Source organism: Mesocricetus auratus, unplaced genomic scaffold, assembly GCF_017639785.1.
Source record: "Mesocricetus auratus isolate SY011 unplaced genomic scaffold, BCM_Maur_2.0 Super-Scaffold_100011, whole genome shotgun sequence".
In the NCBI taxonomy this organism is placed as follows: Eukaryota; Metazoa; Chordata; class Mammalia; order Rodentia; family Cricetidae; genus Mesocricetus; species Mesocricetus auratus.
The window spans coordinates 41,533,941-41,606,029 of record NW_024429195.1 but is presented as its reverse complement, the minus strand read 5'-3'; the positions used below and the strand labels follow the sequence as shown (position 1 = coordinate 41,606,029).

The 72,089-nt window shown below is 38.9% G+C and overlaps 1 protein-coding gene across 4 annotated transcripts; it reads right to left on the bottom strand.

Annotated features, from left to right (window-relative positions):
• Nucleotides 1-17,108: 17,108 nt before the first annotated feature.
• On the bottom strand, nucleotides 17,109-62,124 carry Agtr1 (angiotensin II receptor type 1). 4 transcript variants are annotated; one of them, XM_040754628.1, is made up of 4 exons: nucleotides 61,960-62,124; nucleotides 25,779-25,852; nucleotides 23,283-23,355; nucleotides 17,109-18,995 (listed from the first exon to the last, which is right to left on the bottom strand). In XM_040754628.1, exon 4 carries the CDS (start codon nucleotides 18,946-18,948, stop codon nucleotides 17,869-17,871), a length of 1,080 nt encoding a protein of 359 aa, XP_040610562.1. In that variant the 5' UTR covers nucleotides 18,949-18,995; nucleotides 23,283-23,355; nucleotides 25,779-25,852; nucleotides 61,960-62,124; the 3' UTR covers nucleotides 17,109-17,868. The 4 variants fall into 4 exon arrangements, with proteins under 4 accessions (XP_040610562.1, XP_040610563.1, XP_021088513.1 ...); XM_040754629.1 differs by lacking the exon at nucleotides 23,283-23,355; XM_021232854.2 differs by lacking the exon at nucleotides 25,779-25,852.
• Nucleotides 62,125-72,089: the final 9,965 nt, after the last annotated feature.

Below are 72,089 nucleotides of genomic sequence, written 5' to 3'. Positions count from 1 at the left end.
TCTCACTTAGCCTCCTCTACACTCTCCCTTCCCACCTGAACCTCCTATTCCAGCTACCCCAAATCCATCCATAATTACCTGTTTTGTTTTCCTTTCTTAAGAAAATTGATGTTTTCTCTAGTCCCTCTTAATCTCTAATCTCTGTGGTCCTATGGATTGTGACTTGGTTATCATTGACTTAACTGCTAATATATAAGTTAATACATACATGTTAATAAATACCATATTTGTCTTTCTGGGTCTATAATACCTTACTCAGGATGATTTTTTTCTGGTTCCATCATGTTACTGCAAAATTCAAGATACAAGATTTTCTAATGGTTGAATAATACTTCATACTACAAATGTACCACATTTTCTTCATCATTTCTGTTGAGGGACATTGAGGTAGTCTCCATTTTCTGCCTTTTTTTAATAGAACATCAATTGACATACTTAAGCAAGTGTCCTTGTGGTACAGTGAAGTTTCCCTTGGGTACATATGCCAAAGAGTGTGATAGCTGGAACTTGAGGTAGATTAGTTATCATTTTCCTGAGGAACCACTACACAAGTTCCATTGTGACTGTACAAGTTTGTATTGCCACCAGAAGCTGATTTATGTTCCCTTTATTCCAAATCCTTACCAGCAGGAGTTGTCACTTGTTAGTAAAAGCTTAGTGAAAAAAATGCAGTTTGTTAAGCAAAATAAAAATAAAATGATAATAATGTATTAGTGCTAATTTCCTAATGTTAGAGAGCATGACCAGGACAACTCTTATAAAGAAAACATTTAATTGGGTGACTTGCTTACCATTCAAAGGTTCAATCCATTATCATCATGGTAGGATATTGTAGGATATTTGTACACTGTGAAGAGGTATTTCTGTGATTAAATATTAAATAAAAATACTGAATGGCCAGTAGCTAAGCAGAGGAGATAAGAAGGACTTCCAAGCAGAGTGAAGAAGAGGATACTTGAGGTGTGCAGGAAATGCCATGGAAAGGCAGGGAGTCAGACTTGCAGAATGAAGGAAAGGTAAAGAACCATATGGTAAAATGTAGACTAATATGTGGTGATATACTATTTATGATTTATTAAAGCTTGTCTGAAGATTCAGAAAGCAAAGTCAGCCACAAACTATAAAGCTCAGGCAGTGGTGATACACACCTTTAATCCCAGCAGCCACAGAGCTAGGCAGAGGTGGTACACAACTTTAATTCTACTACTCAGAATTAAGAGTTAGATGTATCTCTGATAGTTCAAGTACACACTGCCAACATGACATTAATCCAGTCCTAAAAGAAACATCTTGCACAAAGGTTATCCAGCACCTAGGATCACATGTCTTTAATCCCAGTGCTAGGAAGGCAGAAAGAGGAGGATATGGCTGGCCAGAGAAAGGAATAAAGGAGAAGATGGACACTTATTTTTGAAAATGCATGAATTTATTTCCGCATTAAAATTTAAGCAGAAAATAGTCACTAAATTGCCATTCTGTGTCCTTGTACAATGCAGGCAGTACACCATCACTTTTCACTTAAGTTTTGCATGTTTCAGTTTCCATGCTTCCATGTTTTGCACTCATAAACAAACAAACTCATTAACAGTCAGTACAAACCATTAAAGGACAGGGGGTGGGGGGAGAGAGGGAGAGAGTGATTTTTCTGAGTGCCACTGTGCACTGAATGCTGGCCTAGGCTGCTATATATACTTCAGTTTGTGACATGAATTTGTATGTTTGGAAAGCATACTGCAGTTCAACCACTTCAGTCATCATGGCTTAGGCTTGATGTTAAGGCCACAGCTCTGATTATTGTCCTCCTTATGCTGCCTCTGCTGAAACCAAGGAGTAGGAAGCCCTGGAGACATTTCCTGAAGGTCAGTGAAAGGCTGTAGGAAATTGCAATTCAAAGAGGTTAAGCAACCTTCTCAATATGGGCTCACCATACTTCTGGCCTCAGTGTTGCTGGGGTGATGTGGGGACCATCTTTCCCAGGCCTCAGATCCTGTTAATGATGGATTTTCCTGCTGGATTTAATATTTTCAATCTACCTCTAGTTTTAGTACTTCCTGCTCCATTTCCCATGGGGCTTCTTGAGTTTTTCAAGAATGTCACTATAATCTTGTTAGGATGGGAAGGTTCGGAGAAATCAAAATGGAAACTGGTCATCATCATACTCATATGAAAACAAATAAGGATTTATAGAAATGTACACAGGAAGTTCAATCATAAAATTGATGGGAGAGGTAAATCTGGACAGCAAAGCCTTCCCATGCGTTTTACATTGTATACTTTTATGCTTATATTGCCTTCTGTATTTTTATGAGCATCTTAAATTAAAACTAGAACTGGAAGAATTTCAAAAAGTTTATGAAATGATCAACACAGTTGCTTGGCAATCTTTGGTGCAACTATGGTGTGATTTTCCTCATATTGGTAAGTTCATTCATAAGAAAGCATGCTTGTCTGCTGAAATCACAAACCTCACTTTTCCTGTCAATTGTTCTATGCATTTTTACTTGTGCAAACAGGTGTGGTAGTTTAATAAGGAATGGCCCATAGATGCATACACTTGAATGCTTAGTCTCCAGGGAGGAGCAATATTAGGATTAGAGTAGATGTGACTTTGTTGGAGCAGGTGTGTCACTAGGGGGTGAACTTTGAGGTCTCAAACTATGCCCAGTGTGGCATTTGCTTCCTGATGCCTGCTGAGCCAGATGTAGAACTTCCTCAGCTCTTTCTCCAGCAGCATGTCAGCCTGAATGCTGCCCTGCTTTCTACCTGGATGACAGTGCACTAAACCTCTGAAGCTATAAGCCAGCCTCATTCAGTGCTTTATTTGATAAGAGTTGCCATTGTCATCACATCTCACATCTCTTTACAGCAATAGAAACCCTAACTAAGACGGAAGTTGCTACAAGAGACTGAGGTATTGCCTATGCTTTGTTGGAATGTGGATTTAGGAATTTTGGATTACAAAAGCAACTGAATACTGTAAGTGGGGCTTAATGGGCCATCCTAGCAGGATCAAGGAACACAGTGGTGCTTGAGGATGGTTTGAACTCTGGGAGCCTGGCTCAAGAAGTTTCAGAAGAGATTATTATGTGGCCTAGAGACCATTCTTGTGATATTTTGGTGAAGAATACGGCTGCTTTTTGCCTTTGTCTGAAAATCTGCCTGAGGCTAAATTGAAGAGATTTGGATTGATTGCTTTGGCAGGGGAAATTTCAAAGTCGCCTAGTATTGACTCTGTTGTATGATTACTAGTGTTCACTCTTATGAAGAGCTGCAATGAAAAGGAGCAAGCTGAGCAAAGAAAATGCAAAGTGTACAGTTCAAGAAGAAAATGGTCGTAAAGAGAAGGAATGGAGTAAAATCTTGCATTCAAGGATGTAAACAGATTAAAGAAAATCTTGATGTTAAATGGAATAAAGGGAGTGGTGACCTCAGGGCAAGATCCCAACCAACTAAGCTTCCAACTTGTGAAAATGAAGTAAAGAAAATCTTAGAGCCAGGTGTGGTGGTGCATGCCTTTAATCTCAGCAATCCAGAGTCAGAGGCAGGCAGATCTCTGAGTTGGAGGCTAGTCTGAGCTTGAGGCCATCCTCGTCTACAGATGGAGTTCCAGGAAAGCCAAGTTTAGGCAGTGAAGGAAAAATTGGAAAACAGAAAGCTAGTCAAAATGTATTTGAACAAGGGGAGTGTTCTAGCCCCAGCAAGTAACAGAATTTGGCAGTTTGGGCCTTATGGTTTAGAATCAAGGATAGAAGAAAGGGATTATGGAATCTCCCTCCATGACCAAAGAAAACTGCTGAGATTGGGCCTGTGTCAGGGGTGTCCCTAAATGGAGGCCTAGAGAAGTCATAGTGTGAAGCTGTGAAGGGGAAGACTGAATTGCCTTGGTGACACCAAAATATCAGAGATGCCAGAGCCATGGATATCTGCCAAGGAGAGTAGCTAACAGGAACCAGCCCAAGAGAAAGAAGTGTGTTGCAGTCAAAAAAGTGTAAAGTAATTGGAAATATGAAGAGAGCTTTGATATCAAACATGGAGATGCTGAGTTTGGAATTTGCCCAGTTGGTTTTCAGTCTTGCTTTGGTCTAGTATGTCTTCACCTTGTTCCTGTTTGGAATGGTAATGTGTATTCTGTGACATCATATGTTGGACATATGTGATCTGCTTTTTTATTGTTAATTTTACCAGGGATTATAGATAAGAGATTGCATAAGTCTCAGAAGAGACTGTGGACTTTTAAACAAGTTTGAGACTGTTATAGATGATGGGGACTTTTGAAGTTGAATGGAATATATTTTGTATTATGTTATGGCTATATGCCTATGGGGACCAGGGAGTTGAATGTTGTGGTTTGAATAGGAATGGTTCCCATGGAGTCATGTGTTTGAATGCTTTATCACAAGGGAATGCCCATATTAGGAGGTATGGCCTTGTTGGAGTAGGCATGGGTTTATTGTAGGAGGCACATCACTAGGGGGTGGGCTTTGAGGTCTCAGATGGTCAAGCTATGCCCAGTGTGGTATTAACTTCCTGCTGTCTGCTGCCATGCTTTCCAATATGGCGATATATGATCTAGACTTCTGAAACTATAAGCCAGCCCCCATTAAATGTTTTCCTTTATAATAGTTGCTGTAGTCATTGTGTCTCTTCACAGTAACAGAAATAGTAAGACATCAGGTGTGATAAATCAGTATTTCTACAAAAGCATTTTTTGGGAGCTCAGCCTATAGGTTACAGCTTTCCAAGCTATCTTGAATTCAACATGTCTGTAACATCTGCTGGACTTGTAAGTTTTACGTCAATAATTGCAGACTTTGAAGTTATTTTAAGACAAGTCCTTTAGTTTTCAATAAGCTCTGCTATGCTGCTACATGGCAGGGTGATTATGTAGAGTATCAATGAGCAATAGTTAGTGAGGCTGGAATGAACAGCTGTGAAAAACTCTACCATAAAGAAGCATGCATATGAGTAGAGCTGGAAGTTTAGCCCGACTTAAACATTATATAATACATACATGCATGAGTCACATGTTATTCTATCAATATCTACCATTTTATATTTTGGTACTTACTAAAGTAAATTGAGTTAACAGAAGAGCTAGTTCCTTAAGATACAGGGCTGGGGAGGAGGCTCACTGGTGAAGTGCTTGCTGAGCAAGCATAAGGACCTGAGAGTGGATTCTGAGAACTGGAGTAGAAGTAGTAATACTGGAGAAAGATAGCATGATGTCACCTGTAGCCTCCACATGTACCCAGTCATGAGACAGTGGCCCTCTACACGCACATACACTGTACATATACCCACAGAGAAGACATCACCCTCAACAATAAACCACACACATACCCAAACATTCCCCCATATACACTACACTATACAGGAAAATGCATCCCTACTACATACATGACCCACACATACCATCCCACCACATACCTCCCACACACAACTTTGAAATAGCAAGGTATTCCTGTAACAAACATAAACTGTCTTCTTGGCTTCTAGCTTTTATGCATGATGTTTTTGCTTAATGTCTGCTGGCATAACTTTGTGTCATTTCTGAGTTACGTGTTTCCTACTTTATGCTGCACAGCAGGGGAATTGTTCTTCTCCATGTGCATCTGCTCATTTAAGGTTTGTTTTGACTGGCACACACTGATTAGAACTATAAATTGCTACATGACTCCTTCATTCTTCATTGGGAGTTACAGTGTTGTTATTGGCTAATAAATAGGCTTGATGCTGCCCTTTGCTGAAAAGGATTTTGTTTGTTTGGTTTGTTTATTTGGTTTTTCTTTCTTTCCTAAAACAAACACAATGTTGGAGCTATCAGAAAAGAAGCACGGCTCTTGAGAGCAAATTATTGCCACTGTTCATCATGTAGTTGTGATTGTGGATTGAATTCTGCTTCTATAAGGGGCAAGTGTACTTAATGAAGAGTATGCAATGTTGCTGTGAAATGGCTTTGTAAATATCAGCTTAGCATTCTCTGATGAAATTGCTCCTTAATTCTTAGATTGCTATAAATTATAGATTTGAAAAGCAATGATAAACTCTTCAGGTTAAATTCTGCTGACTATGTGAAAAGGAAATTATGAGTGGTTGAAGTGCTTGCTTTATAAGCATGAGGATTGAGGTTCAGATAACAACAGCACCTAGGTAATAAAATCTGAATAAGGTTAACATCTATCTGTAACCTACACCTGGGTAGGGAGAAGGTTTGGAGAGAGACAGATGGAACCCATGGACTTGATGGCCCACCAGGGTCACTGAAACTGTGAAACCTATGTAAGAGACTGTCTTAGTTAGGGTTTCTATTGCTATGAAGAGACACCAAGACCACAGCAACACCTGTAAAGGAAAATATTTCATTGGGGCTGGCTTAGAGTTTTAGATGTTTAGTCAACTCTCATCATGGTGGGAAATATGGCAGTATGCAGGCAGACATGGGGCTGGAGAAGGAGCTGAGAGTTCTTACATCTTAATCTGAAGGCAGCAGACAGGAAGTGCCATACTGGGCATTGCTTGAGCATATGTGAGGTCCCAAAGCCCACCTCCACAGTGACACACTTCCTCCAACAAGGCCACACCCACTCCAAAAGACTACACATATTCTGAAAGGCTACACCTACCCCAAAAGTCCAAACCTTCCAGTAGTGCTACTCCTTAGGGGCCAAGCATTCAAGCAAGTTTACATAGGTATGGAATCCATAGTTATTCAAACCACCATAGAGTCCCTGCCTTAAAATAAGGTGGAAAGCATTAAAAAAAGACACCTGAAACAAATCACTGGTGCACACACACACACACACACACACACACACACACACAGGTACCAGATGGATTTACTGATAATGTAATTTTGTGCTTGCCCAAATTTAGATCATTTAAGCAATTGTATGATGGGGCTTTAATGAAACACACCATGGATATTCAATGGACAGGGAAGTGTGCTTAAGCAGTTTACTGTGTATCTGCATGCTTTTAGAGAAGACAAGTCATGAAGCATACTTAATGCATCTCTTTCTTAGTTTTGAGTGCAGCCAACTTGTGATTCCATACAGTTATCCAGTCCAGGAACGCCATGAAGTCTTAGCATTCTCATTTAACAGGAAAGAAATTTAAAGTGCGTTCCCAAAGAAAAACCAGCAGAAGAGACAAAGGCAGAGTCATGGGTGTTTTGGGATGTCTGATGACTCAAAATGTGTTACAAAATCCTATAGCAATGTTAGAATATGTCAAGCGGTCTTGGACTGTGGTTTGGAAGTGGTGCTGGTTTGAATGCTTTGAGAGTTTTGAATTTCTGTTATTTTTCTCAAGTAGTTTAAGTAATAATTAATATTTTTGAAATTGTTACTGGGTCAAAACTAAGGGTTGTATTTTATGAAAGCATCCCACTGTTTCAGTGTCACTCTCCATGTAGGAAATGCATCTTCAGTGAGTACATGTAATAATGGAAGATGCTCATCTGTCTAGACTTGAAGTAGGTGACTGCGATCCAAATCTGGCCATGCTAAACTGAACCTGTGGTGTGGCTCACTGGTCAGGAGTAGCAAGAAGATCTCTGAGAGTCTGTAAGAACACAGGTGCTTAGGCTGGACCCCAGACCTAAAACTTTAGGAACTGTAGCCTACTAAGACCCACAGGTGATGGGACTTGAAGCTTTGAAATTTGGGGTAGTTCTGCTCTAGTAATAGGGTTCTAAACAGAGTTAGATTCATTCTTGACAGAGGCCTTTGTTATGTAGGCTGTCTCTCCATTTGGGAGCTGGGATTTCTGAGGGTCCATGGGCACCAAAGACACTTAGCTACTTCGAAGCAAGGGCGGTTCATCAGTTACAGCAGTTTTTGAATGAAAGGCCATGCTTCTTTCTCACTCTCTGCCACTGACCTTCCCCTTCACCCTTTCCAAAACCCCTAGGGACTAAGTTCTCATGTCTGCTAATTGCTTTTTCCTGTTTGCAGGGTTGAGTTGTAGTGAACTGTTAATTCTGAGACAGCTGCTCTGAGGTTGTCCCCTCTGGAATTGAACTCCCACGTTCCCGTTCCATTCCTTGTGAATGTATGTTGTCTCAAGTGAAACAGAGTCAGTAGAGGACTTATGTCTTTATAAATAAGAACATGGGATTAGAGCAATGTTTTTTTTCTTCTCTCCTAACTTTTATAACACACAAAACCTTATTATATTCTTTTATGACTTAGTGAAGGATCAGGGCAGAAAGATTTATGAAAGAGTTGCATAAGTAAAAGATTACTTATTTACCATGGGCTGTCATTTTGACTGACGAGTTCAGAATGTGAGGACAGGAGCTGTGGGAAAGGAAGCCAGCCCAGTGTGTGGGGATAGGTCACGGACACATGCCACTAACGTCACAGTGTCTTCCATGAACTGCAGTGAGCTCTGTTCATGGCCTTTTGTTTCTTAGTAGTGAGTGCTCTTGGTTGGTGCCAGGGGTGTGTGTTTTGGGTGCTAAGTAGTTATTTTCTAGTTATTCAGCAACTGAAGATGGAATTGATATTACAAATTAGAAGACTTGTGGGGATGGATTCTTACTGGGGCTGTCTCTCACACACCCAGGCTCTAAATTCAGCTGTGCAGGTTGGGAGAAGGATTGCAGTAGTGAAGAAATTAGAAATCTAAGGCTGGCGTGTACCTCACAGAGGTCACATCATGAGTTCGCCTTTGGCAGCAATAGGGTCCTCTCCAAAGTGTTCAGTGTGAGAGAGGGGAGGATATAGTATATCCTTTTATACTAACTTTAAGGCTGGTTTCAGGTAAATGTAGTGAGATGACTGTCAAACTTCCAGATATCCAAGAGTAATTAGAAAATATGTTGAAATTTGAAAAGTTTAAATTTAGCAAGGAGCTTGAAACACTAGAACCCATGAAAACTGAGCCCAGAATGTGTTAAATGAATTCTTTGTGTTCGCTTGGAATGTATTTTGTGTCGTCTCTAAGTTGTTTGACATATTGATAACTGTTCTTTTTTAACTGTGTCAGAAATTCCATAAAGGTCATTTTCATTGAGGGCCTTTAGTGAGGGATTGGACTATCAGGGATAAGGTGAACATATCTCTTCTTTAAAAATTACTTTTATTGTGTGGCACAAAAATTCTGGCGACCCCAGAAAGCCAAGAGATTGACAGATCCTCTAGATCTAGAGTTATAGGTTGATCCTACTATACACACAATAAATGAATAAATAAGCATATAAAATTTTAAAGGAAAAAGCTAATAAAGGGACTGATTTGTGAGATGGAACCTAGCTTTGGTATGGTATGCAGTACTGTGTAGAAATGCCCAGAAAGAAAACAGGAATTTTTGTAGTAGTGCATTGTATGAACCTTACTGGGGAGATGTGAACAAATGTGTACTCACCCCAGACAGGGCACCCGTGCCAAACCAAGCAACAATTCAATCCACATCTAACTTGATGAACCACTGAGCTTATTCTGCTCAGGTGTAAGGACTGCAAAGTCTCACCCAGAATGCGGGAGAGGTTTCCCATAGATGCATGGATAGAGTACCCTCCCCTTATGCAGCCATATTCCATCACCCTCAGAGAGAGAGTGCATGGAGCAGAAGCAGAGTTACATTCAACTGGCGGCAGGGAGGTGCTCCAGAGTCTGGCTTCTCTTTCTATGAGGGAACTGATCTTGATGAAGATAAATATTACCATTATGCTCAGAGGACAGCATCCCATGAGGGTGTTTCTCAAGTACAGTTTATGTTAGTGTGATGCGTTGTCTCCTGTAGGCTTCTCTCTGTTTTTCAATCTCCCCCTCTCCTCCCCCACCTCCTGATTAGAGCCTTTTCACACCCATTTCATGGAATAGAACATCTTAGATCCTGTTTGGAACTTCATTGCTTGTTGAACTGAACTATGGGAGGTATATGGATAAGAACTAGGAAAAAGCCAGGCAGTGGTGGTGCATGCCTTTATCCCAGTACTCAGGAGGCAGAGGCAGCCGGATCTATGTGAGTTCAAGACCAGCCTGCTCTACAAGAACTAGTTCCAGGATAGCCTCCAAAGCTACAAAGAGAAACTCTTGTCTTGGAAAACCAATAAGATAAATAAATAAATAAACTAGAAAAACCATGGAAATAAACATTCTCTAGGCTTCAGCAGAGATTTCTGGAGATGTCAGACTTCCTTAGGGAGTCTGAAGCCTCTTTCATTTAAGTCTCAAATAAACTCAGAGCCCTAATTAACATCCCTGTGTCATTATTACTCCTGTCACAGGCAAGAGTTACTGACTCAGACATCATCACACTGGATACCTTTCCATCACCAGCTTTCATTGAATTGGTGTCCTGTTCTTGACTTATCTAGAAGAAAACTGCAATGAAAGCCACATCTGAATGAGTTCCACATTCAATGTGCTCTTAAAAGCAATGTGTGGTGTGAAACTGTCTTTACCATTATCCTTAGGAATGTAAGGTCACAGAAATTGCTACAGTGTGGGGGCCTAGTCTGCTCCTGATTTGGTTAAAAAAGATAAGACTTAGAGAGCTGATGATGTTGTTTCTCCATTCTATAGGAAGCTCAGAATGTATTTATCTTACTTGTAACTTTTGTCTATTATCAGTAGTTGTACTTCTGCCCTTGTGTGGCTCTTCCATGTATTTTTTGCATTTATTTGTGTGTGTGTGTGTGTGTGTGTGTGTGTGTGTGAATATGCAAACATGTGTGCCTCTGCATGCATGTGGAGGTCAGAGCACAATCTGTAGTAGCTAGTGATGGGGAAGTCCTCCTGTATATATGTTTCTCTTATTGGTTGATGAATAAAACACTGATTGTCCAGCAGCCAGGCAGAAAGCATATGTGGGGCTATGAGTGAGGAGAAGTCTGGGGTGAGGAGGCAGAGAGGCTGCCAGAGAGATGCCATGCTGTGGAAGGAGTAACATGCTGGATTACAGGTAAGCCATAGCCTCATGGCAATACATAGATTAATAGAAATGGTTTAATAATTAAGAGAGAGCTAGCCGATAAGAAGTCTAAGCCATCAGTCAAGAAGTTTAATAATTAATATAGCTAAACGGCTATGAGACTAGGTGCTACAGAAACCTCCATCTTCAAGCTGGTTCTTTCTTTTTACGTATGTGGAGTCTAGGAGTTGAGTTCAGCTTGTCAGTCACCGGACCAGCTCATCACCTCCTATTCTTCAAAATTTGCCCATTTTAAATGGCCTTTTCATTGTAAATGATTCAAGTTCCCTATGGAAACATTTAGACATGTCTTTGACTTTGTTCACCAGAATTCTGTTGAATGCTACAATGATATAGAATGTTCCACAGAAGCTATCATCAGCATCACAAGTTTATATTTTATTTCTGTGCCTAGTGTCTTCTCTGAGGATTTGTTCTCAGTGGGAATCCCATGTTCTTTTTGTTGTTCAGGGAAGCAGGGGTTTGGTCATTTAGCTTGGAGTCATGCTGCCAGCTGCCTTTGCTCCCAACATCCATCATCTTTTTGTAGGAACTTAATAGATTTATTTGCTTAACTCAAGAAATAACAGTGTTCTTTTAACACTATTTTTCCATAGAGAAGGTCATTTGGATAATGTTTACATGCAATGTAAGGAAATGGTAAGTGAGAACACTGGAAAAAGAGAAAAGACACATTGCAGGTTAGGAAAACAGACTGATACATTGTCTCCCACAGTGCATTGTGTCAAATGCCCATAGCTTAGTGGCTACCTCTTTCTTTTCTTCCCCAGGACTGTTAACATTGACATTATTAGAATTTGAATTACATGTTTTATGTCTAGCGATATCCCTGGCTTCTGTGTCCTGCATACAATATTCACCTCCAAGTTGTGACAAATTTACTTCTAGGTATAGTCAAATATTACCTGAGACAGTTTCTTTGTTGAGCATCATGGTCTCATCAGCACACCTGACTTTTCTACCATAGACTGTGTATGTCACTCTTTACTGATGTACTGGGGTTGATTTGCTATGGTCATTCTCTCAGCTTGAGGTCCTAATTGCTCTGCTTTTGATTCCTGTACAGTTGTCCCCTTCTGCCTGGGCCAAGGAGTAGGCATACAACAGGTGTTGCTTGTTGTATTGTCTGTTCCCTCCTTACCTATCCAGGTTTTGAACAACATCCTTTTTGAGGTGGCTTTTAAAGATGCTGTCAGAACTGTCTTCAGAGTTAAACCTGTGATAGTCCCACTGTCATCCTTGGAATGTCAGTGTTCAGTTGAAATAAATCAAGACTTTGCTTTTACCATCCCTGGTCATTTCTTCACTAAATCTAAACTGTAATTTCTTTTTAAAAATCTTTTTCAGAAAATAATGTAGTCTCTTACAATAATTTCCTCCAAAGTATGTAATTTTGTTAAGTTGTGTCAAAGTAAAACTGTCATATAATTTCTTGGCTACAAAAGGTACCAGGGCATCTTACTAGTTTCTGACCATTAACAGTTGCAATTTGTTTGTTTGCTAGACCTTCTGTAACCTAATGCAAATTTTCAGCACTATGCTGTGCAACATTTTAGTGAGTTCAATTTTCAAGGGAAAAGACCATTAAAATTATAACTTGAAATCCTGTAAATGGGGAGCAAAGAGAAATATATTAACTCTGAATTATGAGATACAAACAACATTTTCTAGAATTACCCCCAGGTTCAGAATTTGAGATGCCACTCACTTTTCAGGGGAAAGATGAGTGTATGAAAAGGGAGCACACAGTCAGATTCTAGAGTCAGAATGTCCAGGTCCAGGTTTTAAACCCATCCTCAACAGCTGAATTGCACTGGACTAATAAATATGCAAATCTTCAAGCCTCTTTTCTACTGGATAAGAACAGAACTAAGTGACTGGTTTTGTGAAGACTAGTAAGACAGTTTCTGTAAGCAGAGAATTCTTGCTGGTGCTCTAGAAGAATCTGATGTATGAGAGCTGTGGCTGTTTCATACAGCGTAACAAATAACAAGAAAGGAAATCCATCCTCATCTGGCTTTGGGGGAAGCTTGCCTGAAGAAAAGCAAAACAAATGGAAGTCTGAATAGCACAGTCAATTCTTGAAGATTTTGTCCAATCTTCTCCACTATATTACTGCATTCTTATTCTTGCTGGAAAAGTTCTTGGAAATTTTCAGATCCCCATTTCAAGTGCCCAAATAATTATGTTTAGTCAGAGTAAGAAAGAGTAAATATTTCTGCTGGGGAGCTCCAGGCAAACTCAGAAAATTTCTATGCTTGGGTTTATGTCACAAACCTACACCATTGTAGCCAGCATATGATGGCCCAGTTTACATAGGTCTTCTCACATCTTCCATCAGATGCTGCACTGAGTGAGCAACCAAATGGAAATAGGGATGTTTCTGAAAGAGTACAGAGATGATCTAAGGCTCAAGCAAGAGCAGTAAAGGTAATGCTTTCAGTGGGAAAGTTTTTCCCTTGTTATTCATTCCTTTGTGAATGACTGAGAGCGGCAATTACTATCTAGACAACATCAGACATATCCTCTAGGCTGATATACTTTATTTTGTCTCCAAACAATACTATTTGGACACTTATCTGCATCAGCAATAGCCAGGAGGCCACTAGTGAGATCTGGTCTCCATGTGGGGATTCTTGTTCCCAAATTACTGGATGAGGAGCAGCAGGTGTGCTCAGTTGTTTACATATATGGCATACCCCCTATGTGGGGAATTCCAGCAGGGCTTCTTGTGGTTGGTTCAGACCAGTCTCTCTCTCTCTCTCTCTCTCTCTCTCTCTCTCTCTCTCTCTCTCTCTCTCTCTCTCTCTCTCTCTCTCTCTCTCTCTCTCTCTCTGTCTCTCTCTGTCTCTCTGTCTCTCTCTCTGTCTCCCTCCCTCCCTCTCTCCCCTCCCTCCCAACTCCCTCCTCTTCCTACCCGTCTCTGCCATTTTGGAGACATAAAGCTAATGTTTTCTGAAAAATTATCAATTTGAACACCTATGAATCAAAAAAATAATCATGTTTGATAAAATGCTCTGAAAGATTGACAGGTTCAACACAGTTTTTTTTCTTGAGATTGTATTTGAAAAGATACTTTATGTGACATAGGAGCATCAGGAACTAGGCTGAGGAATATATGTCTGTGTATGTTATCATTATTCAGAAGTTGTTGGATTCAGATAGCAATGGAATTGTTAGAGCAAAAAGGCTTTTACTAGGTCCAAAGGTCACATTTTCCCATCAGATGCCTCATGAAATGATTTGGTAAATTTTCCTTCTGTTTCTATTTTGTGAATTAATTTGAAAAGCATTGTCATTAACTCTTCTTTGAAAGTATGGTAGAATTCTGTGCTAAAATTGTCAAGCCCTGGGTCCTTTTGATTAGGAAACTTTTAATGAAGGCTTCTATTTCACAAGGAGTTATATGTGTCTTTAAAATACTTATCTGATCTTGATTTAACTTTAGCAAGTGGTATATATTGGTAAAATTATCCATTTCATTTAGATTTTCCAATTGAATGGAGTACATGTTTTTAAAGTATGTCCTTATGATTATCTTGATTTCTACAATATCTATTGTTATATACCCCTTTTCATTTCTAATTTTGCTAATTGGATATTTTACCTCTGCCTTTTAGATAATTTGTATAAGTGTCTGTCAATCTTATTGATTTTTTTCAAGTAATCAAGTCTTTGTTTCATTGGTTCTTTGCATTAATTCTTTCTATTTGTCTTTTATTTATATAAACTCTGAGTTTTATTATTTCTTGTTTTCCACTCCTTTTGGGTGTGATTTCTTCTTTTGGTTTTGTAGCCTTCAGATGTGCTGCTAAGTTGCTAGTATGAGATTCCCCCCTCTTATTTTTTTTTAATATGTAGGCCTTTAGTGCCATGAACTTTCCAATAAAGTTGTGCATTTATTCTCATTTGATTCTACAAAGACTTTAATTTCTTTCTTGACAGAGTTTTCATTTAAAGTTAGTTGTTCAGTTTCTAAGAGTTTGTAAGCTTTCTTTTGGTTCTATGGTTGGTAATATTCAGCTTTACTCTATGGTCCTCAGTTAGGTTAATTTGTGTTATTTCAAGTTTCTTATATCTGTTGAGGCTTGCTTTGTGTCTGAGTGTGTGGTCAGTTTTAGAAGAATTTTCATGAGCTATGGAGAAGAACTATACTCTTTTGTCTGTTTGGATGAAACGTTCTATAAGTATTTGTTAGGTACATTTGGTTTATAAGGTCAGCATCCGCATTTCTCTGTTTAGTTTTCATCTGGATAACTAGCCTATTTGTGAAAGTGGTATATTGAATTCTCCCACTGTCTGTGTGTGAGGGTCAATATGTGATTAAAGCTGTGGTAGCATTTTTTGTTTTGTGTCATTTGTTTGTGTTTGATGCATAGATGTTACAATTCTAATGTTCTCTCGGTGGATTTTTCTTTTGATGAGTATGTAGTGTTCTTTCCTAACTCTTCTGATTATTTTTTGTTGGAAGTCTATTTTGTCAGATATTAGAATGGCTATACCAGCTTGCTTCTTAGGTCCATTTTCTTGGAACATCTGTTTTCAGTCTTTCACCCCAAGGTGATGTCTTATCCTTCATGGTAAGGTTTGTTTTGCATCCACTCTGTTAGTTTATTGGCAGATATCAATGAGCAGTGTTTGTTGATTTCTGATATTTCTGATGTTGTTGTTATTGGTGGTGGTGTGTAGTAGTAAGTCTACCCTATAATTTGGGGTGAGCTAGAATTTAATGTCTGGAGGTGATTCTTTGTGGAAAATAAAGAACATTGGTAGATGGTAGGCATTATGTTAGCATAATTTAAAATAATCCAAGAGAAAATAACATGAAGTGTATATAACCACCTGTTCAGAAAAGAACTCATTATGCAATGAGAATGAATGCAAGAGGCTGTTGGTGGACATTCTGCCTTGTACACCAGATCCTCTCTAAAGGAATTCCTTCACCGTAGTTTTCGTCAGCTGGTTTATATATCACTAAATCTTTTGGGTACAGTTTTCTTTTCTTTCTTTATTTTTTTTGGGGAGGGACAAGAGTAGGCATCTTAGCCTTCTGTAGTTGACCTCATGAAGCCTCTAGGTTGAAGAACGATACAATTGCCAATAGGAACATTATGTTACAGCAGATTCTTTGGAATATGATCAAGTTTTCACCCTTGTATATAACATGAGACTCCTTACAATAGACTTTTGTAAATTTCTCATGATGCTGAGTCAAACAGTTGACAACACGATAACTTATTTTGTATATTTTAGAAAACACTGAGTAATGTTTACAACTGTATATTATTTATACTCATTTATACTAGTTAGAGGATGAGAAATTTGTCACATTCATGTTCTTGAATGTTCATCTTAGTGAAAGTTAGAATACTGAAAACAAAACAAAAGGTTCCAAATTGGTGATTAGCTAACTACATGGAATTACGTCTTTACTTGGTAATAATCAAATATACAATGATTGGGAAAAATTATTAGGGTAGGAAGCAACTGTGCTATGACCCTGAGAGAAAAATATAAAGTTCTATGCTTATTATGAGTCAATGTAATAATCTATGTGTGTGCCTGAGCATAGAATATCAGAAGCAAATGGATTGAAATGTTAACATGATCAACTTTTTTGTGTGCATTGGGGTACTCAATAAGACTTATTATTTTATCATTTTTATATATCTCCTAAATTTCCTACAGTGGTCATTTACATAATTAGTCAAAACCAACATTGAAAATTATAGGTAAAATAATGTATTATTTTATGTTATAAAGGGTGGGTGCTTTCTTCTGTTATACAGAATAACTTTGACAATTTCAAAAGGATGTTTATTCCACATTATTCATTATAATGAAGTGTTTTCTTCTATATCTTTTCAAAAGTGGGATTTAAAAATGTATAGTGTCCACTGAATTGGTGGTTACATCTTCTTGCTTTCCTCCAAGTCAGATAAGTTAAGTTGGTTCCTGGGAACCCACATGGCAGACAGAGAGAACTGACTCCCCCAAGTTATCCCCTGACCTTCACATGTGTGCTTTGGGGCGTGTGTAAATAAATGTAATAAAAATTTATAAGCACCCATATTATTATAATTAAATCAAACTTAAAATATCTTCATGTCTACTCATGGTTTAATTAAAAATTAAATCAATGTGTGTCTTAAGTAGTGAAGATTAAATACATTATGATAAACTTTTATTTCAAGATAAATATGTTTGCTAGATTTTAATCAAACAACAGTTTTGAGATATAGCTACATATACACATATAATATATACATTTTTAGAACAATAAGACATATTTTATGACAAATCTGCTTGACAAAGTCTATGAAGACTGGTCTGCCTAGGAAGACACTGCTTCACTGTTGGGTCAACTTTGGTATGCGACTGCTGTAGCATCATTATCCACAGGTAAGACTATTTTGGCAGTGTGGTTTCTTGAGCTACTGGTTGAACTTCACAGAAAGTTTTGCAACTTGATGGCTACTGCTTAGCAAATCTTAGGGACAATAGTGTCATAGTCACTAGTAGCTAAACAGATGGAAAAGCTTAGAAGCTGCTGACCTCGCATCTCCTTTTAGTTTGTCTACAGATTTAATATATTCTAAATACCTTTGTGAGGAAATCAAAAGTAACAGAATGAGGGGGACAAGGGACATTGCTTTTCGACCTGTACGTTTTTTCAAAATCCATAGTCACTCAGTGTTTGACATTGTTCTTGGAGCAGTTATTATCCAGTCAATGACAAAAGTGGTGAACAGTGGCTTTGCTCCTATTCCAAAGCTTTCATTCCGTGCTTTAGAAAACATGTACAGTTCACCGAGTCCATTCTCTGTGGCGGGGGTTGAACATCCCTTTGGCAGTGAACTGTCTAGCCAAAAGCTGCTCTGGCTTCTTTTTGTCAGTGTATCACTTCACTAGCAGACTCTGAACCCCTCACTCCACCTCAAAACAAGATGCAGGCTTCTTGACCGATGAGCTCATGTTATCTGAAGGGCGGTAGGAAAGAGTGCTCATTTTTGTTGACAGGCCTGAGTGGGACTTGGCCTTTGGGGGAATGTATTTCAGAAGCTGGAGGAAATATTTTTTAAATTTTTTCCCCAGAAAGCCGTAAAACAGAGGGTTCAGACAGTTGTTAAAATAAGCTATGCAGATGGTGATGGGCATGGCAGTGTCCACGATGTCAGCGATTTTACAGTCACGGATGACGCCCAGTTGAATGAGCACATCCAGAAAAGTGAAGATTTGGTGGGGAACCCAGGAAAAGAAAAAGAAAAGCACAATCGCCATAATTATCCTAAAGATATCATCATTTCTTGGCTTGTTCTTCTGAATGTCATAAGCCTTCTTTAGGGTTTTCCAAATTAGAGTATAGCTGGTAAGAATAATGAGAAAAGGGAACATGAAGCCCAAAACGTTCTTGGTCAGGCCCAGCCCTATGGGGAGGGTTGAGTTCTGAGACTCATAATGAAAAGCACAAACTGTGATGTTGGTGTTCTCGATGAAAAATACATTTCGGTGGATGACGACTGGCAAACTGGCCAAGCCAGCCAGCAGCCAGATGATAACGCAGGTGACTTTGGCCACGAGCATCGTGCGGCGGAGGCGAGACTTCATTGGGTGGACAATGGCCAGGTAGCGATCAATGCTGAGACTGGTGAGCAGGAACACACTGGCATAGAGGTTGAAACTGACGCTGGCCGAAGCGATCTTACATAGGTGATTGCCAAAGGGCCAGCGGTATTCCATAGCTGTATAGACAGCCCACAGTGGCAAAGTCAGCAAAAAGCATAAGTCAGCCAGGGCGAGATTCAGAAGAAAAACACTAGCCACAGTCTTCAGCTTCATGTAAAAGTAAATGACAATCACCACCAAGCTGTTTCCAAATATTCCCACCACAAAGATGATGCTGTAGAGAGTCGGGATCATGACAAAAATGTAATTGTGCCTGCCAGCTTTGGGGCAGTCATCTTGGATTCTTTTAATTCCATCTTCAGTCGAGGAGTTAAGGAACATATTGCTCTTTGGGGGTTCGTTGTTCTCATACGCTAATCAAAATGCACCTGGAGAAAACAAAGAATTATTTTAAAACGAGTAAGTTCCTATTGCAAATAAGCAATTTTAATTTTCAACCACAGCTCCAAGACTTTTAGTCTTAGGAAAAATATTAGGTCAAAAATCTCTGAAGGCTTCTAAATCCTAGCTTCCAAATTGATTGACAACAACCTAAGCCATTGGAAAACACTACCAAGCTAAATTAGCTATTCCAAATGACTTGAGAGCTGTTTCCAGGATGAGCAGGACTGATTAACAGACTTTTAAGAGTATGTTGCATACATATCTTCTTTTTTAACCAATTTATTTCATCTCTCAATCATTGCTTGGGCATAGCACTCTCCCTTAAGTCATCAGCTGCTGTTGGTCACTGTGGAATAGGTTTAAGCAGAGTAGTAAGGAAGGTTTAATACTTTGGGGAATAAAATTCCTTCCATGATTTTTCAGGCTGCTTCAGGGTGAAGCTGTTTACTTTTTAAATTCCCAACTCAGACTACCAAAAGGCCTTTCTGAACTTTATTCCTATTGGCCCTTTCCAGACTTAATGCTGAAGTTAACTATTTAATTTGCTATTTGGGTTGTGAGGGTATCAAATGAACAGGTTAGACCAGAATTATTTCCAAAACATATCTCCTTACTGGAGAGTGGGGGCAGTTGTTTATGGTATTCTGATGTTTAGAAGCTTGGTGAAGGAGTTCCATGGAGACTTTTGTGGGTATTTCTCCAACATTTCATATGACCAACACTTAAGCTATTCACATGTGATTTTAAAATTACACACAATGTGTCTTATGTAAATCCATCAGGAGGCGCTGTGAGGAATATTGAGACTCTGTAAGAAGACTAGCATGGCAGGGTGTAGAGCTGGAGTGCTGTGAGGTGAGGGTAGTCTGGCAAGCCATGGTGTTAATTATACAGATTCTGTTGTGATGTCATAATCGGATTCCTACAAGCATGTGGCAAGGGGTTTCATTATAACACTGTGCTCTGGGGGAAAAAAAGCAACAGGAATATGGTTTATTGTTCTTCTCAGCATGGCTTTGTTTGGCATCCACACTCTTGTCTATCGAAGTACAATGCAGGAAGACTTCAGTTGTAGAATTTGAGGGGATAGCACTCTCAAAAAGAAGGGATATGTTTAAGTTTCCTGGGCAGTTAAAGCTATTGTCCCTCTATGAGTATCTATTTCCACCCTCATTATCTTTTCCTTTGCAGACAGCTTTATATAATTGAAACCCCTCCCTCCTTTCACTGATAGGGACATTAGCTACTACACATAGGCATTACCTACTCCATGTGCCATATTTTCTGTGAAGTCTTATCAACTATTCCAAGTAGCCTTGGAAGTTGGACATATGTTTTGACACTTTAAGGATCTGGGCATATCCTGTCCACTTGACTGATGATGGTCTCGTGATTGAAAGTGTACAATGTATGAGTGAATGGCAAGTGGTCTGAATCTTCTGAGTGTACAGGCCTGAGACTACTTTCTATAGGATGCATCAACCATGAGTTATGCTCTGGTTTGCTCATGAAGTGTCACGGAAAACATCCAGCATCAACATGGCAATATTGACAAGAAAATGAAAACACAAGGCAGAAAACCCATAGACATGTGAGACATGTGTGGCTTATAAAACAGTACAAATTGCAAGGCCAAAATAATGATAGAACCCATGGCTTTGAGGGAAATAGCTTAATTTTTTTCTCAATCAGGAGGAATTCCCTTTGCTTTTCATTGCTTTCCTTATAGTTATGGAACTCACAGCAAATTAATAGTATAATTTCCTCAGACAGATATTTTTATGCAAGTTGATTACCTCATAAAAACTTTTATGGGATAGTAATCATTCATGCCTTAGTAGGGATTAATTTACCTGTTTGTTATTACTTTCATATGTAGTTGGAAGTAGCTGGATTTTGTTTGGGAAAATATTTAGAAATGTCAAGGTTAATGAATGTTTAAAAAATGAAAGAGGCCAAAGTGAACTCTATACCAAGAAAGAATAGAGATATTTGGCTTGGCTTGAGAATAAGGACAACAAAAAATAGAAAGAAATTCACTTAGAGTATGACAATCCCTTGGGAGCCATGATTGCTAGAGCAAGGAAGAAACTCCCCCCTCCTTCCTTTTCCCCTCTTAACCCTACTTTGACATCACACAAATCAGTTGGTTCCATTAATTTTGTTTGGAGTGAGTAAAATTGTACTGAGAAGTCTGAGATGACTACCAGATTAGAACAAAAATGGAAAATGAAAGGACAAATTTATAATCATGGATTTGGAGTCCAATTTACAAGCCGAGGTCTGCTTCTCCTGCACGTCAATTGATTTACTCTGGCTAATAGTTAATGTGTAAATAATTGTTCTGAACAGCTAGGGGAATGTCCTGAATGATTTATTGTTGTTGTTGTTAATTCAGCACAAGCTTGGGTTATTTGAGAAGAGGGAACCAAAACTTACAGAAAGCATTTAGATTGTGGGAGGTGTGGGGACAATAAAGGCAGCAAACCAACCAGCCAAGAGGTGGTAGACATGATGCTTGCACGTTTCCCTCTTCACAGATGCCTACAACACATCTGTGGGAATTGGGTGTTTACAGACACTGAATAACCTCTTCAAAATGTGGGTCTGAATGTGCACTGGGCCTTTCTGAATGGCAGGGCTTCATGACGTTCTCCATTCTGGCATTCACACTGCTTTAATAAGGCTTCCCAGAGAAACATGGAGCTTAGAGAAGAATGGGAAATGGAACTGTCAGGTCCAAAGGACACTCTCTTTCCCCAAATTCCAAAAGAGACCAGGGACAAACGGCTATCTGCGGTACCTATTAGTGTACCAAAGTACACGCTGGCCTCCAGGCTCCTTCAGTAACATAAGAACCTGTTACACATTCCAATCCATGCAAGCATCCTAGCCCTTCTGATCTCCTCACCACCCTAAACTCCTGCTAGCTCACGGGTCTCTCCCCTCAGCTACTCATAAGGCTTATAACCCTGCTATTGCAGATGTCCTCTGTCTCCCCCCTCCTCTCACTTTTTGACTACCGCCTCTATTTCTTCCTTTCTCTAGCTCTCCCCTCTGTCTCTCTCGTCTCCCCTATTCCCCCTCACTCTTTCTGCTCACTCCTGCTTCTCTCATGGCCGGATCCAGTCTGCTGGCCACGTTCAGTCTACTTCTCTCTGCTCTGGACTCTCCTAGATGCCTCTGGCTGTTGTCTCCTATAAACCTCCTTAACCATGCTATAGAACAATCATGTCAGTTTATGCAGGAACTATTGCTATTGGCACCTGCCTTCAATGAAGGTAAAGGAGCAATGGTAGTGGGGCTCTTTTTTCTTTGGAGCTAAAAGGAAGCTGTTTGGGCAAGCAGCTTGAGGAGCAAGAGTTGTGAAATCTTAGGAAAATGAGAACTGAAAGACACAGACAGCAGCGGCGTTTCTGTTCCCACCCTCTGAGCTGGGTTCTGAAAAGAAAAAAATGCTGACAATAGTAGCAATCAAGTGGGTATTAAGGGACAGTCAGGTAGAAGCAAGAAATTCTATTGTTCTATGACATTGGATGATGGTTGAGTACTGCACATCTCAAAATCTGAAAGAAAGGTTTCTGAATGCTTTTTCTCATACAGAAATGAGAATGAGAAACATTTGAGGATATAGACACATTTGACCCCATTTAGTCATCACACAACGGGCACACATATTGAAATACGATGGCACTGCAGCCAGGTGGATAGTTTATGGATTTATGTAGCAGTTAAATTTTTCAATAAGGGTTAAAGAGCCAAGGAAAGACCATCTAATTTTAGGTCTTGTCATTGCCTTTGCCCAGGCTCTATGATATACAGGAATTTTATATGCCATTTTTCTGTAGGTCAGGGAAGAATGGTTTGGAGCAGAAATATTTCTAATGGCTCACTCTGTGTCACTTCCAGAACAGTGTGACTCTGGTTATGTCTCTGGATGTTAGTCTCAGTCTCATCATCTGTAAGATGGGAAGTGATTCTCATAAACATTAAACTTACAACTAAATGAGTTATGAGAAAGTACTGGTCATTAACTTCAAATAGCATTCAATACATAGTCTATCTGAAGCTTTCCTGGGTTTTTGTATTTTTTTTTTTATGCAAGACAAGCATTGACTCAGAACACCCATCAGTAGGGAAAGCATGAAAGAATACAAAACAGGTTTAGCAGTGATAAATTTCTCATGTTGCCATTAAAGGGCTTAAAACTTCTAAGCTGTTTTTCATTGAGTGTGGGTAAAATGTAATTGGAAGCAGCTGAACAAATTTACCATGAGTTAGATGGGGCCTTCAGTCAGCTTGCGCTTGTAAGTATCTGGGTTTCTTCACGTTTTTGTTGGTTCCCTGAAGCAAGCAGAAGACAAAAGATTTTTCTTTTCTTCTTTAGTATACAAAAGTTCCCAATACTTCTGATTAGACTGTTAATACTGAAGTTTTTAGGTAATTCAAGACCTATCTAAATTTGTGCTGCTTTATTTTTAATGAGTTTGGATTCTAAACAGAAAACATACTCCATAATTCCCTATGCTAATAATGATGCTAATCATTGTAGAGTTTGATCTTTAAGATCAAGCAGTCGCATTTTCATTTTTTCTTGTTTAGAAGTAGCTCATATACAAAGGAATAGACCTCTTTACCTGTCCTCTGCAGTTTTGGACAGCTCAATAAACTATCCTACTCAAAACCCACTTTCTTTCTTGTGTCTGTTTCATAAATCTGACTTTAGAAAACAGCCTTTTCTTTTTCTATATGTCCATCTTCCCCAGCAACATTTCGGGGAACAACTGGCAGTAATTATTCACTCTGAATTCATTAACTCAAAGAAGTTGGCACTAAAATTTGAGTCTATTACTTTTCTTAAAACAAAATAAAACTATGTGTTCATATTTCTTAACAATTTGTGTATATTTTATGGCTGCTGTGTGTTCCTTTATTTCCTCAAGCATTTTTGATTATCTGGGTATTAAGAATTCCTGCCTGAGTGTTTCAAGCTGTCTGTGTGTGCGTACGCATGCATGTACATGCACATGCCACAGCACACAACTGCAGGTCAGAGGACAGCTTAAGAAAGTCCATTCTCGAAATTTTTCTAGTCTGTAGATTCTGGTGATCGTACTTTTGTCATGGGGCTTGGTGCCTACAGCCCTTACCCACTAAGCTGTCTCACTGGCCCAACTCCAGCCTTGCGAGGAGGAAATCGGAAGTTCCTTTCAACCTGGCCTATGAATGTTGATAACAGTAAAATATTAATCCCGTATCTTAGTTTCTCAGAAATAAGATAAATCCTTCCATCTAGAAAACCCTACTTCTAATTTTAGTGAAAAATAACACATGTCCCAGGCACCTCCTCCCAGTTATCCCAAACCCTTGGTTTCATTTTGCTTGCTTTTTATTTCAAAAACAAAAAAGAAATAAAATTGGTAGGGATCAAAGATATGTGATCAAGTCAAATTATTGTGCTTCAAAAAAAATCTCCATTTGCCACTCAGGCATTAGCAGAAAATATTCTCTGTATGTTAAGGGGTGAGGAGAGCTTTGAGAGCTCTGGATGTTAGGGAAGGAAGGAAATGAAGAACGGGATGAAAGCCTGCAAACAAAGGGCTCCTGTCTTTTCACACTCAGATTCTTCAGGCTGATGAGCTCACAGAATTTCTCCACTACAGTCAGCACATTTCATTAGGTCCGCAGCCTGGCCATAGGAGACAAAACAGAGTTCTGATGTAAAGCCTGCATATGGCAGTCCTAGTCCATGGATGACAAAGAATAACCACTGTGGATTTCTCAGAAACATCTGTGTCGTTCCACATATGAACGTAGTTTCGTTTCGTTCTTAACCATATGGGTACCTGGGTGGGTATGTGCATGTGAACACAGGTGTTCATGGTTCTGAAGTAGAGTTATCTGCTCTCTTGGAGCTACAGTCAAAGGCAGTTGTGAGTGGCCTGATGTGTGTGCTGGGAATGGAACTCTGCATGAACACTTGGTGCTCTCCAGCCTCAGCTCCCCAGATTTTTTTTGTGTGTGTGAATTCTGATTCAATTGCTGAAACTGGTTTATTTCGTTTTAAAACCTCACTTTTTAAGGAAGAGAAAGTGACTAGTCTGTCGAAACATTGCTTATTTAGACCCTTCTAAAACTATAGACTATGTATCATGAGTTTTCTGCTAGGAACTATTGTCTACATGATAATAGTTTTATATTAAGGTTTTAAATACATAAACCACATAGCTATAACACTTAAATCTAAAAGCTGAAAGCATATAATATTCTACATACATTTGTCCAAATTGTTCAATGTTTTTATTACAGTAGGAATATTCTTTAAACTACAATTTGCAAACCAGCCCTGGACAAAGGAAGTTCCGATTGTGGCTTTTCCATTTACTATCTGGGTGAACTTCATCCAGGCACTCAACTTCTTCAGGCTTCTGTATCCTCAAGGGAAATTATATACTTAAGACAATCCTCGAATTTCTTTTGAAAGAATATACATCTTTTGGAGATGAAGGCACCTTGGCTTGGCAAGCAGAATATGTTATTAAGTGAGTTCTTTATGTATAAATTAATATTCTAGCTCATACTATTAAAATCCTATATTGAAGTTTTTAATTAAAAACAACAAAATGAAGGATAAATAAAGAAATTCCACATATAGTCTATACAGTAACAGTTTAATTTTTTCTTTATAAAGTTACCACTGAAGGAAAGTATCTTTCCATGTTGAGGCCTTAGGACAATGAGGTTGAGGCCACAAGTTTAGATCCTACCTGGATTAGCTCCTTTCATTCCATTATAGCCAAAAGCTGTGAAGTCTCTCTGGAATCCTGTTCACTTAATGTTGCTGCAAGGTGAAATGGTATGAAAAGAGTAGGTTATGGTTGATAAAGAAAATTAAAAGCAGGCCCTGCAATAGGGGATATCAATATTAATCCCAAGAAAGCAAGGCACATGTGATCTCATTAAAATAACTCGTAGGAAAAGGAACATAGTCATGGATTCTTTATGGCAAAATATAACTTCTTAGTCTTACAATTAGTTAATGTGGTTCAGCTGCCCAGATAAAAAACAGAGGAGAGTAGCATTTGAAGGACTCACTCAGCATTTTGAGAACTTCAGGACCTGCTGCCCTAAAAGAATGAATGTCAAGAAGGCCATTTAGACTATCTGATTTTGTCCTAGATGCAGTTTTTGGGACCGTGTTCTTGTATACATTATTTACACAAGCTTTTAATGAGTTTTAGATTTATTTCATTGTATGAATGTTTTGTGTACACAACTATATTAGCATCACATGTGTGCAGTGCCCTCACAGTCAGATGAGGGGATTAGGCCTTCTGGGACTGAAGTTATAAATGTTGTAAACTGTCATGTGGGTGCTAGGGGACTGGACCAAGTCCTCTGCAAGAGCAACAAATATTCTTTAATGATGAGCCTTCTCTCTAGCCCCAAGGTTTTTTTTCTGTTTTTTTTAATTAAAATGCTACAGAAGTTGTAGGACCCAAGTGAAGTCTGACAAGACTAGAGTTCTAGGAGACTCATTAGTGACCTCCAAGAGGAAATTCAATCTCCTGCTCTGTCATTCCTTAAACATTGCAAGGTGCTGAGACTGAGAATGTCACCACCTGTTCCACTCCTGTTTCATAATAGTTACAGGTAAAAAGTGAGAGGGTTGGAAGACAAATACACATTGAAAATATAGCCTTTTACAAGGGTATTCAAGGGCAAGTCAGGTCAGTTGAAGGAAAGACAGCTCCGAGCTTTAAAGATTGGGGGATATTTTTAATAAATATTTGTTATTATAATCTTAAGTCTGTTTTTCAGAATTATTGTATCTTACTACTGATTGATTGAATTAGTATTTATGTTGTATATGTGGGTATTTGAAGGCCATGGCACATATGTGTAAAGGTTAGAGGATAGCTTTCAGGAGTAAGTTCTCTCCTTCTACCATGTGGGCTCCAGGGACTGAACTCATGTTACCAGGCTTGGATCAGCCATCACATCAGCTTGGTTTTAAGAATTATAATAAGGCTTTTAATTAAAGCTAAAAGACATGTAAGATAGTGGATATTATGGAATTTGTACATTAAACTTATGACAAGTGCTGAGGTGCAAATTGGAACCTTCAGGCAAAACCTAAACCAACAGGTAGCATTTCTTTGCTTGTCCAACTCCACAGCAATGTGTTTTTTTTTCAGGGGGTGGTGGTGGTGGTGGTGGTGGTGATGGTGGTGGTGGTGATGGTGGTGGTTGAATCTTCTTTTTCACTAATCTCTATTTTATTTTTAGCCTTTTAAGTTGGACAGTGTTCTCTAAAGCTGATGAAGTATGAACCACATACATAATCACAGCCTTTGAAGTAGTCACATTAAGAAATAAATGATAATCAAATCAAACTGATGAGTGAAATTAATTTTGGTAATATAATTAATTACATCTAAGCTATGAACTTTTCTAGTTCCATCCATTCGCTTGAAAATCTCCTGTTATCTTTGTTTTATCAGCTAACTACTACTCCATTGTATAAATGTGCCACATTTTCTTTATCTATTCTTCAGTTGAGTGACATCTAGGTTGTTTCCAGTTTCTGGCTATTATGAATAAAGCTTCTATGAACATAGCTGTGTAAGTGTCCTTGTGGTATAGTGGAATGTTCTTTGGTTATATGCTTAGGAATGGTGTATCTGGGTCTTGAGGTCATTCTGAGTGAGGTAAACTAGATCCAGAAAGACAAAAGTCATAAGTGAGTATTAGCTGTCAAGTAAAGTAGGACCATGCTACAACCTGCAGACCCAGAGTAACAAAGAGGGCTCAGGTGGAGGAATGCATGAATCTCACTGTGAAGGGAAAACAGAATGGACATTGCCAGTGGATGGGGGAAGGACCTGGAAGAGGGAATAGGGATGGAAACAGAAAGGATTAGCTTGGGGAGGGGAAGAAGAGAGTACTAGGAGAGACAACTGGAATCTGGGGCATATCTTAGATGAGTTAGAAACCTAGAGCTATGGAAACTCCCAGGATGCTATGAGGATGACCCTAGCTAAGACTGCTAGTAATGGAGTACATGGAGCCTGAACTTGCCTTTTCCTGTAGCCAGGCAAGACTTCCAGTGGAGGGACTGGGACACCAACTCAGCCACAAACCCTCAAACCTAAAATTTCTCCTGCCTACAGATATGCTGGGGTAAAGATGGCACAGAAATTGGGGGACTAACCAGCTAATGACTGGCACATCTAGAGACCCATACCCTGAAAGGGAGCTCCTGCTTCTGGGCCAGGACCCAGATTCAGGATACCCCAGAGATCAAACACAGATGACAACAAAATGTTAATGAAATGATTCCTAATGATATTATGCTATACTCATAGATTGGTGTGTAACCTATAACTGTCATCAGAGAGGCTTCACCCAACAATTGATGGAAACAGATGCAAAGCCCCACAACCAAACATTAGGTGAAGCTCCGGGAATCCTGTGGAAGAGGGGGAGGAATGGTGATAGGACCCAGTGGTATCAATGGCACCACAAGAAAACTCATAGAACCAACTAACCAGGGCTCATAGCCTCACAGAGACTGAACTGACAACCAGGAAATCTGCATGGGACTGACCTAAGCCCTCTGCATATATGCTACAGTGTATAACTTGATCTTCATGTGGGACTCCTAACAGTGAGACCAGGGGCTCTGTTGCCTGCTTTGGAACCTGCTCCTCCAATTGGATTGCCTCATTCATCCTTAAAAGAAGAGGAGGTACCTTGCCTCACTGCAACTTGATATGCCATGGCTGACTGATATCCATGGGATGCTCACCTGTATCTGAAGAGAAAGAGAGGAGGAGGAGGAGGAGATGGGGTAGAGGAGAGGTGGGTGACAGGAAATGGGATAGGAACTGGCAAGAAGGGAGGGAGAGGAAACTTTGGGATGTAAAAACAACAACAAAAAATAAACAAAAAATCTATTCTCACTATAAAGGAAAAAACAAAAAAATGTAAGCTATGAAAACTGTTACTTCAACATTTAATAATCAAAAAATACTGTGAAAATTTGCATCTCATTGTATCATTTTGTCAAAGAATGATATATAACTTATGTTCCCAGAACATCTCAGTTGAGATTAGCCATGATCAAAAGCTCGTCATACTAGAGATAATTGCTCCTGTGACCAACAGCAGAGCTTGACTCACAGACAACATCTCAATGACCTCTTGAGCAAAGTACCTGCTTCAACATCATTTAGGGCTTATTCACAATGCAAGACTCAGCACCACCTAGACTCCCTGACTCAGAAAGAGTGGATGGGACAAACATGTGATTTTGTTGCATACGAATAATTGAAAAATCACTGTAGTAAGACATCTAAATTTCCAAACATGGCATAGCTGCCAATAATAGTGATTAATAGGCAAGTTCATGTCCAAATATTTTTGAATAACAAAATTACCTCAGGGAGTGTTTTCATCTGGTCTTTGGATAGGGTAAAAAATGACAAAAGGAGAAACTGTAGAGCTTAAGAATTACTACATTTTATATTTCATACTTTGACTATGAAGTCAAACTGTGCCCAGCAGAATATCATCTGAGAAAATACTTTTTTCCACACACCCCCATCTCTCTACAATGTCTTTAGCTTGAGTGGGATTGTGTATCACTTCCACAACACACTTAGAACTACCCTGGAACACCTCAATCTACCTGAGGGTATAGTGACTCCAAGGAGCCTGAACGAGTTGTTAAGGCCATGGAGGTACACAGAAATGGCACCCCAACTTCTAGATCCAGTGTATGGTTACTTCTCCTGGCACGGATCTGGGATTTCAGTCACATGTGACTCATTGTCTTCGTTTGGAAAGCAATGGATAAAGATGAACCTGTAAGTGTCTGTCTCATCTGGCTTTGCAGACTGGTGGAAACATTTAATGTGATTGTATGTGGGGAGACGCTATGAGATCATAGAGCTTTTGGCCTTTGGTTGGTGTTGTTAGATCCACACTGATGTAAATGACTAATTGCCTCTACAACAAGCACATTTGGTAAAGGTGGATTGAGATACATCATGATCTAGAAATAAAAGAAACCAAAGAATAAACAAGGGGTAAAATAGTGGGTGGAGAACTGAAAGACATCCTAACTGCTGCCTAACTGGGCATGTTTTCCAGCTTGAATAAGTCCCTTTGACTTTTATGTAAATTAAAATGAAACAATGCCATTAACTGTAATAAAAATAGCCTTCCTCCCTACCATGCTATCTCTTTCCTTCTCTTTTCTATGTTGGGCTTCTTTCACTTTCTAACTAAACATCCTGGGACAAGAGCTAAGAATGCTGGGCTGATAAAAAGTAAAGAACTCATTGACAACAGAAAAGTAAGAGTTATTGATGAGGGCTGCTTCCTATGAAAATTTCATTAGTAATAAACAATTTACCACATGTTACTCATCAGATCTGAAATTAAAATATATTCCCAGATTTTTTTGCATGTAGTCTGAGAAGGAGTTCCTGCCAGGAGTTGGTGGCACACACCTTTAATCCCAGTACTTGGGAGGCAGAGGCAGGAGGATCTCTTTGAGTTCCTGGACAGCTTGGTCTACAAAGTGAATTCCAGTACAGCAAAGGCTACACAGAGAAACCCTGTATCAAAACTAAAACAAAACAAAAACAAAACAAAATAAAAAATAAATAAAGATTTGTTCATCCCAAGAGAATTGTAATAATGTACCATTTTTGTCTTCTGGATGCTTGTTCTTCTACAACAATGTAAAATGAGATAAAATGCATTACTTGGTTTATCAATTGAAAAGAGCATTTCTGTCTAAGAGAACTTCATAGTGTGGTGGCATATAGTTCATACATTTCTAAATACTTAAGGACCAAAAGAAGATGTTTTCACATCCTATGTACACCAAGACTATCATCTCCTTTTGTTCAAAACTTTGTCATAGCAAATGCTCATTTTGTCACTGCTAACTTACCAATGGATTTTTGCTTGTATTGCCAGCAACAAACCTGTTCAGATCAGCAACTATCAAAGTCTACTGCCCCTCCTGAACTTGGCTCTAAAATCAAGCTGATTCATGCTTTCCTTTATTCCTGAAGTATTAATATTAACACCTTGTTCTTCCAGCTGGCTCAAAGATACAGCTTCTAATACCTAAGCAATTGTGCTTAATTAGGGACCCTCCAATAAGAAATAGAACCCCATCTTCCTGGAGCCAACAGACATTTCAGACAATTAGCTGGTAGGCTGGAAATATCTAACACTCTAATTTTTATAAACAAATATTTATTCAGCTCAGTTTCTTTGCAATTTCACAACATCTGTAGTTGCTCACTTCCTGTTAAATATTATGGCAGTTTAAAATAAACTGTTTGTTTTTCTCCCAATTAATTTTGATTTTTATCACCAGTAAGAGGGTGAAATTACAAATCAAGTTAAGAGGGTGAGAGGAAATGATCATGTCAGACCTCCTCGTAGGGAAATATTTATGAAGAACTTATGTTATGGTGGAGCCAAGCTTGCCATTCCCCATCTCCCTCCAAACCCTGCTGCATCTCAGAAAACCCTTCAAATAATGACTCTTCCCCCAGAGATACTCAAGGCCACTCCTACAAGGTATTTAAATTGTTCCCCAGAGAACAGACTCAAGGATTTTCCTGTTTCCCTTTCCTGTCCCCTCTCTGGGGGGTTGGAAGGCCACCCGGGAGTGTTGTATTTATTAAATGTGGCTTTTTCTAATTCGGTTAAATTTGGTCTGTTTTGGATTGCTACATCGGCAGAGAGGCTTATAGGGGTGTAGAAACTTTTCATATGGAGGTTCCACCAAGGGGGCTGTTTTGTACCCCACTGACCCAGGGCTATGTAGTGGGAAAACAACCTTCTTCCTCACACCTGCCAGGTTTTCGATTTGTGAAATGGGCACCTGCCATTCAAAGTCAAGATCCCCAAACGCCCTTGGGCTGCCTTTTACAAAATCTTTTTAAATTGGGGCTATCTGACTCCATATGTCCTGAATGCCTGATGTCTCTACACTAAGGTCTGGCCTCAAAACGCCCTTGGGGGGGAACTTTCGATTTTACCATCCTCTGTTATCTTGAAAACTTTTGCCAGCCTGGGGACAAGTGAATAGAACCCCCTTATGCTCATGGTTTCTGGATACTGTGTACTTGCCCTTTCCTCAGTTATGGTAAAAGCTTTGCCCCAGCCCCTGGGATCCATGTACCCAAAGAGTCTGGGATATTATGGTGGAGGTTCCACCCAAGACCCCTCCCCCATCTCCCTTCAAACCCTACTGTATTTCAGAAAGTCCTTCAAATGATGGCCCCTCCCCCAGAGATACTCAAGACCCTTCCCACAGGGTGTTTAAACTGTCCCACAGAGAAGATACTTGTGGTTTTTCCGGTTTCCCTTTCCTGTCTCCTCTCTGGGGGGCTGGAAGGCCACCCAGGAGCACTGTATCCATTAAATGTAGGCTTTCTCTAATTCAGTTTGATCTGGTCTGATTTGGATTACTGTATCGGCGGAGAGGCTTATGGATGGAGTCTAGAAACTTTTCACTTAACTGTATGTAGAAAGCTCCCAAAGCACCTAAAAATTTATACCTAGATCATTTGCTATTCTTCAGACTTCCTGGTGGACAAGCTCCTGCTCTTTGACCTTCACATAAAGGAAGACAGAGCACCCATGAGATGACTAGCTATAGTATTGGGGGAAAAGTCTTGCCAGCTACATAACTTCAGCATAAAGTGCTGTGTGGTGATATATTGTTTATGATCTAATAAAGCAAGCCTGGAGACAAGAATGCAAAACTAGCCACAGCCATAGAGGCCAGCCAGTGGTGGGACACATCTTTAATCCCAGGACTCAGTAGACAGAGGCAGATGGATCTCTGTGAGTTCAAGGCCACCCAGGGCTATGTGAGAGCAAATGAGTCTAAAAAAACAGAGCTCACACCTTTAATCCCAACACTAGAGAGGTATATAGAACAGGAACTCAGTGTCTCATGCTGTATTCTGGCAATTAGAAAAGTCTCCAGCCTTGCTGAGGTTCAGTGGATTGCCCCAGTCCTGGTAGAGGTAAAAGGTCTCTGGTAGCTTGGCTGCTTTGCTTTTCTGATCTTTAGGCAAGCTTTATTAGATCATAAACAATATATCACCATAGTGATGCACAGGGATCCAATGAAACTTATTTACTATGTAATTGCTTTATTCTTCTGTATACTTTGGTAGGAATCTGATTCAGATGAAAAAATGTTCCAAGGAACAGTTAATAAGAATAGTGGATTCCTATTAACAGTAACCTATATTATTTATGATTAAATGGATATTTACTATATTCCAAGTACTATGACCCCTATGAAGAAGACATGGTAATCTCCATGTTTCAGGTAGATAAAAAAGCCACCAGATTATATTTTGCTATTGGAAAAGTGGTACTTCAAGTGTAACATCATTTTTGCTACATTAGTTAAGTCATGTGTTTATGACCTTGTCCAGGGCTTGTACTCAAGGAATAATTTTGCTCTATAAGGCATTTGGTAACATAGATACATACTACAGTTTTTTTTACAACAGAATAAGCTGAAGGAGGAAGGCTGTTAGCATTTAGTACTTAGAGGCTGGGGTAATGTCAATTATTTTAAGATGAAGAGGATGCCCATGATATAGAAATGTGTCCCCCTCCATAGGTCAAACTGAGAAGCACTGGTCTGGTCCATTTTGTTTCTTTTTGTTTTATTGAATAAGTTACTTATGAAGTACATTTTATTAGAATCTTTTACTTCAGTATTGTATCTTTGCAGGAATATTACACATTTCCCACAAGGGATTCTCAAAAGACCAGGATGAAGTGAGGTACTCACAGTAGGAGCTCTGACTGCAGGAACTGAAGAAACAGTTGCCTATAATATAATTCTAGGAATGACACTCTCAGGGATTCTATATTCAAACACTGGCAGAGGGAACCTGAGCTACTGGGTTGAAGGTGCTTCCAGGGGCTGATCTAAGTTCTGCACAAGAATGGAATGATGGGAGGTCAAACCCTGCCCTCTGCTGGCATCATGTCCTCTGACACCTAAAGGTGTCAGACTCAGGGTAACAGAAGGTTTCGGATCTGTCAGATTCGAACTATTGTTGTAATTTTCACATATAAGTTCAGGTTGGTTCATGTTTACTTTTAAGTTCTTTTTCTAAGGAATAGCCTGTTAAATATAACATGCCAGTAATGTTTCATCTCTACTAAAACTAATTAGAGAACAGTGTGGAAGAGAAAAGTTAAACATACCAAGGAACAAATTGTCTAACAATTGGTCAAGCAGAGTTTAATGTGTTAACATGATTTTCTGTTATTTGCCTCTACTACTGAGAGCTGCTTTTCTGATCTGTTAATGATTTTTTTCCTCCAAAGAATATTACTGATGAAAACCTTCCAAATAGCAGTATCATTAGAGTAGACATCTATAACCATAGTTATAATGGTTTATTCATTTTAAACCAGCTAAACTGGAGGGAATTACACACTCCTGTGTTTACTGTTAAGAATTCTATTCTCTCAGAGCTGGGCCTCTATCTCTGTGACAGAGCAGTTGCTCAGCATGACTGAGGCCTGGGTGGTGGTGAGGAAATCTCCAATCTCTTACTATGAAAAATTTACTGACCTCTTATCAGAATGCAGCTACTTCTGTATACTGAGCCAGCATTTTGGTGAGGCATTTGAAATCAGGATACACAACTCATCCATGAAAGACAAATAAGGCCATTTATAAGTCCCCTTCCTTAAAAACATGAAACTTTCAAAAGATGACAGAAAGGAAGAAAAAGCTGGTAAACATAAATGTAAAGAAGCAGAAGTAGTCAAAAATTAGAAGTAAAAGAAATGGCAATGCTGAAAATTAATATGAAACTGCATCACTGAGTAAAGAGAATTTAAGAAGGTAAAGGGGAGGAATCAGCCTGCTGTGAGATTAACAGGTTAAAAGCATATTTAGACCAGAGTCACCTAGAATTAGGTTTGGAGATCTAAGGTTATTTATTTATTTTTTGCCTCAATACAATACAAATTGGGGTATCAGGCAACTAATTAAATATTCACTGGAATTCTATATGACAAATAGAATTTGTCCATTGAAGAATGTTGTGAAATGACAAATTTAAGATTCATTTACTTTTATTTTATCTGTATTTTACCTGGATATATATACACTATGTGTGTGCTAAGTGTCTGTCAGAAGAGGCCAGAAGAAGGCATCAGATACCCTGGAACTGAAGTTACTGATGGTTGTAAGCCACCATGGGGGTGCTTGGAAGCAAACACGGTAATTTGGAAGAGCAGCAAATGTTCACAACTTTTGAATCGAAACTGGATAGTGCATTTAAAATAATTTCTTCAAATATAGGATATTAGATACATTCTATATGGATAGACTGGACAAGAATAAGAGCAAGTTATGTAAATGGCTGGAATGGAGTGGAAAGTTAATATATATACTAAAACAGACAGTGATAGATATTAAACACATAGAATCTTTTTATTTTAAAGCAGGGTTTCATGTAGCACAGGCTAGCTTTGAACTTGTTATGTAGCTGAAGACAACTTTGAGTTTTTGATCCTTCTGCCTTTATCTTCCGAGTGATGGGACTACACGTATGTATAGCACACACGGTGATGCTGGGACTGAGCTCAGAGCTTTGCTCATTCAAGCACACTACCACTGAATCAAATCCCTAGCGCCAGCACTAAGAACATTAAAAGAGAATATTGATTTAGCTGATGCAGGCTATTGGTTGCTATATCACAGGAAACAAAGTAACTATAATAAGCATGACAGTCATCCTACTACATCTCTCATTAATCATGTGATTGGCCAAGAATTTACTCATTCTTTCTAGCCTTAATTTATTCTGTTTGAAGTGGGATAAAAGCCAACTGTGTACTGTGGGCATGAGGATTAAATAAAGTATGTGTGGGGGGCCGGGGCAGGGGAGTTTGCTGTGTACTAAATACTCAACAAATGTTATTGATTGTAACTTTAGTTTCTGAAGACAGGGGAATAAGGCGTTCACCAGAGCCAATACAAAGACAAATAGGTGTTTTATTGGGAAATCGCCATGGCTTTCCTGCTCCAGAAGATGCAATCTCTGTTCTTCAGATGCTCTCCGATAACCAAGAGAGAACCCACATGCCCAGCCTCTCTACCTTAAAGCAGTCACATCAGTCCCGCACCTGAAACCACACCCAAGAGGGTGTGGCCACTAATATTAGTTCACTGCAATTCTCAATATATTTTCATATGCCCTCATACGTATAATAAGTTACCCAATAAAATTTTACCATTTATATGTAATTTGCAGTACTACATATGGACATTATATTGATTGAAATTATGTTAGAAGCTCTTATCAGATTATGTGCTGATGTAATCTGCTATTAATTACCTAAAGCAAGTTATAAAATAAAATTTTAAGAAATGAAAGAACAAAAGGGAATGGGATAGGGAGAGGGAATGGGGATTGATATGTAAAATAAGTTAGTTTCTAATTTAAATAAAAATAAAAAAGAAATTAAAGAACAGACATTTTAAGTATAGATATTTGTAAGGTCAAGTTGAAGGAACAAAAGCAAATCATTACCAATGTTTGATGGGTGAATCAACTTCAACTAATTAAATGAAAAATATTTCCTTAGAAATACAATATCCAGAGTACAAAACTTCCCTCGCCCACAACTGCCCTAGTATTCGTTGCAGGATATTTATTTATGCTGTATGAGGATGTGCCATTGTGATTGTTTTAATAAAAAGATGAATGGCCAGTAGTTATGCAGGAGAGAATATGCAGGACTTCTGGGGAGAGACAGGAACTCTAAGAAGAAGAAAGGAGGAGAGACACCAGTGAGACACTGAAGAAGTTTGTCATACGGTACAGGGCAGAGGTAGCCAAGCCATGTGGCAGAATGTAGATTAAAATAAAAACAGGTTAATTTAAGTTATAAGAGCTACTTGGTAAAAAGCCTAAGCCAAGGCCAAGCTTTAATAGTTAATAAGTCTCCATTTCATTATTTGTGAGAAGATGGCCTAAAGGAAAGTGTGACTATAAGTATTTCTATATCTTCTTTGAATGTCTCAAATAACATGTGGAGATTGCTACTTTTAATATGATTTCAAAGATTGCACTTTCTAATAATTGTATAATATATTTTTCTACTGATAACATTTTAATATTACCTTATTGCTACATAAAATAATGAAAAACAAATTAAGCTGAATTTTTATGTGAGGGCAGGCAGATGTATGAGATTAAATAGATTTTTGTGAGAATAATAAAATATACAGATCATTTTGGACATCTTGGTATGAAGAAACTTCAATTTTTAAATTTTTTTTTCAAGACAGGGTTTCTCTGTGACTTTGGAGGCTGTTCTGGAACTAGCTCTTGTAGATCAGGCTGGTCTTGAACTCACAGAGAAATGCCTGCCTCTGCCTCCTGAGTGCTGGGCTTAAAGACGTGTGCCACCACTGCCTGGTGAACAGACTCCAATTTATACACATAAACTATGTTTTAAAACCAGTCTATTCCAGTAGCCATAGTTGTACATAAAAAACCATTGTTGACTTTAATGAAGCTTTAGATAAATAATGCTTTCTTTATGTTATACGTAATGCAAAACATGTTTATATGAAAAAACTAATCTTCAGCTTATGCCATTTTGACTTGGGATTGAATGGTAGGTTTATTTTTATATGGGACAGAAAGTCAAACTTATTATTTTCATCTTCAGAGGATTATGAGGATCAATGTACTCCCTTTATTGGTAAAAACAGATAGAGTATTATCAATGCTGTTTTGGCTATCCAAGCAATTTATCTTTTAGTATTTAAAGCATGTAGTTGAGCTGTATTCTTTAAAAATTTGCTTCTCTTGGAAACTTAAATCAGAGATTCATGACATTTACTTTTGTCATAAAGCATAGAAATTTGGAGTTCCAGCAATTTTATATTCAAATATTTACTGAGTCTAGAAATAATGGAAATGTAGAATTGGGGATCGTAGTGAAGGGAAGGTCTGACTCATTGTTGGAGGGAGCCAAAGAATTCACTTGTCAGCTATTGCCAACCTGACTTTTAAAAACAAGATGGAAATTACATAACTTTATGTGAAGTATCTTTTTTTGGAAATATTTTCTCTAATGCAAGTGATAACAAGCAATCAAACATTGTAGAACTAAACAGACTTCTTTTGCAGTTGGATTTGGTTCTAGGGCAGCAAACTTGCTATTTCTGACCAAATTCAACCATGTAACTTCACATCTCAGAAATCAAATTTGAAACCTTAGCAAGATGCTGCACTACATACACCTTTCCACCATTTTCACATGATGACAAGTATCTGTGGTAAATACTATATAACCTCCCTTTCATTTCTACATGTTGTGGGAAAAACACATGGATGGGACAGAATGTAGGATTGCTCTGAGAAAGCCAGGCTACTCTGCTTGTGCCTGAGATGAACTTAGCCTTGTCTGAAACCACCTCAGATGACAGCCTGGACCTCACTCCGCCATCATTTCTTTTATTGTCCCTGCCAGCAATTTATTTTTCATTTCTCTTATTCCTATCTTGTCAAAGATGCTGTGTGTGTCTCTAAGTTATATTTCACTGAAGTGAAATCATCTAGGGGGCAGATGCAGAACAAAATCTGGTATTTGGGTATGTGTGCATATTATTTTGTTTGTTCAATTAATGTCATATAGTGTTAACAGGTCATTACTAGTGAAGGAGACTATTGTTATATACTGATGAGAATGCATAAATTTAAAATATTTGATACCCTTGAAAAATCTTTCTTCTGAGTGCTTTATTGACACATCTCCTAAGGTGAACTTTGGTGACCCGGTTATGGAATTTTCTACAATTTATTTTACAAGGCTCCATTTGTGATTTTGGTAAAAGTATATTTTCTTCAGGTTTTGGAACATAGATGAACATGAAAATACATAGAGATAGCTTATCTGCTTTTGGTGCAGATGCATTGAACAAGGACTTATATGAGATTAATACTCAATGAATAAGCTGTGTTCCTGATTACTAGTGGGGCTAGCATATACATTGTTTGTATTCTTAGTCTAAATAAAACATCTTGAGAAAGTAAATTGATTTTTAATCTTTGTTGAAGAAAAAGTAGCCCAATTCTCATGAGCACATTCTAAGTTTATAAAATAACAACATGTATACTTTTGATTAATTGTTTAATTGCCTTATACCTAAGATAGGAACTGTTGGGAGCTGCAAATGTATGGATTTTATATGATATCCAAACCTAGTTGATCCATCTATACCACAACTCCTACAGTTAAAGCCTAGGGATTGTAGAAGGAAGGACAGAAACGCTGTAAAGAGCCAAAGGACAAGTGTGCCTGCTGTCAGTATCTTCTAGATACAACTGGAAACCTACACCCATGAGCTCTCTACAATATGGTCACCCAAATATGACCTGCATATTGACGTAGGTTGACATGTCAACATGGGTGGAGGAATTCTCACAAGGCCCACTCATAGATGAAGAACTATAGGCAATCCATGGTTACAGAGGGAGAGAGATCAGTTTTCTCCAATATTAAGTAATTAGCCAAGTGGTAGAGTCTGCCCCATGAGACCCAAGTGGCCGGTTCTAAATACATTGTCTTAGTCTGCCTTCTGTAATAAACACCATGAGGAAAATCAACTTAAGAAGGAAAGGGTTTATTTAATCTTACAAGTTAGAATTCACCATGAAGGGAAGCTATGGCATGCACTTAGAGTAGGAACTTGGAAGCAGGAAAAAATCATGGAAAAACATCACTTACTGGCTTGATCCCCATGTCATGTTCAGTCTGCTTTCTTATACAACTTAGGGCCACCTTTCCAGAGTGGTACCACCCACAGTAGCCTGGGCCCTCCCACATTAATTGTTACTCAAGAAAATGCTCCACTGTCTTGCCTGTAGGTCAATCTGATGGAGGCAATTCCTCAATTGATATTTCCTGTTTCTAGATGGCTCTAGCTTGTGTCAAGCTGACAAAGAACCAGAATCATTCACATAAGCAACATTAAATGGACTCACATACATATGTACATGTGTGTATGTATGTTTATTAGTAATAATTAAAGAAAAAGTGCCATGAATTCAAGAGTGAGTGGAAACACAGATGGAGTTAGATGGGATGATGGAGGGATAAAAATGATATAAATACAGTACTCATGTATGAAATTCTCAAAACTTTAAATAAAAGAAATCTAAAAAAGTGCTAATGTCCATGCTATTATATTTTGCCCAAAGAGATAACATTTCAGGCTTTAATAAACTAGAGTTTTCAGAGTGAAACAGAGAACGTGGGAGGAAGAGTGTGTTCTCATTATATCAAATTTCTTGTAACAACTCAGAATTTGCCAAATGAGGACTATTGGTGGCTACTTTTCCAAGGAATGCCACTTAGGAGTGAAGGAATTCCAGACATGGAAACTGGTAGAATATGCAAGGACAAGGTAGGAGATTCCATGAAAGATGAAGTTAGATTGTGGCTAACACACTTGTAAAAATAGCTTTTAAAGACTCCTAACACTAAGCAGAAGTGTCTGGGCTTAAGCTAAGGACACTCTGAGGAAAGCAAAGCTGAACACAGGATCAAAGTCTATGGTGTATGATCACAGCATTGTCTTTGCTCTAGAAGCATAATGTTAACATCCTTACATCTTCCACGGCTCTACTTACCATGTTCATCTGACTTTCTAAATACAAGGAATACAATTATGAAGACATTTAATGTCCTTCTGTGATAATTTCCCTGTCTGTGCCATTATGACATTGCTTCTACTATTTTTCATTTTTATGAACTGTGGTACCTTCTTTGTATGCATAATAGTTCTATGATGAATGTTAAAAATCATGAATTTTACTTTTTTGGGTATTTAATCTTTTTAAATCAAAATTTCCTAGGTTTCTTTTGTGAAGTTATTGAGTTATGTCCAAATTTTGACTCTTTGGTGTCAAGCTTTTAGATTTTGTGAGGTGAATAAGAGAAATGTTTGGAACAGAATTATTTTCATTTTCTTTCTGAATATATTTTCTGATGCCCACACAATATGAATCCTTTAAAGCCCTTGAAAGATCTCCAGTCATTTTCTCGGTTTAGCTATTCACCCTCTACTCTTCTTTTTGGTAGATCCAAGCCTCTTTGGCATCTCTGGACTTCGTCCCTCCAACGTAGGAAGACTTCGAGATCTGCTTGGACCTGTCACTCTGCATTATGACTTGAAACCCCTTTCCAGAATTGAAACAGTTACTGGCTCACATTTGTTTCCCCGGAAATCCTGAGGTACATGGATCATGGCTTTTTGTTACTCAATGGCCATTATCTTGAAAACCACTGATTCACAAATGTGTCCAATTTATTTCTTGTTTCCTTTGGGTCAGTTCAATCTAGTCTCTGTCACTCTACCTTGCATGGGTGCAGATATCTCTGAGGGAATCCTGACATATTAAAATTTCTGTTTGATCTTGAAAAACTACTAAGTCTATTCTCCCTTATCCTTGATAAAGTGGGGATAATACTCAACTATTAACCAATGAATTTTATACAATAGCCAGTTTCAATAAAAGAAACTGCCCCATTGGTTGTCTTCTATTCTTGACACCAGAACCCTTTTCTGCTTTCCAGAGAAGCTTGATGTATTTATTGCCCCATTGCCAACTGAAGGCTTTGTCCTTTACCTTTAGACACGTTGCTAAAAGGACCATAGACTAAGCAGACACCCTTCCTCTATCCAGAGTCCATAGGGCATTACATTTATCTGAAGTATTTTGCTAATTATCAAAAGAGTATGTGATTTTGCAGTCATAAAAATCTCATTTTGTCTTAGAATCTAATTTAACATAAGTAATTATTTTCATTGAAGTGTGGTGTTAAATGAGTATTGAGTAAGAACATCTTCCACATTGTAACATATTTAAGCTAAAGTCCACGTGTAATATATGTAACTTAAAGTCCACATGTAACACATGTACCACAAAGTCCATGTATAAACGTATAAAACTTAAAATATAAGCAATACAGCACCATTTAGAAAGAAAAATGATTTTTGTTGTTGTTAAATGGTGTCTTCAGACATGTATAATTTTGTTACTACATCCTAATGTGTGGGAAAAACCCTATGGCCTTTTATTGAATGCTGAGTTAGGCCAAACCAGTATGAGGCAGTTAAATTAATGACTTCTATGCTGTTAGTACTGTACATGATTATTTCATTGAAGCCATCTCTGAGCCAAGTCTGTTGTATCTGTTGCTTTTCTTGCTTTGGTGACAAAGCAAATTAAGGAAAGAAAGGCTCATTTTGGCTCATAGTTCAAGGATATAGCCCATCATAGTGGAAAGTCATGGTGTCAGGGGCTGAAAACTCCCAACATTCTTCCCAAAGACCAATACCAATTTTCCAAAGTAGATACTTTCTTACTTGCTGTGTTAAAATACTTAACAAAAGCAAATAGAGAAAGGAAGATTTTATTTTGACTTATGATTTGCAATTACTTATGGTGAGAGGTGAGAGGGAGGAGTGTAAGGTAGCTGGCAATTGCACCCAATGGGAGGAAGCAGAGAGAAAAGAGATGAAGCTGGTGTCCTATCTACCGCAAGAACTGCTTCAGAGTCTCCTGATTGTGTGTGTGTGTGTGTACGCTAGATTCAGCACCACTTTCTGACTGTTCTATTATTCGAATGATGTAGGTGTTTGCTTGCACTCAGCATCAGCATTAAGTGTGTTTAGACACTAGCACAAGATGTGCTTGTATGAAGCAAATACTGTTGATAATAACTTCTGAACTAACAGCAAGATCTCGGACTCTGCAAACTTTGGTAAGTTTCTGTTGTGGGAACTCATTCAGCCAATAGCCTTTTGGGGTACTGGTCCATTAAGGCGTGGTCTCAGGTGCTCCATGTGAATGGATAAGGGAAGGCCGAAATGTGTTATGGCTCTCTTGGGTGGTGGTATCAGATCACAGCGAGTGACTCCTCAGTAAACACCTCATTTGCCTTTATTCCGGGATCTTGTGGACTCTATCAAATATCCATTACAGGTTTCTGCTAGGAGAAAAACAACTAGAAGTCACTGGGGTCAGTTCAAGCTCAGACACCAGGTCTAGTGCAGCAACTTAGGTGTACTTTCCATCCAAAGTGGATACTGTAAGAGAATTTATTCTGTATGTTTAACAATGAACTAAAAGAGAAATTACAGTGACGGATACAATACTCATTGCCAGCAAGTGTCTAATTAATGATGCTCATTATTATTTTTGATTCTTCCTGCTTTCCTTTATAAGGCTTTCTTTTGTGATACAGTGGTAATGTATCACAAAAGTGTCATGAAGAACGGGTAAGACAATGGATGTGTGACAGCCCTTGGTTCTTGTTGCTTTCCTAACTATACTCCCAAAGTATTCACTATCAAAACTAGATTGCAAGTTGGGAGGATTTCAAAGTCAATTCATTCCTGAATTGGCTATTTTTAGTCTTATTTATTTATTGTTGGTGAGAAGATTGTATCATTTAAACTCCTTTAAATTTTATTTCTTTTTCTCTGATGTGATGATAACTTACATTTTTTATTCTACCAAAAGGAAATATTTGATTGAAATGAGAGTTAAACTGGAAACAAGACATTTCCAGAGAAGTTTTTAATTGTGAAATTAAAAATTGACTCAGATTCAAGAATTTGAAAGAAAACATTGTAACCAGGCATAAGATGCTATTGAAACACTTTTAGTGTTCCCTCCTCATGATTTATAAAATTTGGTTTAAATAAAAATGCTGTGTAGTAATTTATTTTCAGAAATGAAATCTGTGGGAAAGCTTGTATCAGAGGTGTGATATTGATTAAATTACAGACATTCTCTTGGTACATTTATTTAATTAGTTATTTATTGTGCATATATGTGTGGTGTGTGCATGTGTGATGACCAACACACAGGAGTAAGTTCTCTTTTTCCACATATGGGTACTTGGATTGAACTCTGGTCATCAGGCTTAGTGGCATGTGCCTTTACTGGCTGAACCATCTCCTGCCCTAAATAACAAGCATTTCTTGAAGTTCCCTTGACTTTCCCATACTTTTGGGATTTAGAATTATAACTGCCTCATGTTTTCAATGAGCACTGAGGAGAACAGTGACAAGATACTGACATGCAGTGATTAAGGACTAAATGTTGGCATTTTGGCCCTTATACAACAATTTTCAAAGAAGCAATGGATTTACAAAGTAGATAGGAGTCCCCTGAAACTGGAGATGCTCGCACACTATAAATATATTCAGGTCAACTAGAGCCAGTTTTCATGCCTTTGTGTGAGAAGAAGAAAGCCCATCACGTGAGGTCACATATTCTATATTCTCAAAATGTTCTGCCTCCTTAAAAGGCTGCTTTTATTTGACAGCAGTAATAGGAGTGGTACTGGGAAATAAATTCCAGAATATTTATAAATAAATGACTGCATTTGTACAATTAACTAGCCCAGGACTGGGAATTCTGCCAGAAATGTTCTTTTTGAGTCAGATTTCAGTTTAGTGAGCCAGCCACATTCTGGAAGTTGTCTTAGTTAGGTTTCTATTGTTGTAAAAAAAAAAAGCAGCATGAATAACAGCAACTCAGAAGGCAAAGATTTATTTCAGGTTACAACTTTCAGGTAACATTCCATCACTGAGGGAAGTTGGGGCAGGAACCTGGAGGTTGGAGATGATGTAGAGGTCATGGGAAAATGCTGCTTATTGGCTTTCTCCTCTTGGTTGCTCAACCTGCTTTCTTATAGCTCCCAGGATGACCAGTCCAGGGGAAGCACCACTGACAGTGAGTTGAGCCCTCCTATATTAACCACCAATCAAGAAAATGCACCACAGGCATGTCCATTGGCCAATCTGGTGGGGGCATTTTCTCAATTGAGGGTCGCTCTTCCAAACTGACTCTAGCTTGTGCCAAGTTGACCTAAAACAAATCAGCACAGCAATTCAGAACTAATTCCCCCACTCTTCTGTCAAATTAACCCAACTTCGTGTTCAGATTTTTTTAGTTCCATGAGAGCAGGTAAGTGTGATTGCATTGTGGGATAACGCCAGAAGAAAGCTGGTAGCAAGTGGGGTTCTTGAAAGCTTGAAGTCCAGGGGCTGAAAGCCCTGTACAGGGACATAGGCTCCCAGAAGGCTCCTTCTCTTGCTTCACTTACATCTGATGGATCTCTGAACACAGCTTGGTTTAATTTTATTATATATTTCAATATAATACAGGTTGGGCTTAAGAACTATTGTTAACTGATTAGATTTACAGGGGTGATTGGATTTTAGAAGTTCTGGAATCAGCTAGGTATGGTGGTGTACATCTACCATCCCAGCACCCAAGGGGCTAAGTCAGGCAAATAGAGTATTCCGTGTCTTCCTGTAGTACATAACAAACTATCATTTAAAAAAGTATGTGGATTTAAATCTTGAATATAGTTGGTTCTCTTTTTTCTTTCTTTCCTTCCTTCCTTTTTTTTTTCTTGTTTTGTTTTTCAAGACAAGGTTTCTCTGTGTAGCACTGACTGTCCTGACGTGCTCTTTAGACTAGGTTGGCCTCAAACTCTCAGAGAGCAACCTGCCTCTGTCTCCCAAATGCTGGAATTAAAGGTATATGGCACCATTCCTGACCTAGTTGGTTCCAAATCATTCAAATCACATACTTCCTAAGTCTCAGAGATGTCTGAATTTTAAATATAAGTAAGTTATATATTAACATTCACCTTTTGGTGAGAAGCATATATATTATGGAAAACACAATAGTAAAGTGGGTTTCAAGTAACCTAATTTTTCTGATATAAAATGTCTCCTAATAGTTTAAATTCTTAATTTACCTAAGTTTAGAACTATTTAAAATGTACTTACTTGACAAAAACACAGTAAGAGGAAATTTCTTGCAACAAGGAATAATCATATGACTGCTTAAAATTTGGAGTGATATTGCTTTCAAAATAATCTTTTTTTACACAATTGGCCAGCCATTGAGCTGTTGCTGACTTCTCCTAGTGATGGCATTGCAGTTTCTCTTAACCTGCTTGAGACGGTGTGATGGCTCGCCTTGGTTGTCAACTTGAGGACAGCTGTAAGTAACTAGAGAGCAAGCATCTGGACACGGCTGAGAGGGTTTTTTCTTGAAGGGTGGGAAGACCCACCTAAAATGGGATCATTAAATCCAGATTGAATGAACTCAAAAGACCCATCTTCTCTGGGCCACACTTTCTGGGGGTAGCATATATAAAGCGTGCACGCACACACACACACACACACACACACACACACACATTAATTCTGTTACTCTGGGAAACCCTAACTAATACAGATTTGTTTTCATTTATTCCTACAGGGAAGTCTCTGATGCAAGTCTGTGGGGGCAGTAGGCTTCCATGGGAGAGGAATGACATCACACATCTTGGCTCTATTTGTTGGAAATAGTAACAAATTCCTTTGCCTAAGCTTGCAGAAAAGGAGCTGCAGAAAATGAATCAGTATAAGAGAAAACACTAATCTTCATTTTCCTATTTTCAAAGTGTGAAAACTATTGTTAAACATGTTTGTTCCCCAAACACATATCATTCCATATAGACTAAAGGAGGAAATTATATATGTATGTGTATACATATATGCATATATATGCATACATATGACACATATGTGTATATATCAAGACAAATTATTGAATAATCACTTTATCCATTAAGAATCATTAAATATGGAAATTCATTTCATGGGAAATTTCATTCAATAGCTATAAATAGTTAATTTCATTAATGAAACAGAACAAGTTAATTGGGTTTGCAGTAGTCAGATACTGAGGGTCCCAGAAGGGCCATTTCCCTTAAGAGAGGGTGATATACCAGTTAGTTGGGGGAAATATAATTAGATTTGATCAGTTGAGTATTCCTGTCCTGCTGGGGAGTCAGGCACACACTCAGACTTGGGTATACAGTTGGAAAACTATGACTTAGGAAGTGTCACGTTGGGCCTCCCTCCTATTCTAGCCCCCAGCACTGTCACATCTCATACATCCAGTGCACACACGTAACTGCCTACATTCAGTTAGTGTTTCAGTCTTCACCCGTCATGATCTAGAAGTCAGTCATGGAGCAGGGGTGAGGTCTCCACATAACAAACTCTTCTGAATGGAGAGGAAATTGAACCCTGCTGTTCCTACTGAGGTCAGCACACTGGAAGAGATTGCACTCTCATCTATTCAAAGTGTATTTCTTAAGAGCTGCATGCCAGTCAGTGAGCGCAAAAGTCCCAGGTTGATACAATGTTAGGTCTAGTGAAGGAAGGGAAAACAATCAAGGAAATTATGTAAACAAGATAAACCCTGGTGAGGTGGGGTGACAGCCCGGCTGCATACAGGTGCTGGTTAGTGCCAGAAGCAGCTGTGCTGTTCAAGGTGCCCATCATTTGGGGTTGTAGGGACACACACTCCTGGTGCTGCTGAGTTCTAATTTTAAGAAAAAAAACCAGACCCACAACTCTGTCCTCATGACTGGTTCTATGATATGACTTCAAACATTTGAAGCTTACCTTTTTAAAACTCTGTTCCTTCTGGATACCTAACTACTGTGTCTGGTACCTTTGTTAGATTTCAACACACTTTTGGTGTCAATCCTGATATAAATTCTGTCTCTCTAGTCTTAAAATAGAAGTATAAATGATGCATTGTCATTAGATTATTTAAATCAAATTGTTGTCTTGTTTGATAGTGGAGCAAAAAATATATTGTTTTTCTTTTGCTTCTGGTGGTGACACCAGAGACTAGGAAAGAAAAAGGTTGGTTAAATATGAACTAGTTCTTCAAGCAAAGTTCTTGCCATGCAGGCATGAGGATTCAAGTCAGATTCCTAGCCCTGTTGTAAAAAGACCAGTGGCATGTGCGCGTAACTTCAACACTTGGAAAGAAGAGAAGAAACTGGAGGCTTTGAAGGCAGCCCCCCTTGATGACAATTGGGCCACTGATCTATGAGTATAGAAGAATATCATTAGGGATAATTTCATTATCATTTTTTTGCCATTCATATTTCATTCTATCCTAAGTCTATGGGCTCTCCTTCCTCAGGTTCTCCAGACAGTGACACAACCTTCTTTATTATTTTATTGTTCACATATTTTAAAATAAATATTAAGGATCTTATGTACCTATGTTTTATTAATGACTAAAATTTTTCATATTTCTCTCTTTAATCAGATTTTTTGTTTTGAATTCTTGATTTCTTTAAACACTGTGAAAGAGATACCTAAAATTTTACTGAGTGGAGGATTATGTTATATAGCTGTTGGTTGATTTGCCTACATCCATGTCATTTCAAATAAATGGGGATTTTGTAAGGTTAAAACCTGATAACAGTAGATGCTCACCAATTATATAGACTTAAATAAAGCTGATGTGTGTTTCAGAAATAATTTGGGGTTTCAAACAAAGTGAATTGTAGAATGATTTTTCTCTTTCATGAAACTGTACTTGGCATTTAGAACTCTCTCTCTTTGACTGGAGTAGAGGATTAAGTTTGTAGGAAGGAGACATGTGGATTTCCTGAAGGGAACTGTGTCATATGTTAAGGTCTGTGATCTAGCAGACCTTATATAGGCTGCTGAAGAGAAGCCACTGGCTGATCTTGACAGACTTTACAGTGACAAGAATGTAGCTCAGAACAATCACTTGTGGACAGGAAGGGTCTTTGCTAGGGAGTTGTGTATCTCTTACATGATTTGTCATCAGTGTACATGGATATAACTCAGCAATTCTGACACTATTTACATTTAACATTACATACATGCATATATTCTATTTTGAGATTATAATTACAACATTTCTCTCTTCCCTTTCCTCCCTTTGAGCCCTACTATATTCCCTTCCCACTCTCCTTCAAATTCATGGCCTCTTTTCTGCTATATTGCTAAATATTGTTGTAATTTAAGAAAAGCAGTGTGCAAGAGAAAGATGCCCAGCAACAGGGTTCAAGCAGAAGGGTTTTTTATTAGGGATAGGTCTCTGGGGCCAAGAGCAGCAGAAAAGAGGAAAGAGGGGCAGAGAGAGAAGAGAGATAGAGAAGGAGAGAGAGAGACAGAAACAGAGAGAGGGAGAGAAAGAGAAAGGGAGGGGATGAGGGATGGGCAGGGCCCTTTAAAAAGGGAACATAGTGAATGTGCACAGGTGGTGCTCTTAGTGGCTGCAGCTGAGGTTGTATCCTGTCAGAATCCCAAGGACAGGCCAATACAGATGCCTGAATACTAACAAATACACCTGCTCAGTCTACATAATGTTACTTGTACATGTGCTTTCAGGGTTATTTGCACTGGACAACCAATTGGTGTGCTCTTCCACGGGGAAGACCACATTTCCACCCCCAGCTTTTCTCATTTGCTTATAATTCTTTGTGTAGGGTTGTGACATCATGGGTTCCTCCTCTGCCCCCTCCTTTTTGACTTGTTCATTGGTTGTCAGTGTCCGTAAAGATGGTTCTACTTCATCTTGGCTCAAGGACAGAGAGTTCAAATGTCCTCAGTAAGTCATAAGACCTAAAGGTCAAAGGTGTGGCTGCAGAAGGATGTTTTATCTTGGCCTTGGATGTCTCATTCTAAATAGCAACTGACCTGGTTTGAGGTGTGGTTACTCCTGACCCTCAATGCCAGTTAGCGAGAAGTTGAATCTAAGGTGTGATTATATACCTTCTGGTTAAGGTATATAAGACTGGTGAAAAATAAACTTGTGGCATTTCAGTTTTGACTGATTTGCCTTCCCGATTTTATTCCTCTTTTCCCTTAACGTCTTTAGCTAGCCTTTCTTTAGTCCACACTCCCCCTCTGAGGTACGAACTTCAGGCTGCTTGGCTGGCTCCTACTGCAGCCCTGCAAATATAGCATCTGACAATTGGTGTCATCTGCGTTCAGGCCATGTTTGGGCAATCGTGTTGGTGAAACTTCTGATGTTACTAGGAGACACAATCTCACAGCTAAGTCTCCCATCCTCTGGCTCATATGGTCTTTCTGCCCCCTCTTTTGCAGTATTACCCGAGCTTTAGGTATGGGGGTGTTTCTAGATGCATTCATTCTGACTGGGCTCACAGATCTTAATGCACATATTCTTAATCTGAATATTGAAATGAATGGGGTGAGACTGATTTTAATTTTTTGTTTTTCCCTGTTTCTTTCACAGAACAAGTGTATGTAGGGGGTGTGTATCTGTGTGTAAGCATGTGTATACACGTGTGTGTATGTATGTATCTATGCATGTGTATATTCATGTGTTGTATGTATGTGTATACACTTGTGTAGGCATGTGTGAGTTTGAGTGTGTGTGTGTCTTCTTATGCTACTCTCATTAAAGATTAGGTCAAATGACTGATACATATAATGTTGGAGCTACAAGACCTTTTCCTTGCTTTCTGGAATGATTGCAGTGCTTACACAGTTAAAATCAAAGCTATTGTATACCCATCTACTCTATATTCAACCAGGAAAAAAACAAAATTATTCATAACTGTGGTCAGTTTTTATTAATTTACATAAGAACTATTAACACTACATAATAAGAATGTTTTGTAAAAGAATAAAATCACCAGTGACACATCGAAGACTAATCTTTTCCTTATGTATAGTTGGAAAGCTCTAAGTAACTGTCATAGGACTTTCATATTCTGTCTGCCTATGTTCAGCATCCTTGCAAATATCCAAACACTACTGAAAGAGAAAAAATATTTCATGGCAAAACAATGCAATCTTATTCTAAATGCTCTCTGGAGACACAAACACTAAGTTAAAAACAGAACAAAAGAAAACGTGATAAAAGATGTGAGTTTTATTTTTAAATCTACAGTTGAATTTGTATAAATAATTTTTTTATTTTTAGCTCAAAGGTTTTACTGTTGATGTTGAAACATAATTTAAAAATAGCCCTGAAGGAAAAATTTTCTGCTTTACTTCTCCATGCAAGTTGTAACTACAGGTAGTGTAAGTGTTGTTACAGAAGAATTTAAAATAAAAGTGACTCCTTATCCTATCTCATTTTGTCTCTGGATTTACGTTGTATATGTCATTAAACTTGCAATCTCTTGCTTATCTTCTAGAACTTTGAAATGCATAATATTGTTCTCTCTGTGTGCTTCCCCCGTTCCCGACTTCTATGCCTGGAATAGAACTCAGGGACTCAACCATGTGTGGCAACTGTTCTACCTCTGAGCCTCATCCCCAGCCTAAATGTTGTTTCTCTATTATTCATTTTACTACTCTGCTCATGTCTGTCACTTGTTAATTCCACTTACCACTGTGTCTAACACAACTGTCTACATCAGCATTCATAAAGCAACCTTACTGATGGCTATATTGTATTTGCATTACATTTCTTGATAATTTTCTTGATGATAATTTATTTAACCAACCAACTTTTACTGGGCCTCAATCTTTTCCCCCAATTTCCCCTTTAGCTGTCAAAACATGTCTCCATGATCACATAAGCACTTTTGTGCAGACTTGCATAAATGTGTCAGCAGGATAAATCTAAAACAACCTCATTGGACCAAACTGTATATTCTTAAGTTCTTTATAAATATTTGCAAGTTCACATCTATAATTTCTCCAACAAAGGTTTAATGATGAAAACTTGGATTTCATGAAATCTTTTTTTTCTGAATCCACTGATTGGATTGGATTGGCATTTCTTTAACTTGGAAATAACTAGAGGTTTCTCTCACTTTCTTGAAATTTTCAGATGGCTTTCTTCTATTGGTTTGCTCTGCCATCACCTCTACTTAGTTTTAATTGAGACATTAATAGCCCTGAAGGAAAAACTTTTCTACTTTACTTCTCCATGCAAGTTGTAACTACAGGAAAGTTGTAATCTATTAGAAAGCTCATGCCATGTCACAGAAACTAATATTTTACATGTTAAATAGCTTCCTTGGGTTTCCCAGGAACTTGCTTTTGCTACTTTTCACTACATAACCATCATTTTTAATACATTTATTTATTTGTGTTTAGAGAGGAGTGTGCTCATTAATGCCATTGTTTATGTGTAGAGGTCACATGATGACTTTTAGGTTCTTCTACCATGTGATCCAGATTATCAAACTCAGGTTATCAGGTTTGGTGGCAAGTACTTTTCATTAGCTTTCTAGAGCCATCTAACCAGGGAATAACTGTTAATTAATTACTACTTTTCACTGTGGACTTGAAACATTTTAAAAATAGGAGGATTTTTAACTTTAAGAATTCTTAAGGGGATAACACACAGGTGACTTAAACATTACATATATGAAAGAATTTTGTCATTTTCACCCATTATCAAATGATTTTTCCTATACTGTTGGTTCTCCTATGAAATACTAAGATAATAAAGGATGTGAACTCTATTGAACTTCAGAAAAAATATAGAAGGATCACCATTGTAGTACTTACTACTCTTCAGGTGGTGTTTGTCTAAAACTAAAATTCTGGTTTGTTTCTGTTGAAGGAACACTTGAGGGTCACTTTCTTGAGGGTAAGTAATCAACTATGGCTTATTTATTTATTAAAAAACCATGCTTGAAGTAAATTAGCATTTATGGTAACAGCTAAATACAACAATTTCTAATTTAAGTTGGCATAGTGAACAGTTTATTTGACTTGCCCAAGAGGTAACTTTAAAACATTATAACCTTGAAAGTTAAAGAGTAAATTTAGTTGAGACAACAAAAAATGTTTAAACTATATCATCATTCCTTTTCCTTTTATAGTTTAAGAATATTTTTCTTACTTGCCCAGGGTGATCTTCAATTATTTGAAGGAATCTTCCTGTCTCCATTTCCCATGTAACTAAGCTAGACAAGTGACACTGGGGTGACCTACCATTCCTTTGAAAAAGCCAGGCTAAGGAAAACTGGTGTGCACACATCCCCCACCTGATTCACATATTAAGTGTATAGGCACCAATGAATTTGAATGGGTTGTCCTAATTTTAGTGTTTTTTCTAATAAAACAAAATTAGACTTCTTCATCAGTGTGCTTAGGGTCACAGGTTTTAAATAAAATAGAGTAGATCTTGTAGTTTTCTTTTTCCAAATAATTAAAATAGGACTTGATTTAAAAATTTAATTTTAAATTTTCCAATATTTAGCTTTCATTAAAACATAGGTAGCCTAGAGTAGAGAATAGTCTGTGGACTGAGGCTAAGAGCATAGGATTTGGGATTAGAGTTACTGTTTAAAATTTTGTTTTATCAGTTATTATACTTAGGAGAGCTATTTCTTGTTTTCAGTATTCCAGATAATAAAAAGAGGACAATGTAGCAACTATCTCAGAGAGTATTTGTGAAGATTAAGTAAAGATCAATATCATAGTTTTATCAAAATATGATTTTGCTTCTGTGGAGAATGGTGTCAGGATTTTGTTCAGGAATGCATTAAGTCCATAGATCATTTTGCTCTTTTTGTGATTTGTGGGAGTATGAACTGAGGCAGCCATTGTGTAAACCAGTGTGATAGTTTCTCAAAAATCTAAAAATAAAAGTGCCATATGACCCAACCACTCCACTCCTAGGCATATGTCCAAAAGACCGTAATCCTATTACAGAGACACTTGCTCATCCATGCTTGTTGTTGCCTTATTTTCAATAGCTAGTAAATGGAATAAGCCTAGATGCCCACCAAAAGGTAAATGGGTAATGAAATAGACATAATGAAATAAATAGACATAATGATAGGCATAAAGATAAATAAAACTGATAGTTGCAGGAGAATAAATGAAACTGGATATTATCATATGATATGGAGTAGCCAAGGCCCAGAAAGACAAACACACATGATCTCTCAAATATGTGGATCCTAGGTTTTAATTCTGATCTGTTTATTTATGTGGTAATGAGTGTGTCCAGAGGCCAAGAAAGTAGAAAGGGGGCCTGTAAGGAAGGGAGAAAACAGGCTTCCAGGAAGAGGAGTAGGGAGGGTAATAGAATACATGCAATATGAAGGGAAAAAGGGAGATACTGGCATATAAAGTTTAATTAGGGATGAGAAGGTAGGGAATTACCAGAGAGGACATAGTCAGTGGGTGTCATCACAAATCAAGTATGTACAAAATTGCCAGAAAGAAGTCTGCTACTTTGTAAAAAGTTTTGAAATATTTTTAAAATGTTATCTTTTTTAAAAGACCAAGAAAATAATTTTTAAGGTAATAACTTTAGTCCTAGGCATAGGTATTTTATACTCAATTTCCCTAACTTTGATGTCTTTAAATCTGGTGCTCTTGTGAAAATGTGGATTCTTGCTAGCAAGTCTGTGTGAGGTCTCAAGGTTTGCTTTCATGATAATTTCCCAGGTGATACCCAGGGTACTAGCCTGTGGGTGTGAGGCCACTGTGGATGGCTGCTCTTATTTTGAGATGTAATAAACTCAAAGTGTGGGCTAGGGGTAGAAAGAGGCATGAATAATGTGTAGAGATTAATTTCCTTCCAGAATATGCTAACCAGTCTTTTTTTACTTGCTTCTCAACACATTTAGAATTAATGGTTTTTATTTCAACCTTTTCTTCTTTTTCATTCTTTGCCTTTCTCTTGCCATTCTCCTTCTGACTGAAAATGTCACTGATGTCTAGCTATCTTGTTAGCAAGCTGAAGCATCAACTTTAAGTCATTTTCTGGGACATAATAGGGCAATTTATCTAGACGACCTTCAAAAGGCAGTTTCTCTGTAACATTTATCTCCTAAAATACACGGATGTGAAAATGCACTGAATGCTTTCCATACTGCTACTGAGAACAACCAATCCACACACAGCTTTATGCAGTGTTAATAATACATGGATGTGGTCCCTATTACTGAAGATGTGGAAAAAAGTGGTGGTTATTACAAAGGTGGTGGGAACTGAACAGCACAACCATAGTACACATTCCATCTGGTCTGAAAGGTAGGACAAGAAGAACGGTGGTTTCCTAATGTCTTAGCACAGCATGATAAGAGTATTTTGAAAAAGAATAAAATTACCGATGACACTTTGAGAGCATATTTTTTTCCTTATATAGAGTTAGGATGTTCTCAGTGGTTGTCATGGGATTCTCATCTCTTCCTTGTAGGAGGAAACCATGTGAAACCGTGTGCCGCCATTAACCATGTGACTTACTAGAGGCACACACAGATGAGGTAATAAAAGAGCGGTTTACCGCACCGCTAAACACACCCACTTTAGGCATGACTAAAGACATATACGGAAGTAGGCGGTGAACTACGTCACTAGCCAGGCCCACTTTTGGGCATGGTTAGGGGCGTTACGGCGGAAGGTATAAAAAACTGAACAGCGGAAGTCTCGGTCTCTTTTTCCAGCTTTCGGCTTCCAGTTCGGCGGCAGAAAACTACTCGGCTCATCTGGGTTACTTGTTTGGTCTCTTGTGAGTAATTTCTATAATAAATACTTATTTTTACTTTCAGTAAGTGTGCCGTTTATCATTGCAGCATCACTTTCTGGTTAGCATTCTTCCAAATATCTATACAGAACATGAAGAGAAAAAGAAGGTCTCTTCGAGAAACAATGTCATCTTATTCTAAATGCTCTCTGGAGACATGGATGCTAAGTTAAAATATAACATGATAATAGATCTTATACATCTACAGTTCAACTTTGCTAGCATTTTCTTTTTTAGTACAAAGTTCATACCAGTGTTATCTCACTATGATTGACAAGCAAATTCTGGGTAGAAAGTAAGGTGTGCTTGATAAGTAGACATTTAATCTTTCCAGAATGTGTTGATATTTTTTATTCACTTACAAAGAATCATTGGTTTATACTTCAAGCTTTTATTTTTTATTTAAAACACAATTTATCATTATATTCATATGCATGTGTGTATCTGTGTGTTCATGTGCACACGAGTACAATGCTCACAGAGCCCAGACAAATGTGTCAGATCCCCTGGAATTACAGGCCACCTGACATGGGTGATGGGAACCAAACTTAGACCTTCTGGAGTAGTACATGCTCTTAACCACTGTGACATCTCTATACACCTTGAAAATTTATTCTTTTTGCTTTTCTTTTGCTATTACTCCTTCAGACTGAAACAAAATGCCAATGATGTCTAATTTCCCTTTTGATAAGACTGAAGCATCAAGTTGAAGCCATGTTATTGCTCATAATAGACAATACACCCAGGTGATACTAGAATTATTGCTCACAATAGACAATATGCCCAGATGACACTAGAATTATTACTCACAATAGATAATACACCCAGGTGACACTAGGATTATTGCTCACAATAGACAATATACCCAGATGACACTAGAATTATTGCTCACAATAGAGAATATACCCAGATGACACTAGAATTATTGCTCACAATAGACAATTCACCCAGGTGACACTAGGATTATTGCTCACAATAGACAATACACCCAGGTGACACTAGAAAGGCAGTTTCACTTTAACATCTATCGTCCAAAATACAGGGGTCTGGAAATGCATTGAACACTTTCCAAACGTCCACTGAAAAGAACCAAGTCACAAACAAAAGGCAAGGCAGTAGAGTGGAGTATTTAGGAAGAGAGAGCCTGAGGGTGTTATGAAGTTATGTTTCTATGATCCCTGTTACTGAAGGAGTGGCAGTCTTAGATGTGGAAAGAAGTGATGGTTATTACAAAAGGTGGGAACTGGACAGAACAGCCATAGTATATATTCCATCTGGCCTAAAAGGAAGGGGTGGTTTTTAAAACCTTCTTTCTAAACATATTCTTAGCTTGCCCAACAACTGTGTTGGGCAATTTGTCACTCTTCTCCTTTGATGTGTCATCTTGTCATCTGAACTATACTATTCCCCTTGCTGATACCTCTGTCTCACATGCACAACTCTTCATTTGTGCAAAGCAGAGAAGAGGAATTGTGATTGATATAAAAAGAAAACATAAATCAGCATAAGGACACATTAGCAAAACATGAACTCTGTAAGAGCCCACAACCATATTCCTACCTTGTAGTTAGCCACTGATATTTAAACTAATTGATCGAAAGAAGATTTTCAACATTTTGGCAAAGATCAAGGCATATTTATGTACATAAAATGGATGAGTAACCATGTAGAAGTTGACCCAAACTGAAGAATTATTAATTCTGTAATTTAAAGTTTGAAGACAGTGCCAGTAGAAACTTGAGCTGAGAAGGAACACTCAGCTGGAGCAACCTTGTGTTGACTGTTTTCCCTGTCCCAGCCTCAATGCTTTAAATGTCAGTCTGGCAAGCAACTGAACCTTTTCTTGCACACGGGAAGAACGCTTCAATAGCACCAGCACATTCTAGCTAGACATTCACTCCGACTCAAGATGCTGCTCTCAAGACAACTATTTCGCCTTTGAAATATTTAGACTTAAACTTCTAAACAAAATTCTTAATTTACTAGCCTGTCTGGGAGACTCTTTGGCCTCCTTAGGAGCTGAGCAAATAAAACCAAAACAAAAGTAAATACTTCTAAATTGTCTTATAAAAATAATCTAAAATAAGGCAATCACACATTTTATTTAGTTTTTATATGCAAAGGAACTTCTCCCCCATTAACATCTGCTATGAAAAGCAAAAGTAAAAAATTGACAATTTGACAACTTTCATTTTACTACAACAATATCCCCTTGGCACACCCACGGCTGTTCTAAACTCACTTTGTTTCCTTTTTCCAGCTGTCAAAGTGACATTAAAGGAACAATGCTTTAATTAAATATCTGGAATGTTTATGGTTCCTTATGCTTACCCCACAACAGAATTATGTATTTTAGAAGAGTAAATTACCTGTGGTCATTTGTCAAATTTAATATTACTTTAAATTTCTATAGACATTAGTGAGTTAAAATGGTGTTAGATAGTAATTCATTAAAAAGTGTTTTTTAAGGAGCTAAAATTCAGACCACAAATGTAATAGACACTGCACATGTATGCAAATCTAGGATAGAAATTAAATACAGGGGCTGGAGAGGTGGTTCAGAGGTTAAGAGCACTGACTGCTCTTCCAGAGGTCCTGAGTTCAATTCCCAGCAACCACATGGTGGCTCACAACCATCTACAATTCAATCTGGCATGTAGGCAGAACACTGTATATGTAATAAATAAATAAATAAATAAATCTTTAAAAAAGAAATTAAATACAGCTTACTTTTGTTTATGAGCATTTTAGTGTTCTGATTTAATATGTGAGATGAAACACAGGCCATTTTACTCAATGACTTCAGGTAATTTTTAAAGAGGACTCTTGAAGCAATTTTGAAGAAAAGTGATAGTGCATTCCAGCTGTGAGGCACTGAAGAGACAATATGTCCTGTTTGCAAAATAACATAGGATTAAAACATTCCTAAAGGACTCAAGGGGGAATGTTTGGCTCAAGGGGAAACAGAACTGACTACATGGATGGACTCGGGGCAAGTGGGGATGGGAACAAGAGGGATCAGATGTGGGGGAGAAGAGGCAACTGGAAAAGGAGGTCATTTGGGGGGTGAGGTAGAAACCCAGTGCAATCAATATAAACTTCCCAGAGTCTACAAAGGTGACTTTAGCTAAGACTCCCAGCAACAGGAGACATGTCATCTGAACTGGCCATCTCCTGTAACCAGGCAAGACTTCCAGTGAAGGGATTGGGACACTCACCCAGACACATAAACTTCAACCGACAATTTGTCCTGCCTACAAGATGTGCTGGGGTAAAGGTGACATAGAAATTCTGGGAGGGGTCAAACAATGACTAGTCCAGCCTGAGACCGGTGCCAAGAGAGTGAGCCCACCTGTGATGCTGCCTGGAGCACCAGGATCCAGAGGATGGATAGCCCAAAGACCTAGGATAGAACCAAACATGACTGGAAGCAACAAAAGCAAAACCAAAAAGGTCAACAACATGATGCCTGACAATATTCTGTTGTACTCTTATATCAGTGCCTGGCACAACTGTTATCAGAGAGGCTTCACCCGGCAACTGATGGAAATAGATACAGAGACCTTCAGCCAAACATTAGACCAACTTGGGGAATCCTGAGGAAGAGGTGGAGGAGCCAGGGAGTCAAGGACACCATAAGAAAACCCACAGAACCAACTAACCTGGACTCATAGAAGTTCTCAGAGAGGGAATCAACATCCAGGAAGCATGCAGGACTGACCTAGGCCCTCTGCATATATGTGACAGTTGTGTAGCTTGGTCTTCAAGTGGGACTCCTAACAGTGGGGACAGGGGCTGTCTATGAGTCTGTTGCCTGCTTTTGGGACCCTTTCCTCCTCCTACCAGGTTGCCTAGTCTATTCTTAACAGGAGAGGAGGTGCCTATTCACATTGCAGGTTAATATACCATGGGAGGTAGGCCATTTTCTGAATAGAAAGAGTAGATGGGGGGAGGGGCAAGCAGAGGCAAAGGTGAGGGGTAGTTGGAGAGGAGGGAGAGGAGAGGAGGGAGGGGAAGTTGCAGTTGGGATGTAAAAAAATAAACCATTAAAAAACAATAAAACACTGCCAAACTGATCTTGGATATTTTCACTGTATCTATTGTTTTACCTCATTGTGTGCCTTAAAGTCAGATTTTTAATTTTGGTAGTGTTTAGACTTAAACAAAAAGTTTAAGTTACTAGCTTGCTTAGGAAATTCTTGGATAGTCACCAGATGTGACTGAACAGAAAAAGGACTAGATTCGGTGGTAAGCAAGAGGCCTAGAAGCAGGAGAGTCTGAGCCTGGCAGCCAAAACATGTAAATGAGGGAGAGATTACATCTCTGTTCACAGCATAGGATTGGAAGGAAAATTTAACATCTCTGTTTTCTTGAAAGCTACACAGTAAGAGCAGCTCAGGATGGGGGTGGGGGGTTGGGGGTTACAGTGGTGGCAGTGAAACTGGACTTCACCCTGGCTTTGGCAAGTAGGAAATTAACCATTCCTTTTCTATTGCCCCTCAAAGTCAGCACAGATAACAGTTATTGCTATTAACTAACTGCTCATAACACAACAGGGTGGCGAGCCCAGACAGTACAAATGCACATGAACACACAAATACAGCCTGACTTCAAACTAGGAAAGCAGAGTGAGAAAGCTGTGTGATTCATAAACTAGTTTATTCTTTGAACAGTGGTCCAGAGTAAGACAGAGGGAAGACTAATAACAGCCACAACAACAGTGGCAGAATGACACTCTACAATCTGGAGACAGGACTGTAAAATCACAAGTCTTCCCCAAAGCAGACAATCCTGAGTTGGGAGTTCCTGGGGGCACTTGCTTGGTTTAAAGTGAGTAGAACCAGAAATCAAAATACCATGAGGGATCAAAGAGCGATGCAGTCAGGGAGGAAATGAGGCCACTCGATTGCAGACTCAGTACTTCCAATCATGAAATGTTAGCCATGGCTGACACCTCTGTATTTGGGTGACTACCTGGACCATAAGCTTCGTTATAGGAACTGCCGCTCATAATTTGGGGAAGAACATTTAGAACCATCACTAGAAAACTGAATGTTTATCCATATTAGATAATATAGAAGCAGAACTAGACAGTTTTGAAGACTTATCAAGGTAATTATATTATTATTATTATTTTAACAGTAATTGAATACGAAAAGCATCAAGGCTTTGTGCTTTTCTTGACTGTTTTTTATTTTTTAACGCAGGGCAGGAAGACTTGGAATTTGCTATGTAGTTTGTTAGTCTTCAACTCCTAATCCTTCTGCCTCCATCATCTGAGTGCTGGGCTGACAGGTGTGCACACTATGCCTTGCTAAGGAAATTTAGAACAGAAGAGACCTTAAGAGCAGAGAGAAGGGTTGAGTTGCTGAAAAGCGCCTTCGTACCACACAGCTAGTTGTTTCTCTGCTGTACCCTGCTGAGAAGGGGTGATGGATGAGATATTTACGGCTGGGGAAACACTAAGGCAGATGTGGCAAGTGTTTTTCCGTTTTACTCGGCAGTTTGTTTGTTTTAAACCCCAGGAAATGAGAGGTAAAGGAACACCTCCACCCAGGAGCCTCCCCAGAGGCAGCTACGAGGTGAATAATTTGGGGGCTGAAGCGTCTTCTAGAGGTGACACAAATGGCTCAAGGGTTATGATATGGGAGTGGGGAGATTTTTGTCTCCCTCACTGTTACTTTCTCTTACTGGAATTAAACTAAACGTGATCAGCTTCCTGCACAGGACTGTAGGGGGCAGGAGGGATGTGTGGCTTGTGGGATATTGACCCTCAATGATGGGATAGCAAGCAAGGAGCCAATATTCAGGGAGACAAGAAAGCCCTGGGGACGGTTGACTGGAGTCTGGAGACCACAGCTGGCTGGCTGTTGAGACAGAGAACTGAGAAAATGGGATGCTAGATGAAGAGGAGTGGAGGACCCAGAAATGGACCTTGGCTAAGAACCCCACCTCAGTCGCAGATGTGCAAAGGCCAAGGCTGCAGCCTTTGGGGTTAGTGCCTGAGCTTCTCCCCCTCTGTGGCATCAGTGAATCAAAGGACTCCGGAAACACTTCAGAATGCCTAATTTTGTCCCAGGTACTCCCAGGGTCTGATGCCAAGGACCCACTGGCAGTGTGTGCAGAGAGCTCTAGGTAGGGAGAGAAGAATGTCTGGGAAGCAGGGGACGAGGTCAAAGTTCCCCTTAACTTTATCTAAAAGCAGCATAACTTCCAGATGGGTGCCCTGTATACGCACAAGCTTCAGGTTACAGTTTAGACTCACTTGGGGGGGGGGGAGAAAATTTTGCTGGCTTGTTTCTTGAACATTAAAATTTGGAGTAAGCTGCAAAGAAACCCACCCCATCCCTCATCTTCTCTGTGGATGATAACTAGTTAGTTCTAGGGAGTGCAATAACAGACAATGTGCTGGAGCCCCTCAGTTCCATTGCAATCAAGTGGCCTCCCGCAGCTGCCACCCCGCCGACCCGCGATCTTCCTAGGTTAGAGGACATCTGCTGGGACTCACCGGCAGGGTGTCCAGCTCCAGGCTTTTCTCAGTCTCCTTGTAGCTGCTCCTCATCCACCTTCAGCGCTAGCAAGGCGGAGCTGTGAGCTGTGTGCAGTGCTGTCGGGTCTCTGTCACTCACTACTGCCTGGGATCCAGGCTGTCTGCAGCTGGAATCCAAGCCCAGGCAGCTCAAATTTATAGAGCAAAGGGGCGTTGCCGCTCCCTGGGTTCAGAGGCTGGGTTTGTCTTCCCTCTTAGCCCACCCCTAGTAAATGTCCTCCTGGCTCCTCCCTTGGTAGATTCTGACCAAGGAAAGGAAGATGCCACTGTCCCTCAGTGTCACCCAGAAGATGCAGGCTCACCTGGCTTGGAACCCAGCATCGAATAGAGAGGGTCTTGAAGAGGGAGGGAAATGGGTGGGCTCAAACAGTATTATTTACGGTAGAGATAAACTTTCCTTTTGCTTTCTTGTTTCTTTTTTCCTCCACGCACTCCCTTCTTTTTAGATTGCAAAAACTTTTAAGTCAGAATCAGGGCATTTCCTTGTCTTTTAAGCTACTAAATCAAAATTTGGCAATGCCACTGTGAGTCATAGATGGCATGGATTAATTCCAGGGTAGCACAAAATGAAAAAGGTGGATTTTCATCTATTTTATATGCTTGTTGAGTTTTATTCGTTAAAATATTGTTATGAAAGTATTGAAAAGTCACTAATGTCACACTTAATGTTGAATGACCATTTGTTTTGTGGTTAAACTTAGGAACAAGACAAGGAACTTGGTCTCTCAACTTGTACCCAACCTTGTACTCAGGCAAAAGAAAGGAATTTTAATTATTTATAGACAAAGGAACTCAACTCTTTTCTATTTGTAGATGACATGAGTTAGTGTTTAGAAAACCCTAAGGTGTCAATCAAACTATCAGAGCTTATAAGGAGTTGAACAAAGTATTTTAATATGTAATCAAAATAAAAATCTTTTGTATTTTAAACACTAGCAAAAGACAATCAAAAATAAATTTGGGCATAGTAACTCAAATTTGTAATCTTAGCATTCAGAATGCTGAGTGAGGCAAGCTTGAGGTCAGCCTGGACTGTATCATGCATTCAGGCCAGCCTAGTCTAAAAAGTATAGCTCAGTCTCAACCCCAACTCCCCCCAAGGGACAATCTCATTGACCATTCATCAAGAGAGTAAGAATACTTAGGAATAACTTTTTTTCCCCAATGAGAATGGGCCGGATGTGCAGAGTGGACTTGAATATATGGATATTTGTAAAAGAAGAAATGTAGTGGAATAGGCTAGAAGTAAAACACAAGAAACACATAAAAATGAAATGAATTGGCACTAGAAGCAGTATCAAGGGAAAGTAAAGATAATTAAAGAAGGCGCTGGAAGGCTGGGAGGGTGCATTAAGCTACTTAGGAGAGGCAGCTGCTGGAGTTTATACATTAGATATCTCCTTGACTAACTGTGTGTGTGGAGGTGGTGGTGGTGGTAGAAATGTGGAGAGACAATCAGGGGATACATTGTCCTGAGTGTAAAGTGCAGGGAAGCGTAAACAGGGTGGGGGTAGACCGCAGGGAGTAAGAACAGAGCAACCTAAGGAGCTGTGAAGTAGTGGAGGAGGCCAGGAGGAGAGGGTGAATGACCCTGGGCAGAGAGCACAGGTGGATGGTGTTGCCCAGGGCATGAGGGTGTGAGGTAGAGGCCCTTCGGAGATGGTAGTGTGAGGATAACTAGGAAGCAATGATATGCTTGATGTGAGGCTTTCACCAGAGAAGACTGCTCAGATGTGGGCTTAAGCCAATAGAAGGTCTTTATTAACAGGCCAGTGACTACATTGGGTGTTCAGGATCCCAGTGTAGCACTGAGCATTTCTCAGGGCTAACTTTTAATCACAAAACCCATATTCTGGGTTGACTTGCACAATAAACATATATATATATTCATATATACATATACATACACACATACATATATGAATTTTGGAATGGTCCTCTCCTACAGTTTGATTTCCAAACTTTATACATCTTACAAATATACATACATATATATATATATATATGTATGCATGTTATATTGTGTGTGGCATCCCTCTCTCCACTAGTGTTTACACTGAAAATATTTTTATTTATGCCATGCCTTCCTGTGAATATTGCTTTCACTTTTCCCTCTTATATTGTTTATTTGGAAGATGTTTACTGGGCTTCTATATATATGGTGCTGTGCTAAGTCATGGGAAGAGAGGTGGTTCTTGCATGAGGGGTGAGCTGGAGGAGTGGCCTGGGAACGCCAGAGTAATCCAATCACAGGTTTGTGGTGGGAGAGGAGAAACAATCTAACTCTGTATCTTCCCCAGGCATTCACTTAGGTGTTTGCTCAGTTTTTCAGTTGGATCCTTTAGGCGGCTTGCCTTAGAGTGTCACAGATTTGCTATCACTTGTCATCTGTTAAGTCCTTTGTACAAAGTCTAAAAGAAAGTAACAGCCAAAATCTGGAGACTGACGAAAATGAGAATGCATAGGGAATGCCCCACGTGCTTGTTAAGGATTCCGGAAATCTTTATCTTGTCAAATGCACTTAATGCAGATCATTAATCCCACCCCTGAACTCAGTTTAGAGTTCATTTGAGAAATATTCATAGATTTTAGGGCTTGAATTTTCCCAGAGAGTTAATACTGTGTTAGTTGAAATCTCTCAGAAGAGTGAGGTTTGTTTCCATCAGAAACAAGCAGATGGGAGGGAGTGGTTCCCAGAAGTCAATGGCATCATTACTATTGTGATGAATTAGCTGCAGGCCTTAAACTCTGGAATTTTCTAGTACAGTCAAACATCCTCAATGGGAAAAATCTAGAACCTGAAACAGTCTAAAATTCAATATTTTATAAGTGCTGATATAACATGATAGTGGAAAATCCATACCAAGAAACTTTGCATCATGCACAACATTATTTATAAAATATTGTTCACAGTTAACATTCTGGCTATACACATGAAATACACAAGAAACAGTTTAATTACCTTTCCAGAACTGAGTATCATTCCCATAATATTTCATTTGTTTTTTTTTCCCTTGGAACCCATTTCTTTTTTATTATTCTTAAATTTAAATTAGTAACAAGGTTGCTTCACATGTCAATCCCAGCTCCCTCTCCCTCCCCCTCCTCCCACACACCCTCACCATATCCCCAGCCTCCCACCCTATCGCCACTTCCTTCCACATAGGGGATATCTCGAGTCTGTCATTTCACTCAGGGCAGGGTCCAGGCACTCCCCTAAGAGTCCAGGCTGAGAGAGCATCCCTCTTTGTGTTATGGACACATGATGACTGTTAGTATGCCAGGGATAAACACTGATCCACTCCCCAGGGATCCTCACTGACTCTCACATTCAGGGGGTCTGGATAAGTCCCATGCTGGCCTTCTTCCAGCTGTCAGTCTGGGGTCCAAGAGCTCTCACCTGTTCAGATCAGTTGGCTCTGCTGGTTTTGCCAGCCCATTCTTTGCCAATTTGCTCATCGCTCCTCTCTCTCTGTCACTGGGTTCCTTGGGTTCAGTTCAGTGTTTAACTGTGGGTGTTTGCCTCTGCTTCCATCAGTTGCTGGATGAAGGCTCCTGGATGGTTATAGACATCAAGTTCATTATCAAGAATGGGCATTCCAGGTGGTCTCTCCACTACTGCTTAGCTTGCCAGTTGGTGTCATCCCTTTATATCACTAGAGATCACACTAGTTCCTGATCTGTCTTCTAACCTATGATTCCTTCTTCCCCCTATTCTACACCCCACTCAACCTTCCTGTTCCCCCATGACCTACTCTCTCTTCCTCTTCTCCCCCTTTCTTCTTCCCTGTTCTCACTTCCCCCAACCCCTCGCCGTGTTTCCCATCTGTTCAGAAGATCTTGCCTCATTTCCCTTTTCTGGGGTACCATGCATATCTCTTAGGTTCTTTCCTGTTTCCCAGACTCTCTGTCAGTGGAAGTGCAGACTGGCACTATCCTGATCCATTTCTAAAATCCATATATGAGTGAGTACATGCCATGTTTGTCTTTTTGTGACTGGTTGTGACTAGGTTACCTCACTCAGGATGGTTTCTTCTAGTGCCATCCATTTACCTACAAATTTCAGGATTCCATTATTTTTTTCTGCTGAGTAATTTCTCTATCCACTCTTCATTTGAGGGGCATCTAGGTTGCTTCCAGGTTCTGGCTATTACAAATAATGCTGCTATGAACATAGTGGAGCAGATGTTCTTGTTGTATGAATTTGTCACTTTTGGATATATGCCTAAGAGTGGAATTGCTGGGTCTAGTGGTAGATTAATTCCCATTTTCCTGAGGAATCTCCATACTGATTTCCAAAGTGGCTGTACAAGTTGGCATTCCCAACAGCAGTGGAGGAGTGTTCCCCTCTCTCCACATCCTTTCCAGCATAAATTTTCTTTGGTGTTTTTGATTTTAGCCATTCTGACAGGAGTGAGATGGTATCTCAGAGTTGTTTTGATTTGCATTTCCCTGATGGCTAAGGATGTTGAGCACTTTCTTAAGTGTCTCTTGGCCATTTTAGCCTCCTCTATTGAGAATTCTGTATTTAGTTTTGTACCACAACTTTTAATTGGATCCTTTGGTGTTTTGGAGACTTGCTTCTTGAGATCTTTGCAAATTTTGGAGATTAGCCCTCCAATTAGTGAATATCTTTTCCCATTCTGTGGACTGCCTTTTTGTCTTGTTGACTGTGTCCTTTGTCTTACAGAAGCTTTTTAGTTTCAGGAGGCCCCATTTGTTAATTGTCGATCTCAGTGTCTGTGCCACTGGTGTTATGTTCAGGAAGTGGTCTCTTGTACCAACTCATTGAAGAGTATCTCCCACTTTCTCTTCTAAGAGTTTCAGTGTGGCTGGATTTATGTTGAGATCTTTGATCCATTTGTATAAAGAGAAGCCTTTCCTTGCTAGCCGCTTTGGTTTATCACCCGCCAATCGCCTGGGCTCTGCCGCGTTGTAGTCCCCAAATAACACACAAGACGCTGTATTAATTATGAAGCTGTTGGCCTTGCTTGTTTCTTACTGGCTAGCTCTGACTTAAGTATTTATCCCATAATTGCTAATCTAAGTATTTCTCTTAAGACACTTAAGAATGTGCTCAAAATCCTTAACCATCAAGGAAATGCAAATCGAAACAACTCTGAGACATCATCTTGCTCCTGTCAGAATGGCTAAAATAAAAAATACTAATGACATTTTATACTTGAGAAGATGTGGAGAAAAGGGAACACTACTCCACTGCTGGTAGGAGTACAAACTCGTATAGCCACTTTGGAAATCAGTATGGAGATTCCACATGAAAATGGGAATCAATCTACCACAAGATCCAGCATTTTCACTCTTAGGCATATACCCAAATGATGCACATTCATACAACAAGGACATCTGTTCATCTACGTTCATAGCAGGATTATTTGTAACAGCCAGAACCTGGATGCAACCTAGATACCCCTCAACTGAAGAATTGATAAAGACAATGTCGTACATTTACACAATGGAGTACTACTCAGCAGAAAAAAAAAGAATGGAAGCTTGAAATATACAGGCAAATGGATGGAACTAGAAGAAATCATTGTGAGTGAGGTAACCCAGTCACACACACACACACAAACAAATATGGTATGTCTCACTCATATATGGATTTTAGACATAAAGCAAAGAATTGTCAGCTTACAATCCACACCACCAGAGAAGCTAGGAAACATGGAGGACCCTAAGAAAGACATACATACTCTCCTGGAGAAGGGGAAAGGGACACTGTCTCGGGTGCTAATTGGGAGCATGGGGGCAGGGAAAGGGAATCAGGAGAAAGAGAAGGGGAGAAGAGAAGGGGAGAAGAGAAGGGGAGAGGAGGACATGAGGGAGCAGGAAGTTTGAGGCAGGGGAACAATAGAGGAGAGCAAGAAAAGAGATACCATAATTGAGGGAGCCATTATAGGTTTAAAGAGAAATCTTGCATTAGGGAAATGTCCAGAAATCTACAAGGTTGACCTTAACTACCAATCTAAGCAATAGTGGAGAGGCTACATTAAATGCCCTTCCCTGATAATGAGATTGATGACTACCTTATATGCCATCCTAGAGCCTTCATCCAGTAGCTGATGGAAGCAGAAGCAGACACCCACAGCTAAACACTGAGCAGAACTCCTGGAGTCCAGTTTGAGAGAGGGAGGAGGGATGAGCAAAGGGATCAAGACCAGGCTGGAGAAACCCACATAAACAGCTGTCTTGAACAAGGGGAGCTCATGGACCCTAAACTGATATCTGGAAACCTGCACAGGGCTGTTCCAGACCCCCTGAATGTGGATGTCAGTTAGGAGGCCTGGGCAATCTGTGGGGCCTCTGGTAGTTGATCAGTATTCATCCCTAGTATACGAATGGACTTTGGCAGCCCACTCCACATAGAGGGATACTCTCTCAACCTAGACACACAAGGGAGGGTCTAGGTCCTGCTCCAAAGCATATGACAGACTTTGAAGGTCCCCCATGGAAGGTCTCACCTTCCCTGGGGAGCAGAAAGGGGATGGGATAGGGCGTTGGTAGAGGGTAGGGGAGGAGGGGAGGGAGAAGGAACTGGGACTGACATGTAAAACAATCTTGTTTCTAATTTAAATTAAAATTCAGTCAAATGGAAGGAACTAGAAAAATGATTCTGAGTGAGTTAACCCAGATTTGCAAAGGTAAATATGGTTTATATGTGCTTTTGATAAATGGGCTACAGTCCTTAGGCCCAGAGAGGTTAAGTATAGAGGAAGGAACTAGAGGGACACATGTGTCTTCCTGTGAGGGTGAAATGGAACAGGTTATATGGGCTTACTGAGGTTTGGAAGATGGGAAGGAAGGTATCTAGTGGGGAGAGAGTGTAGAGGGGTTGAGGGAATAATGTGGGCAGAGCCAGCTAGAGAGATTTCTTTAATTCATGACAGTTTTTACATGGCTATTGCGATGATTTAAAATTGGCAAAGTTCTGCTCCCTCCCTGAGAGTTTTTCCTGGTAATCTAAATTATTAAAGCTAATCATCACTGGTGACGATTAATATTCACCACACTGAAAGGCATTCAATTTGGTTTTTAAAATCATCTAGTCAGACAAAAGAATTGTAAGTTGGAACTTGAATTGCAACACCAGGCTACATCACTACATTTAGGTTACTTTTCCTTGTGTGTACACACAGGGACTTCTTTTACTAATTGTACAATGACATCCTAAAATTTGTAGATGAATGGATAGAACTAGAAAAGAAAAACATCCCGAGTGAGGTAACCCAGGCCCAGAAAGACAAATATAGTATGTACTCACTCTTAAGTGGATAGGAGATATAACGCAAAAGACACCTAGCCTCCGATCCACAACCCCAGAGAAGCTGAACCTTCTGCCATGAAAAGATGGATGCAGATGCAGAAATCCACAACTAACCATTGGGACAAGCTCCTGGAGTACAAATGAAGTTTTTCTTTAATGGTATGTATGGCCTCTGGTGTGTAAACTATGCTTCAGTGAATGGCCCTACACCCATGAGTATATGGGTAGCACAAAATGAAATTGGTGATTTATAAAAAAAAATGACAAAAAGAGATCTCAAGGTGCCAGTGAGAGAAGGAGGTAGATATGAGAAGTACAGGGAGGGGTGGGCAGGAGAACATGATGTAAATATATAACATGCATGTGTGACATTCTCAAAAATTAATAAAATATTATATTGTTAAAAAATCCATCTGTTTTGCCTGGTGTAGTGGCACATACCAATAATCCCCATACTCTAGAAATGGAGCCAGTGAAGTACTAGTTCAAAGCCCACCTGAGTTACATAGTTAAATCTTGTCGCAAAACCAAACCAAACTAATACAAAACAAAATTTCTACTTTTCCCCTTACTTTTAAAACAACTGAAGATGGTTGGGGAGATACAGAAACAACAGGAGCATAGAAGCAGTGGTGGAAAATGGTAGTCTACTTGAAGTTTACATTATCTAGGGCCTCCATCTACCAGTAGAGGTTGGGAACAGAATCATCCAAGGTACAAAGAAAGTAATGACTCTCCAAGACCCTGTGACTTTATTTGGTCATCCTGTTCCTTCGATGAAGTCATTCCTAATTCCTTCAGTATGTGCCAACCAACATGGAAAGCAAGAGGACTCCTGGAAAAAAGTTGCAAACAAGAGATAGACAAATCTAAAAATATGATTTGTATATGTGGAAACATTTTAAGTGATGAGAAAATATGTTTGGAAAAGGGGTTTAACAGAGGAAGAAACCTTAGTACAGTTTCAGAAAGTATTTTGTTCAAAGACAGAAAGTAGAACATGCTGTATATGCCTATATCTCTAATATGATTGCTTACTAAAGGAAAATAACTATATATATATATATATATGTATATATATATGTATATATGCAAGCAAACATACACACTCCCCTCTCAGACCTCTGGCTCTTAGAGTATTTTGCCCTCTTTTCCACAGTGATCTCTGAGCCTTTGGGGTAGGGAATGTGATATGCCTTATTTGTAGCTGAACATTTCACAGATACACAGAAATTACTTTAATAATCAGTTATTAATATTTATAAACTACAACTTTCTTGTGAGATCAATTCACCAGTTATGTTTATTTTCTCCTTGTTCTTAAAACAGATGACTGGAACATATGACTTGGTAACAAACTGTCCTTTCTAATGGAGACACATCATTAGACTTAAAAAAGTTGAGCCTTCTTAAAATTTAAGAAACAAAATGTTCAGTTTTTCTTCCACTTTATTGTATCTGATGAATTTTATAATAAAAAAATCAAAGGCAAAGGAAATTATCTAAAAGCACGTTTCCTAGAAAAGGATTATCTATTTAATTCCCAGGAAGGATCTTCATTATAAAATCCTAAATTTTTAAACAACAGAAGTTCAGGTAATTACTTTAAAGCATTTTCTTTGAAAAACACTAAACACACACAGAAGAGTGAAAAACATACAGTATTAAAAGGTTATAACATAGAGGAGTACATAAATATGCCATATATTAATAATAAAGTAGCCAGGTTTCTTAGTAAACATGAGCCAAGTAGAACAATAGAGAGATAATTCCAGAATCAGATCTGTTTTCTATACCTAGTCCCTCAATCAGATTTCACCACCATCCTGTTTTCTTGTCAATAGTTTCTTTGTTTATATTTTTCCTCCATAAGTACATACCACAAACATGGACATATACATGGACCTATCCTAACACTATATATTCATCTACCCTGCTTCATTTGTTCAATGTGATGATGATATGAATTTCCATATTGTTAGTATCACTCCAGTCTATCATTTTCATTATGAGAGTATATGTTCTCATATGAATAGATATACCATGTGCATACCACTGTAGATTATCCTTTGGCTGTCACAAATATTGTTCAAGTGAACATACTTATATATGCCTTCAATGTACATATTTCCCAAAGATACATATTTAAAATGGAATTTCTGGGTCACAGTTTGTATTGAAATAGCAAACATCAAGTCTATATATTTTTGATATATATCTTATTTACTTGATGTTTGTAGTTTTTATTCTTCATCCAAGGCACAGATCATATTTTTGCAGAAAAAGAACCCATGTAGCAGGAATATAGGTTTCTAACTAGGAACTCTGCAATGGCTTCATGAAGTAACTCTCTTTTCTTCTTTTTTAATGATTTTTATTTATTTAAATTAGGAACAATCCTGTTTTACATGTCAATCCCAGTTCCCTCTCCCTCCCCTCCTCCCCTGTCCCTTACCAACTCCCTATCTCATCCACTTTTGCTCCTCAGGGAGGGTGAGGCCTTCCATGGGGGATCTTCAAAGTCTGTTGCATCATTTGGAGCAGGGCCAAAGCCCCCCCCACATGTGTCTAGGCTGAGAGTAACTCTTTTAGCGCGTGAAATTTTATTTTTGTTTTTGTTGTTGTTGCTCATGAACTCCCAAAAGTGTTTCTATTCCCAAATATTATACTAAGTTTAAAGTTTGACATCGCACCTCCCATATGTGTTGTCTGCCATGTTTGTCCTGCTCTGTCCTTTGTGAACTCACAGAAGTGTAATGGAGTTCTCAATTGGTCTAGACATATAAAAACCTGGAGTCAGATATAG

What these genes read in the sequence shown, in the direction of transcription:
- Agtr1 (XM_040754628.1), bottom strand. Translation starts at nt 18,948, where the DNA reads ATGTTCCTTAACTCCTCGACTGAAGATGGAATTAAAAGAATCCAAGAT.